At 35.0% G+C, this 60,948-nt stretch overlaps 3 protein-coding genes across 9 annotated transcripts in view; 2 read left to right on the forward strand and 1 right to left on the reverse strand.

Moving 5' to 3' along the window:
• Nucleotides 1-6,339, reverse strand: part of LOC125646817 (uncharacterized) — a 9,866-nt gene extending 3,527 nt beyond the window's left edge. The window contains exons 1-3 of the mRNA XM_048873361.2: nt 5,644-6,339; nt 3,983-4,024; nt 285-344 (exon numbers count right to left, since the gene is read on the reverse strand). Of these exons, the coding sequence (XP_048729318.2) occupies nt 285-344; nt 3,983-4,024; nt 5,644-5,649 (108 nt within the window). The 5' untranslated portion in view covers nt 5,650-6,339. The remainder of the gene's footprint in view (nt 1-284; nt 345-3,982; nt 4,025-5,643) is intronic.
• Nucleotides 6,340-6,626: 287 nt separating this feature from the next.
• Nucleotides 6,627-7,463, forward strand: LOC130047322 (RNA-binding protein 12-like). Its single transcript, XM_056141997.1, has one exon. It carries the CDS (start codon nt 6,627-6,629, stop codon nt 7,461-7,463), a length of 837 nt encoding a protein of 278 aa, XP_055997972.1.
• Nucleotides 7,464-18,564: 11,101 nt separating this feature from the next.
• Nucleotides 18,565-59,819, forward strand: LOC125683909 (liprin-alpha-1-like). Of its 7 annotated transcripts, none has more exons than XM_048925448.2 (25): nt 18,577-19,105; nt 21,008-21,112; nt 29,931-30,095; nt 35,957-36,031; nt 37,064-37,195; nt 38,493-38,717; nt 39,190-39,336; nt 39,457-39,675; nt 39,880-40,074; nt 42,292-42,368; nt 42,478-42,574; nt 42,791-43,005; nt 43,424-43,604; nt 44,391-44,483; nt 45,949-46,085; nt 46,374-46,579; nt 48,087-48,180; nt 49,354-49,435; nt 49,822-50,022; nt 51,822-51,997; nt 52,173-52,270; nt 54,025-54,200; nt 54,498-54,566; nt 55,271-55,304; nt 56,660-59,819. In XM_048925448.2, exons 1-25 carry the CDS (start codon nt 18,866-18,868, stop codon nt 56,662-56,664), a joined length of 3,444 nt encoding a protein of 1,147 aa, XP_048781405.2. In that variant the 5' UTR covers nt 18,577-18,865; the 3' UTR covers nt 56,665-59,819. The 7 variants fall into 7 exon arrangements, with proteins under 7 accessions (XP_048781403.2, XP_048781405.2, XP_048781404.2 ...); XM_056140759.1 differs by having other exon boundaries at nt 18,581-19,105; nt 43,424-43,481; XM_048925446.2 differs by lacking the exon at nt 55,271-55,304 and having other exon boundaries at nt 18,565-19,105; nt 43,424-43,481.
• The last annotated feature ends 1,129 nt before the right edge of the window (nt 59,820-60,948 follow it).

The following is a 60,948-nucleotide window of genomic DNA, read 5'->3' on the forward strand; positions in this document are numbered from 1 at the left end:
TTAAACTAAATCCAATTACTAGTCATCACTAACATGATACTGAAATGATATGACTATCAATTTAAAGTCATCTAGTAATTTGTTGGACAACATATTATTTACGATTTTCAATTCTTTATTCTCCTTACCAATAGTACAAGGATATTTGAGAAGTTGACATGTGCAAAGCACTTTGCCTCTTTTCTTTGAAGAAATTACTTTTACATCCCTCTTAGCTAGTAAACAACAGTTATTGTGTGCACATTTTATATGGAAAAATAATATTATTTCAAAAATAGAGTTACCTCCCCCTCCTCCGGATTCTCGGGGTCTATATCCGTATCGTCGTGTCGCTTCTTTAATCCCTTTTAATAGAAAAGAACATGGTGAGCGATTCTAAAATGTACTGTAAAAATGACCAATTTTGGGAAGTCCATAAAATGTTGACAACCAAATTATGTTGCATTATATACTATTTCTTTTGCTCTATTTGTTTAGGGGAAAAAACTTAACATCACAAAAGCAAACAAGACATAAAAAAAAAGATGATAATGTTTGTGGAAATACAAGTTTGAAAGTTATCATGTTACCCAGGAACTTGATTATCACGCAATAAGTAAATAGATAATACTCCTAGTGTGTGCCTTTTATGTGTCACGAGACCTATTGTATATATATCAAGCTTAATGATTGAATTACAGAATCAGATCCATTGTACACAGTGTATGCACTGCCAAATAAATGTATCATAATTTGAATGTTAGTTTTATAGGATGTGATAAGTTTCTGACGATGTTGTTATATCATTTCATCCTGAATATTATACAATTATTGCTGTTTTTGAGGTCAATATGATGATTTAGACAACTGAGGAGTACAATATTCACCGAGCCCGAAGGGCGAGGTGAATATTTTACTTCGAAGGTGGCTAAATCATCGTATTGACCTCAAAAACAGCAATAATTGTTTTATTATATGTTTAAATGATTAAAAAAAAAACCTTCAAGATTGTTCTTTGCTTTAATTGTAAGTTTCAACGACCTATTTTTGGTCCTATGTGGAAAAAATAATTCCTTATGTTCACCTGGACGGTCACGTGCAGGTAAACATAACGTAGTATGATTTCTACATTGTTGGATCTCAGCCAATTAGAGAGCTAGGAATTATTCAATCATATAATAAAACATATTGCTTTAATTGATATTAATGAATAATTCTTGATATAAAGAATTCGAATTCTTGATATCAATGAACACTAAAAATGCATACATTCCACAAAAAGATGTTTTGAGAATGAAGACTTTGATTGTGGTAGATTTACGACACGACGGTCTCCGAGGACGATATATATATATATATATATATATATATATATATATATATATATATAAAAGCACTTATATCATATAAATGGAAAAGGTAGTGAACTCCCGTATATTGAAGACCATTTGACATTAAATAACCTTAATGAAGAACTGTTATTTCTCACATAATGGAACAGTCAGCATATAGGCAGTTCCATTCCATGGAATCTGCACTACTGAAGGTACAGACTGATATACTACAACCCTTAGACCAAAAGGATGTCACTATACTTGTGATGCTGGATCTTTCCGCTGCATTTGACACTATCGAACACACTACCCTGTTTCACTGACTTGAACATTTCTTCGGAATAATAGGCAAATCACTAGGCTGGATATCATCTTACCTCAGTGACCGCCACCAAACGGTCTGCATAGATGGTGCCAAGTCAAGGCCAGTGGAAATGAATTGCAGTGTGTCGCAAGGATCAGTGGGTCCCAAATTCTATACAATGTACACAAAACCAATTGGTTCCATCTGTAGATATCATGCACTTGATCACCATTTTTACACTGATGACTCTCAGCTTTATCTGTATTTTAAGCCTACGGGCATAGCTACACAGGCAGAGACATTACATCGTATTGAGGTTTGTCTATGCGACATCGTGTTTTGGATGCATGGCATTATGTTGAAACTCAACACGGATAAGACCGAGGTCATTGTGTTTACATTTGCTCGTAATGAAAATCTCATTAGAAACATTTCAGTGACAGTAGGTGACTCACAAATTAATCCTTCAACCTTCGTTCGAAATCTGGTGTCATGTTTGACTCCAAGATGGATATGGAGAAACAAGTGAACTCTGTCAGCAGATCTTGTTATGTACAGTTGCGGCAAATAGGTCACATCAGAAAATATTTAACAACAGAAGCAACTAAATCTCTTGTGAACTCCCGAGATACATCAAGGTTAGATTACTGTAACGCTCTCCTGGTTGGTGTTCCAACAACAGTCCTGAGCAAGCTCCAACATTTTCAGAACACTGCCGCACGTCTCATATCCAGAACCTCTCGTTACAACCATATCACTCCAATACTAAGAGAACTACACTGGTTACCTGTGCAGTATAGGACACAATATAAGATACTTATACTTACAAAGCCCTACATGATGAGTGCCCAACTTATATCAAACAATTATTAGAAGTATATTTATGTGTACAATCAGGATAGGCAGAGGTAGGGACTGTTTACATGTGATAACGCCTTTTATATCATTGCTTTTTAATGTTTTATTTATTTTCTATGTATTATGTGTATAACATTCTGTAGTAAGGTATATATGCATTGTAAAGCTCCTTTGAGCGTACATAATGTATGAAAAGGGTGCTATATTAATATGGTATTATTATATTATATGAGGAGGGAACATCTGTCGTTGTCAGAGCAATGTTTTGTTCTTGATTTCGTAAGGAAGAAAACATTATATGCTACACCAGAGAAATTTGATACGGATGAAAAGTGGAGGATAAGTACAATATTTTGAAATTGAAATTTTTTAGATTACTTTATTTAGTCAAAAAAATGTAGTTTTAGTTGAAAGCAATTTGAAAAAAAAAAAATGCTAATATTCGTATTTTCATCCATGTTTTAAAAGGAAGTCAGTCATTATGACGATGTAGAGGACATCCTTAATCTTCTATTCTTTACTGCTTATCATGTGTTAATCTAAATAAATAAATACATGTATAGTTAGATTAATAAACAAAGAAACACTTATAGAAAATTTGAAGTACAACTTTCTTTCCGAAAGGGCATTTCTTGGGTAACAAGGGACAGTTTCGCACTACGAGGCCCGGTCAACTTTCTTTAAAAATGGAAATACCCCATATTTGAAGTGATATTACCTGTGTGAAAATGAATACAATAAATGTAGCTGAGTGCTTAATGAAAATGTTGATATGCAACATGTAGGTGTCACCTTGATTCCTAGCATATAGATGGGTGCAAATACGAAACTAAGACACGTGGTCAGTTGCTGAAGAAATTTCGGTGAAAGCATGCATGGTCCAGGAAAAGATATGTAGCTGAGAGGGAAAGTGAATGGCCCCATATGAAGGATAGATTTCTAAGAAGAACAGACAGGGTTCTTGATTGTGCACAGTGTGTAAATCCCCTCGATCGGTACTGTGATGGTGTGGGGGTGGTGCGGATTAGCCCAAATGAGAGAAAATCAAAGCGAGAAAGGGACACATGCTCAGCGCATGTTTTGTGCACCAGTATGTATAGATTACATGTAATTTAGGGTCACGATTTATTAACTATACCAATATGCAATACAAGTATTGACATACATGTAAAAGGGAAAATGATTTTTCATCTGTCATAATCTGACTTCAATATATACCCTCTAACCACATGTTTCAGAACCAAAAGAAATTTTCCCTGCCACCTTGAAAATTGCGAATTCATGAGGAAATGGCTTTCATTACAATTTGTAAAGATATCAAAGGCAAAAACATTGCAAACGTGAATATTGATATCAATAATTCTGTAATATTTCAATATATGAAGAATTCGCATTCTTAGTAACTGTCGATGTCTAGAATTCTTCATATAATGAATAATTCCAATTTTTGATACTTGATACTTATATCAATTGATGATAAAACGACATCCCATACATACTAACGCACCTTTCGCATGTGACGTCCTCTTTCAATCTTTTCTTTCTTTTTCTGAAATCAATATTTTAAAGTAGTTAAAGATTTGTTGGTCGTAGTAGACGAAATTCAGATGGGTGCCAATTAAGATCATACGTAACTACCCAAAAAACTTAAATCATTAAACCCCCACAGGCATTAACTCTTATGTAAAGACACAGAACATAAAACTTTTTTTTTTAAACCAAATGTGCACGTTCATGTACTTTCCCACGATACAAAGCGGTGAATAGAAAATGCAAATGAACTTTGAATGAAACAAATGTTGACAATTTTGTTGTGCAAACGACATGTTACACATACAGGTAACTCTCGAATTATCGCCACTCAATTCATCGCCATTTTCGTTATAACGCCGCATTTTTCTAGGAACATTTTTCCTATTACTTAAAACTCTCGTTAAAACGCCAAATTCGCTATCGCCATTTGCCACAGTGTTTTCATTACAAAAGTCCATTTCAACGTGTTAATTATCTCGATAAACCGCCATGGGTGCACGGGGTCAGTGAAGCAGTAAATTGGTCATTATCGATCTCCAGCGTACACCTGGACAGAAGGATCCCAGTAATTGCTGTATTGAATAAATAACTCGAGATGAACTGTAATCAAGTTGTTTATACATCATAGAAACACATTTCAATTTAGCTATGGCTTCGCCACGAAAGAGGCGACATCTTAGCAGCAAAGGATGCAATTCTTGTCAACCCTGACCCAATCTCTAAAGGCTCGCCTGCCAGGAAACGGCACTGCAGTGCACTCAATACTGACTTAGAAAAAGCGTTGTTTATGTGGTTTACGCAAGTCAGGACCCAAAAAAAACCCATTCCTGTTACCGGGGATATGATAATTGAAAAGGGAAAACAGTATGGTGCAGAGCTAGGAATATCCAATTTCAAATATTCTGAAGGGTGGCTAACTCGTTTCAAACAACGTCATGGAATTTCTTCCAGAATTATAAGCGGTGAAAGAGCCGGAATTGATGTGAGTTTGATTACTGATGGCCGGAAAGAGGCAATAGAAGTATTGAAAAATTATGATTTGAAAGATATTTATAACATAGACGAGACAGGATTGTTTACCGAATGTTACCCGATCGCTCACTTACATAATGTAAAACTTATACGGTACCAATTTTGATGCACCAGATGCGCATTTCGACAAATAATGTCTCTTCAGTGATGCTCAACCGAAATGTTTGAAATCCGAAATAACTATGCATAAGTATTGTAAATAGAGGAAAGATAACTCTTACATATACAAGAACGATAACTATATTTCTTCAAGATGGCAGTAATTCAATTCATCGCCAAATTCGTTATAATGCCATAATTTCATAAGAACAAAAGGTGGCGGTTTATCGAGAGTTGACTGTACTTATACACCATTCATGACCCAGTTTTCCAATTAAAATGAAGTTTTGATTTTTCCATATTTTCACCTGTATGAGAATTGAAATACGTATGTATACATAATAAATAAACGGCAGTCGAACTACGCAGAAACTACACAAGGACAATCTAAATTTATTATTCCAGGTACAATAGGAAATAGACGGATATATAGATTACTTCAGACATTGTACAGACATTTCGTAATTCGGCGTCATTTCTTGTTCCCTAAATCTAAGAACTTACCTTCATGATGTATTCCGTGTAGAAGGTATGCACTGGACTGTGCGATGGGGAACAATCACTTACTGAACTAATTCCGGTTATACAGTCTCGCAGGTTCGGGTTTAAATTGAAACAGGTACAAAGATATTTCTAGCGAATACAGGTATTTTAATTTTCACACAGACTTTTTTTTTTAACTCTTTTTTTTTTAATTCTTCACGCTTGTAATAACTCCACCTACAATATCCTGTTCAAAACAAGTGCGTCAAAGTTATTTATTATCAAAATTCTGCACCTGAGAAAAACTCGGGTACAGTAATCTGGGTACACCCAGCAAATGTTTCCTGATTGTGAAAAATATCTAGATTTTTGTTTCTATTGTTGTTTTCTTATTAATGTAAGTAAAACTATTATCTATTAAATCAAGTGAACCAAGGTTTCGACACGGTCTGGTGACAAAGAAGCCGGAAGTAAACGATAAGATTACTTTAAATGACCATCGGTAGAGACAATTAAACCAGCCTCGTGATGAAAACCACTCCCAATCACTCCAGGGAAAATCTTATTCATACATGTGGTACATCAGAGTAATGTAACACATCGCCCAGAGGAATATACATTGTAAATTCAGTTTCTATAAAAAATATATGATCCACAACTGAATTAAGGTAGATTACATAAAAAGCACCTGATCTTACCCTGTTTGCAAAATGGTAGATCCTTTACCCGATAGATAGATATTTCTGTAATGGATGCAGTAATTCGTTTTAACAATCTGATAAAAAGCAGTTCAGATGTATCTAATGATAGAGCACTTATGATGATTTCAAGTTTTGACAACATTTGTAGTCTTTCAAATTATGTTCTTGAAGAAAAAAACCACTCTGAATGCTTTGAAAATCTTTAACAATACATCTCCACTACAACGGCTCACCAATAGCTGTAAACCAATTCTATACAAAGAGTCACAACTTTGTAAATTAGAGAATTGATTAAATTAAAAAATGTCTCCCAATTCCCTACAACCATTGTTACCAGGGATCAATGTCTCACAACCAATCTTACCAGGGATCAATGTCCCACGACCACTGTTACCAGGGATCAATGCCCCACAACCACTGTTATCAGGGATCAATGCCCTAAAACTACTATTACCAGGGATCAATGTCCACAACCAGTTACCAGGGATCAATGCCCCACAACCACTGTTACCAGGGATCAATGCCCTACAACTACTGTTACCAGGGATCAATGCCCCACAACCACTGTTACCAGGGATCAATGCCCTACAACCACTGTTACCAGGAATCAATGTCCCACGACCACTGTTACCAGGGATCAATCCCCCACAACCACTGTTACCAGGGATCAATGCCCTACAACTACTGTTACCAGGGATCAATGCCCACGACCAGTTACCAGGGGTCAATGCCCCACAACCACTGTTACCAGGAATCAATGCCCCACAACCACTGTCACCAGGGATCAATGCCCCACAACTACTGTTACCAGGTATCAATGCCCCACAACCACTGTCACCAGGGATCAATGCCCCACAACCACTGTTACCAGGAATCAATGCCCCACAACCACTGTCACCAGGGATCAATGTCCCACAACCACTGTTACCAGGGATCAATGCCCTACAACTACTGTTACCAGGGATCAATGCCCACAACCAGTTACCAGGGATCAATTCTCCACAACCACTGTTACCAGGGATCAATAATGCCCCACAACCACTGTTACTAGGAATCATGTACTCCGAGGGTGGTCATGCTCGTTTGGTATCAATAATTATAGTTATATTGACCGTGTATAAAATTGATATAAACATGTAGTAAACAATTTTCGTGTTGAGTGCCTATGTTCAGTTCTTATGGCAGTTTGTCGGACATTGTGATTGAAATAGGAGTTGTCAATTAATACACAAACATCAATTTACCCAAAATCAAATATAAGTATTAATATTCTCTAAAAGGTAATGTGGGCTAAATAATTTGTTAAACAATTCATCTCCGTATCCTCGGTTTTATCATAGCTACATGTAGGACTCATGCTTTGGCAGAGTCAAACCTAAGACGTATTTGAATAAGTAGTGACTGCCCCATCGCCAATCGTTCAACATTTTATGTGAGAGACGCGGTTCTTTCGAATTAGACCTTAAAAACCGAGGTACGTTCCATGTTGCGACAGCCGTTGACACGACGAAACCTCTAAATTATACGACCCTGAGTATCATGCTTAACCTTCATCTGTAGATGTCTCGATATTTGATTGAAAAATTCTTGAAGAAACGTAAAAGAAAATACATATAGAACTGTCAATTAGTTACAGATATGTTGCTAGATATACTCATCATAATCATATTTATGATGATGTAGAATGTGCATGATATTCAAGTTTCTGTTACCAAACGATAATGGAAAAAAGTCTGGAAAACCAATGGGAGAGCCTGACTGACAGAGAAGAAACCTATAGACCCCTTTGCTTTTACAAACCAGTAGGGGACTAACAAGCATCTTATAGATGATTAAAACATTGAGTTTATATCCGAGTCGTGTTCTCATGGCTAGGTGAGCTGGTTTTTCTTCACAACTAGCTTCCCTGAGTAGAAAAAAAACAAGATCTGGTGTTTGGATGCTGTATTTGCATAAAAAAATTCTATGTCATACACAGTATCGTAAGTATCAAATATCACAAATCGCATTGGTCAGTGAATTTACACTATTACAACGGTCGCTCACTCAGTCTCTACATCTACTTCACGTTAAAACACATCTAGTTTGTAGTTACACTTGTATACTGCAATCTTTAATTCAAGTGTTTTTACCACTACGAATTTCAACAACAAAAACACGACAATCTCTGAAAAGCTACCCATACATCCAGTATTCTTAGTACAAATTGCAATGCCTTGGAAGAAACATGCTTCGTGCATCACAACATTCCCAATACTTTGATTGTGAAATTAATATTCCATAGGTTCAGTATAAGAGAAGTTGAAACATCAGATTTGATCTTCACAGATTTTTTAAAGTGGATTCAGAAAGTGCAGGATTTGGATAGGCAGAAGGCAACCAATTTCATTCCGTGGTGTTGTTCCCCCCCCCCCCCCCCCCCCCCCCCCCCTGTTATTTCTATGGAGCGCCAAATTAACATAAACTCAAATAATTGAAGATATCTTCAATTATTTGAAGATATCATCAATTTATTTGATGCGCGCAACAATTTATTTAAAGATCTCTTCAAATAGTTAATGATATCTTCAATTCTGAATTATTGCGCGCATTAAATGAATTGATGATAGCATTAATTCTTCTGCTGAATTGATGCGCGCTTTAATTGAATTAATGATCTCTTCAAATGAATTAATGATATCAACAATTGAATTGATGTGTGCTACAATTCAATTGAAGAGAGCAATAATTGATATAATGCGCCCATTAAATCAATTGATGAGAGCAATAATTGAATTGATGCGCGCATTAATTCATTTGATGAGAGCAATAATGGATTTAATGCGCGCATTAATTCAATTATTGCTCTCTTCAATTGAATTAATGATATCTTTAATTCATTTGAAGAGAGCAATACATGTAATTCTTTTAGAGAGAGCAACTAAATAATTAAAGATATCTTCAATTCAACATATCCACAATTGAATTAATGATCTGTTTAATTGAATTGTTGCTCTCTTTAAAAGAATTGATGCTGACTTCCTTAAGCGTGATATCTGAAAATTGATGACATATCACGATACCCAATATCACTACTCGCCATTCGTATCGTTGTAAGTTAGTTAAATATATGATATAAACACGGAGTTCCTTATGGTATTCACACGGATCTTGAAATTTCATTGTACCGATAATCAAAATGTATAAGTAACTGATTTCCTAAAGAGCGATATCTGAATATTCGTGGCGTACCAACACACCATCTATCACTTCTTGCCATATGTATAGTCGTAAATTCGTCAGATATCTAATACAAACATAAAGTCAAACATAAAGTTTCTTATGGTATTCACACTTATGTTGAAATTTCAGGGTAACTCGAATCAAATTGTAAAAGTAGCAGATATCTCAAAATGGATGGTACATGTATATCAAATGATTGAAGGTCTGAATTCAATCCGTATCACTTTTAAAGTAAACACTCAGTTGAAAAAGTTTATTCGTATTTTGCATTGCAACGTTATGTAACTGGGGATAATTGAGCATGAAATATCATACGACTACTCGTCCTCTTTAGAAATAAATCTGATAGATAATAATTTTCAAACTCATTAACCTTTATCTGGTAGCGAGCTATTAGTAATTATAACTTTTATATTTTGTAGTAGCTGGCTACGAGTAGCTAACTTTTCTTACTTTTAGTAGCTGGCTACTAGTAACTGACTACTAGTAGCTAACTTTTCCTGGTTCAAGTAGCTGGCTACTAGTAGCCAACTTTTCTCTTTTTAAGTAGCCAGTTACTAGTAGCTGGTTACTAGTAGCCAACTTTACCGATCTCTTAAATATACATACAACTGTACTTCATGAAATCCTTAAAAATGCATGATTTAGACTTGTTTACCTAAATCGTTAATAACAGGTGGGCGGATTACACCTTGTAGGCTGTTTAAAAAAGATAGTACACTTCATTTGGTGGACAGGTCTGATTATTTTTATGTAATTCTTAGCTTTATGTGACTTCAACACAAAAAATTCCCAAAACACAATCAAAACAAAGAACAACGAATGTTTCTGTTTTTATGCAAAAAATGAAATAATATCTCTGAATAATGATATAATATAAATGCCTTGTAATAGTAGTGTGCAATTTTCTTTTGTTTGTTTTGTCATGTTTTTAAGATTGAAAATTTTGTTAAATTGTTCATTTGTACGTAGATTAGATCACAGAAAAATTATCTCTATTGAGTATAACGGCATTTAGAAAAAAAACGTATTATGCATTTTCTGTCACAAAAGAGAGGATGTGATAGTTAATCGCTTTAACTCTGTATGCCATCCTCCAAGGAAGGCCGAAAAACACACATTTCAAATCGAAACCGGAAATTATTACGAATATTTTAACTATGAGTGTTGCACGAGTTGCTGGGCTAGTGACAGCTGGGGGCATTGTACTCGGATGGATATATTGGAAAATCAGGAACAGACAGGTAGTAGAAATTGAGGTCGAAACCAAAATACCGGTATGTGTTTCTGAACCACCAGACAAATATGAATATCTTTCTGAACATGACTTGGAAACAGACAGTCACACTGACACGATTCGTTTTGACGGAGTTGTTCTTCATGTGGACGATGAAAATGACCGACAATTAGCAAAAACATTCTGCGAGTTCGTTAAAACCAATTCCGAGTACAGGGTAGGTCTATATGACGAAATTGGTACCGGGGAGACATTACTTCGGATTCCAGGAGAGAGTCTCTTCACACAAGCCCTCTTCCTGTTTGTGCTTGTGACGTCACGGCTTAATCAGGACAATCTGACACGAATGATAATAGAGCTAGGACTCGTTAATTCCTTAGAAGCAAACCAGTTCCGGGTGATCCCAATTCTAACGAATAAACACGCAGAAAAACACAAACCAAGTGAGATCAAAACGCTGAAAGGTATCCCATGTTACTGGCTCGACTCGGTCACAGAGGAAGACGATAAACAAAGATCTAAACATTGTTTACTCAGTCTGCTGAAAACGGGAAGACAAAATTTCCACAGGAGTTTCTCGGAATTGTCTGAAGACTAGAATAGTGTATCAGCTCGTGAGATTAACGCGAACTACAGAAAAAAAAACTGACAATCAACTGCCACCCTTGGCTAGCGAAGATGATATTCCCCAACCTCAAAACGAAAGTACATATACAGTGCTTACATTTCTAATTTATCTACCATTGCGAATGTGTTGATGAAATTATAACTGAATTTTTCAAAACAGTGTTAAGATGCTGGAATACGACAACGAGTATATTGGTATACAGACACTTTGTCTAGTTTATTGAATGGTGAACAGTACTCCCACTGGACCAGAATTCCCTTTCGCCACTTTTTCGGGGAGTGGCGCGGCACAAATAATCACATGCTTTACAATTATTTCCATCATATTATATATCATTTTATTCATTACACTTATTTTAGCATTTTGAATCAGTTACATTACTTAATCATATCCAGCTACCATACCTAAACATTTCTTTCTGAAATAATAAGAAGTTGATTTGTTTGATAAATTCTATTATGGAAATCAAAATTCAGATAATAAATCATATAAATATAAACTTCATGATGCTACACCCCTCAGTGAAAACATTGTGTACATTGGCCGAAATACAGATGTCACAAAACATCAAGCCCAGTTTAGAGTCGTATCTCAACCTCTCCCTATTAAATTTCCGTTTTTGTATGGAAGATTTTGCAATTTGGACAGAATCAGATGTTTGAGGAGGTGGGGTTGACTGTAAAGCCAAACATAGATATTTTTTAAATTTTAGACTGACTAGGGTCAGAAGCTACAAGTTTAGTGTCAAAATAGAATGGGGTGCATAGTCTTATGAGATTAGCATTTTTATACTGTTGCGCACCGAACTTCAAAGAAAATTATTTATTAAAATTGCCATGTCCATATCAATGGTGACCGACCACATTGATTATGAAATATTCGAACTAAAATCAAACACATCAAAATCAAAATCTTGTAATCAACGAGTTTGGCCGCAAAAACAAACAATTGATGTATTTAGATATACATACACAATAATACGGCCAATTTAATTACCAGTCGGTTCTCTGGTTAAGAATTGACATTAAAGTGGAAATGATAACACGATAATGAATAAGACTTTAAATGTTAAACAATTGACCACAGCAGGGTAAACAGCTGTCCGATGTACTTTATTACATAATCACCGACTTTTTTGCAGCCATAAATTACCTGAGGCTGTGACCAGCTCTGTGTGCACTGGAGCGACGCGAGATTCCCGGTCGCACGCGTTGACTGAATAAACAGATTTTGACTGCATAAACAAACAGGCGATAATGTGTCACTGACAAAGGATTAAAAATACAATTTATTGCAAAAAGGGATTTTCGCCACTTTCAATTTTTTTTCGCCATTTTTGAAAAAAATTCGCCATTGGCGAAAATGGCGAAGCCCAGCTCGAGCACTGATGGTGAAATACATGGAGCGCCAAATTAACATAAACTCAAATAATTGAAGATATCTTCAATTATTTGAAGATATCATCAATTCAATTATTGCTCTCTTTAATTGAATTAATGCGCGCATTAAATCAATTGTTGCTCTCATCAAGTTTATCAACTTCATGAAATCCTAAGATTATGATGATATTTTAAGCAATTCATACCGCTTGATTTGTTTCATTACTAGTCTTAAAACAAATTAACAATGGTGGATTTTACAAATTTAAGGTAAATCGTAGTCTCTTCTTTAGCAAAATGTAAATGATAAAAGAAGCAATTTCTTCCACTCTCGGAGGAATAAATGACAAAATCTTTTGATTTACTGAATTACTTTCATGGGAGAACTTACATTTTTTCCAAAAACCCTTAAAATTTGCGTCATTTTATTAATTTCACCTTATCAAAAATGACAGAAAATAGTAAAAATTACTACCGGTACATAGGAGACATATTTCAAGCCTTATCAAATCTATAAAATCCAGGAGCTTCCGGGGGTTTCGCCCCCAGGATCCTCACCAGGGCCTTGCTCTACCACAATTCCTGGATTCACCCCAGATTAATATTTTATTAAACACATTAAAAATCTCCCTGTTTTGCTTTGATAGAAGCTTTAATCAGTGTTAATATGGGGAACAATAATTTTTGATTGGTTCAAATATCATTCATATATTCAAGGTCATACTTGTAAAGAAAATCTTAATTAAACAATGGGACTCATGATACTGCTTTCGTAATAGTATCCATTCATCAGCACATTTCAGTAATGAAAACATCCCATGGGGGTCCAGGTTAGAATAGGTCCTCAGTACCCTTGCTTGTCGTAAGAGGCGACTATTTGGGGCGGTCCTTTGGATAAGACCGTAAAAACCGAGGTCCCGTGTCACAGCAGATGTGACACGATAAAGATTCCTCCCTGCTCAAAGGCTGTAAGCGCCGATCATAGGCCTAAATTTTGCAACCCTTCACCGGCACTGGTGACGTCTCCATATGAAAGGTGAAGATAACGAACAGTGATCAATCTCACAACTCCTAGAACCAATACAAAATAGAGAGTTTGGGTAAACACGGACCCCTGAATATACCAGAGGTGGGATCAGGTGCCTAGGAGGAGTAAGCATCCCTGTCAACCGGTCACACCGTGTACCCAACATCTTGATTAGGTAAACGGAGTTATCCGTGGTCAATATTAGTGTGCCAAGAATGGCCTAACAATCGGTATGAAACAACTCGGACAGCATTTGACCCAATGATACATGTAGGTAGTATTGGCAAACTAGATCGTCACAACGACCATAGAATTTGCGAAATGCTGACTTCCATCGAGACTTTTCAAACCCCTATACCATCAACTTGTTTGTCAGTAGCTTGCCTCGATTTAAAAGCTGACCATACGCAGAACAAGCTCTTGCGTATCGAATCAGTTGAGATATATAAACACCATATGCAGGTGATAATGGAATATTGCTACATAAATATGGGAAGTTGACGATGGAGAAGCTGAAATCATCCCGTTTGTCATACTGTTGAGTTGTTAGTTTGCCGTCAATGTCTACTTTCAATAAAATATGTAAGTATAAAGTAGAAGTGGACGACTCTGTGGTGTCTTTTATTTCGAGTTCGCAGGGATACATCGTATCGACAAATGAATGAAAGTTACCATTGGTAATAGACAAAACGTCGTCGATCTATCTAAATGTCGAATTGAAGGCCACAGCAAGAGGTTTTTTCTTCTCACGTAGAAGTTTTTGAATAAATTCTCATGAAATGCGTCCAATCAACATAGCTCTAATCCGGCTACCATAGCGGCCCTGGACACATGAAATGCGCCCAATCAACATAGCTCTATTCCGACTACCGATTACTAACACGTCAGTCCCTGCCAAATTTAGAAGGTGAGTGTGGTGTGCTCCTGCTTAAAGGATACCAAGTCAGAAGATTCAGCAACAGATACTGGTAGAAGATTCCCAACTGAAATTGTCTTTGAGAAGAATCTGTGTTTCAGGGTGACTTTTCTGGTGTGGTACTGGCTTAACTCCAGGGTGTCTTTTCTGGTGTAGTACCGACTTTACTTCAGGGTGTCTTTTCTGGTGTAGTACCGACTTAACTCCAGGGTGTCTTTTCTGGTGTGGTACTGGCTTAACTTCAGGGTGTCTTTTCTGGTGTAGTACCGACTTAACTTCAGGGAATGTGGTGATCTTGTCCTACTATTGGACCGTGTGGTGTATAGGTCTGCTGGGATGTCTTAACAAGTTGTTGATGATCTTAAACAACATAATGAGTTGGATCTTGGTTCTTTGTAATGACAGTGATTTCCATTCTAAGCTGTCGAGCATTTCTGATATGCTGCTGGTGTGGCGATATCTTCTGGTGGTATATCTAGCTGCTCGCCGTTGACCCATGTCCAGCTTGTTGATTCGCCGCTGACCCATGTCCAGCTTGTTGATTTGCCCTGACCCCTGTCCAGCTTGTTGATTTGATTTTTATGAGGGTTCCATATTGAAGCACAATTTCTTACGAGAGTGAAATATGCTGCTGATTTCGTATCCTTGCTAATGATAGTAAGATTCTTGCGCTGGAAACCTAACATACTGTTTCCATTCTTGAATACTCTGTAAATGTTGTTGTTCTATTATAAATCTTTATCATGGTGATGTTAATTTCCAGGTATTTTGGGGGTTTCTACTTTTTCTAGCATGTGTTCTTTAAGGTAGTACTCATCTGACTCGAGTGACTCTTAGGATGTTGTATTTGTCGGGATGGAAAGAGGAACCTCTCTGCTCTTCCAGTTTTCCTAGCTGTACAATGTCTTTTTGTAACATGTTTGTATCCTTGATGGTATACCACTGCATCGTCAGCAAATAGCCTTGTCTTTGATGTTACACATTCGGGTAGATAATGATAAAAATAATGTTTACAAGTGTCTTCACAACCTGGCTCCTGGATATCTGTCGGAACTGATTACACTATGCATACCGACGAGATCTCTAAGATCGGAATCAGCTGCCTGTCTGGTTACAGACCCTGTAACCAAGACAAAGACTTGTGGAGAACGACACTTTGGAACGGTCTGCCATGTGGACTTAGAAATATACAGAAACTTGACTGTTTTAAAAGAAATTTAAAGACCCACCTATTTCGTCATGCTTTTGATGTGTGATCTGTGATTTTGTTTTTTATATGTATTTATTATTTTATGCCAATAGTGTTTTAGCTTTTATTATTATTTTTTCACGCTGTTTTAGAAATCTTATTTTAAGTGTGTCTATTGTTCGGAGAGTTTGATTTTTGTATTTTTAGCGTGCCGTCCTAAAATAGTTTAGAGTACTTTTAGATACTTTTCATAGTGTTCTACCAAAATAATAATAATAAAAAAACACCAAAAAACAAACAAACCATACAACAACAACAACAACAAAAAACAACCAAACCAAAAACAAAAACAAACAAACAAAAAACAACTAAAACCAAACAACAACACTTTAGCTATCGATCTTAATGGTTTAATTTGATAATTCTACAGATGTGAGATTTTATGTCATACTGTCAATATACTTTCATTTAATTGTGTTTTATTGTTGAATTCCTCATCTCTACCCTTGTAAAGCGACTTAGAGTAATTTGTTTTACATAAGGTGCTATATAAATTTTATTCATTATCATTATCATAATGGCCCGAGGTACTGTCCCCAAGGTACCCATTCTCATTCCCATTCTCTGATACTTACCTGTTGTGATGTATTGCTGAGATCACAAATTCCAGTGGTATGTTGGACTTTATAGAGAACTTTATCGAAAGCGTTTTAGAAATCTAGTATAATAAAGTCTTATTGTTTTCCTTAATTGTCTCATGATGTTGATAATTCATAAACAAGTGTAAGTAGATGTGTTTCGCAACTTCCAGCCCTGAATCCATGTTGCTTCAGATTCACTCAGATTCTATGAATATACATGTAGATGTTTTGTTACTGATGAGTATACCTTGTCCATTCATATTTTTGGAATAAACAAAAAAACAAAAACAAAACAAAAAAATCAAAACTTTAACACATCAATTGAATCTGTTATTACAAGAAGAAGCATAGACTACAATCTCCTTCAAGCAGTCTTGCATGATAATTCTAGGAGACTGAAACAGCCCCCCCCCCCCCCCGGTCAAGATACATCGATATAGTGAAAGCTGGAATTGTAGATCCCGGTGTTGTAGTTATGATACCGGTGTTGTAGATGTTATACTGGTCTTGTAGATGTGACACCAGTGCTGTATAGATGTGATACCGGTGTTGTAGATGTGATACCGGTGCTGTAAAGGTGATACCGGTTTTGTAGAGGTGATACCAGTGTTGTATAGATGTAATACCAGTGCTGTAGATGTAATACCGGTGTTGTGGATATGACATCGGTGTTGTAGGTGTGATACCGGTGTTGTAGGTGTGATACCGGCATTGTATAGATGTGATACCGGTGTTGTATAGACGTGATACTAGTATTGTAGATGTGATACCGGTGTTTTAGATGTGATACCAGTGTTGCATAAATGTGATATCAGTGTTGTATAAATGTGATACCGGTGTTATATAGATATGATACCGGTTGTATAGATATGATACCGGTGCAGTAGATGTTTTACCGGTGTTGTAGATGTAATACCGGTGTTGTATAAATGTGATACCGGTGTTGTAGAGGTGATACCGGTGTTGTATAGATGTGATATCGGTTGTATAGATGTGATACCAATGTTATAGATGTGATACCGGTGTTGTAGATGTGATACCGGTGCTGTAGATGTAATACCGGTGTTATGGTTGTGATACCAGTGTTGTGGGTGTGATACCGGTGTTGTAGGTGTGATACCGGTGCTGTAGATGTGATATCGGTGCTGTAGATGTTATACCGGTGTTGTAGGTGTGATACAAATGTTGTAGATGTGATACCGGTGTTATAGACGTGATGCCGGTGTTTTAGATGTGATACCGGTATTGTAGATGTGATACCGTTGTTGTAGATGTAATACCGGTGTTGTAGATGCATGTGATACCGGTGTTGTATAAATGTGATACCCGTGTTGTATAAATTTGATACCGGTTGTTTTGATGTGATACCGGTGTTGTAGATGTGATGATCCAACGTTTCGGGCCACCAAGGACGAATCGAATGATTCAAGTTTCTTCCTTAACACGATGGCCAGTCAAGAAAATTCCGACAGAAGATTCATAAAGCCTTTAGAACGTGACGAAAGGAAGTCATTAATTTGTATGCAATTCAAATTGACCCCAGATTTCCTCCTCCTTAAATCCGTCACCGAATCTTTATCATAATGTACTTTTAAAATTTCCTATTTGCATTGGTGTATTACATGTTTGTGAATGATATTTCACACATTGGTGCATTACATGTTTGTGAATGATATTTCACACATTGGTGCATTACATGTTTGTGAATGATATTTCACACATTGGTGTATTACATGTTTGTGAATGATATTTCACACATTGGTGTATTACATGTTTGTGAATGATATTTCACACAAGTATAATTTTAGAAACCCACACAAGTGTTCTTACAATAAATTGCTTCCTCTGTTTCCATTTTTAGATAAAATATGTCATTATTAAATATATGTGTGTTTCATTGGAATTAGTTTAGAATGCTTGATTAAGCTTTGCTTCAAGATGTCTCAGTACATTGTATGAAGAACGATAACCGGTGAATCAAAACTTAATTGAGTTGCCGCCCTTGGATTATTTGGAATGGAATTCTGGGTAATGACACACTTCGACGGAAAGAAAGATGGCACCCGTTCATGTAAATGATGCTGATGGGAAACTTAAATGCCTTTGACATGAAGGACTTTGTCAAGTTTTCAGTGAATAGATTCAAACGGAAGTATGCACTTATCATCTTAGACAAGCCAAAAGAGCAAATTATCTGTGAAACTCGAATTTAATGAAGTAGAACCGGCATATTTACGGGATGCTATCATAAACAATGTTGTTTTGGGGTTCATGTCGCTGATGACTAATGTGAAATCACCAATATGATGTGCGACGTGATGCCTACGATTTCTGAGTCCGGTTCGAATGACCGGGAGTCTCAGAGCTCACAAGATGAGGCTAACTTCGAGCAGCTGATGGTGAACATGTTGGATGAGAGGGATAAATTGATGGAAACCCTTCGCGAGACTCAGGACACTTTGACGTTAACGCAGCAAAAACTCGCCGATGTGGAAAAAGAACGAGATTCTTTACAGGGACAATTTCAGACCACGACACCTCAGGTACTTGTCCTCTGAGGTCAAGGGGTTTGCCTATTTTATGATGCAGCCTGCACTGACATCATCGGTTGAGGATTCCGAATAAATCAGACGCCATTTTAAATACATTAAGCAGCCTCGGGATGTACTGTAGTTCATTATATCACCTGTGTGTTGTTATTTTTAAACGACCACCGGTATACAATAGCGTAAAACAATGTCCAGTAGAATTTAAAATACTCCATTGAAAGTTTTGTTTACTTAGCCAATCCTGTATTAAGAAGTCAGTCATAAAAAGAATATATTGTTTGACTGACACCATTATTTACATTGTAGACTTATATAGGTCCTTTGGGTAGAGCAGTGCCAGTTATTCAAATAACTTTATGTTATATAGAATTTATGAATGTGTAACTGAGACACTAATAGTTAAAAATTCATATTAAACATGCAAACTTTTAGATTAACTGAATAGCTGAACATTGAAACATGATGACTTTATACATTAAAGTAGTTTCTCATCTTTCGCCAACTTGCTAAAAACACTCCTTGGCAAGAATTGAGTTTCTAAAGAGTATATATTCCTTGCAAACTATATTTTTTCAAAAGCCTTCCTGAAGCAAATTTGATGAAATAAAAGCATTGATCTCGGAAGTGTTCTTTAATTCATGACCACCTATTGCCAAGATATGTCAATTTAAACAGACTTGAATATCTATTCTATATTTAGCTGTAATTTATTAACAAAACAACTCTGATGAGATTGCTATATCTCTGCAATAATTGATCATAAAATTATTATAAACATCATTTCATAAATGTTGACTTTGTTTTGGGTTTTTTTTTTTTAAAGATTTAATCAGGTTTATTTCATCAAAATTGAGGAGAAAATGCTTCCAAGAGAAGGTTTTTAAGAAAGATGGTTTGATGTGAAATATAGAGGGAAATCTTTATTGGGTAATTCTGACTAATTCATGCCTTTTACACGACTGTACTAGTGTCTGAATTTAATTTTACAAATGCTATCTAAAGACAAGTGGTCTACAGGAAATTTTGTTCGTATAGACTTCCATGTCAGATTTCCTATCTAGACCATGAATAAAAGAGTCTAAATTGAATGAAACATACACATAATAAGCTAATTTTGATATAGCTACTCATCTATTTCTATATATCCACATTATTATTATCAGAAATCTACTTCTCTGACTCTATCTTATATTCAAGCCATTGTTTACAGATTCTGCACACAGACACTTACCATTTTTCATTAATTTAGATATATACTAAAACATAAGTTATACTAAAACATAAGTTCAAACATTTACCTGATTCCTGTACAGGCAACTCTGGGTCCATGACATTTTTTAGTGCTATAGACTGATAGATTCTTCAATTGACATTGTCTATCAATTTGTCCTTAAAATTGTACACTGTTGTACATGTATATGGTTGCACTGAACACATGCTATATAATTGGAATAAGTTGCCTGAAAAGAGATTTGATTCTGAACATCCATTTTTTTGCATATTCTGTTCATGTAATAGTGCAGTGTTTGAAACTCTTTAAAACAGTCTGTGTTTTTTAAAAACACTAAGCTAACCATTCTTGCCTATATGTAAATTCAGAGAGTCTGGATATTTTCTCCCCCATTAGTATCTTACATTGCTATGGTTGTATCAACTTTTAAGCATAATCACTTAGAAACTGGGATTTTTCCGACTATGCAGAAATTTAACATGATTAGGGATAGATGTAAAATTTAACATGAATATCAAGGTGTATTTGAATAATTCTTGTCCATCATGTTTAAATATTGACAGTGTCAGTTTAATGACAGACAGCAACACCAACATTATGCATACAATAACAAAAATATTTTTGTAAGAGATGACCATACAGCATATTGTGCTTCTTATTTACAGCAGGAATTTGCAAGTTTGTCAAAAGAGGTCAACCAGCTACGGGACCAACTTCTAGAGAGGGAGGAAGAGGTGTCGGAGCTAAAGGCAGAAAGAAATAACACTAGGGTAAGTCGATTGTTGTCGTGGTTTTTTTGGGCAACTTCCAGAGAGCAGTTTCGTTGTGGCAAAGGCTGTTCTTATGTTCTGCATAATTGTCTGCACCAATACCTCTGAATTGCATGAAAAATGAATAAACTTGTCTTTTGTAATCCACAAAATTCCCATTAAAGCTTATTTTTGTTTAGTGATAATGTAACAGTGAAGATCAGTTAAGGTCAAGCAGTTGTAGTCAAGAGATCAGAGGTCGTAGGGGAAGATGTTGGACTTTGCGCAACAATTACAGTGTTAAGTGGCTGTAAATGCCTACATTTTTATTTTGATCTAGCATATCATATATGTATGTATTTATACATCTATGTTCTGTGTTTGATCTGCAAGTGGAGGAGGAATTTTTTGGGCCTGTTGTACATTTGTATTGAAGGATATTAATAGGTGACATGGATTACATATTTCAAGAAAACAGAATATCAGAACTATCATTTCTTCTCCGATTATTTTGCAATTTTGATATTTAGTATGTCCAATGTTTCGTTTTCTGTGTTAACTTGGACAACTTTTCAGTAAACAAGTACACGTAACTATATGTATCAGATATTATGTGAGTTCAGGCACTTGGCATCATTTTTGAAAGTGGAAAGGGAGGGGGACAAACGGAGTAAAGTTGACCTTCATATTTGTCTGAATATTCTGAATTAGCAAGAAAAGTAGTTCTGCCTAAGCCCAAAATCGTAGAAAGGAGGGTGATTGGGTTTGTTTATCCTTCAGTGTCCTCAGTACATGCATGAGTTCAATTTATTTTTTCAACCTTGCATTTCCATATCAAACCATTTACTGTTACTATGAAAAGGGAGCAGCTCATAAATTGATCTTTACATGTAAATATAACAAACTTTGTATGTGATGATAACAGGGAAAAGTATGTCGCATGTCAAGAAAAGTGGGGGAGCGGTTTTTGGTAGTAGGTCTGAGTAGGATATTCACTTGCAACATTCAGAAAAATAATCTTCGAATCAGGCAGATGTTTTTGTATTGGAAATAAATCATCTTTAGCCATCACTAATTTGGATACAAGAATTAACCAAGTGAACCAATATTTCCATAACTCCTTTTTCTGAAGAGTTCCAAATATTTTAATTCCAATATCCCATATTGAATGATATACTTGTATTGTTGTGATATTTCATTAGAGAGGGGGGTTGGGGTGTTCATGTTAAATAGCTAATTTTTAAGTAGCCAGACTCCTTTTCATCCAGGCCCTCTTAGATGGTAAAATCATCATTGTGAAATGACAATAAGTTAGTTTTACCAACAAATTGATGGTGTCCCGTGTTTTTTACCTAGTGTTAGACCTTATTATTTTCAAACAAATATTACGCCTTGGTGGTCTAGAGGTAGAATGTTTGCCCTGCATAAAGAGAATCGTGGTTGAAACCCAGGCCGTGACAGATCTGAGTCGTTAAAACAGGTAGTGACGGTTCTATCGCTGAACGTTCGGCATCAGGTGTGAATGTCACAGGTCCTTGGACATGACCTTAAGAATGGTTGTCCCGTGTCACAGTAAGTGTGGCATGCTAAAGAACCCTCACTGCTCAATGATCGTAAGCTGCTGAGGGTAGGCCCAAATTTGAAGCCCTTCACCGGTCTTGGTGACGTTTCCGTATGAGTGAAAAATTCTTGAGGGGGACGTTAAACAAGATACGATTAATCAATCAATAAAATCTTACAAATATTAATTGAGTTTATGATTAATAAGCTGATATTATTGTGAATTTGTGTTATATGTTGTTTTTTTTCTATTTTAAGAACCAGACCTACTTATATTTCATTCCAGTAGCACCAAGGTCCATAAAATTGGGCATGGGCTTTTGCAAATGTTACTTTCACTAGTCTGTTGACTTCTAGTTAAAGGGGCATGGACACGATTAGAGCTGAACATTTTCTAATTTTATTTTTCCATTTTTAATGTTTAGAATGCTTAACTAAGGTATTTCTATTGGTCAGCAAAAATTTGAATGTCAGTTGTAGAGGTATATATGGGAGATACAGAGCTCACAATGCTTTGTTATGTAAACAAGACTCATGCCATGTATTTGTGTAGGGAAAATATATTAGTAAAATTTTCGTTAAAAGCAGATCTTTTAATTAAAAAGTTAATTCTGGACATATTTACAGTCAAAACTGCCATAGCGACCCACTGTATTAAGCGACTCACTGTCGTATGTGACCATAAAAAGTCCCCTCCAAGACGTTACTCTATATATTGTACCTGTATTAAACGACCACCTGTCTGATGCAACCAACGACCATGATTTTTACAACCTTTTCATGTATTTTCACGAAATTTTACCTCTATTTAACAACTATACATTTTTCGATTACACCGCGATTACTACTTTCGATTTTGGTTGAGCCGACTATTCTGGGAATTATCGCCCCTAACACTTTCGTTTTCAAATGCACGACTATTCTGGGAATTATCGCCCCTAACACTTTCGTTTTATATCGCATAGTTTGACGGTGATCTTGTTTAGTAGGCCCTCTGAATTAATTATTATATCCAATCTGTCAACATGCAGGGTCGTGTGTGGTTGATTAATAAAACCCAAGTTGTTGTTTATTTAACAAAATCAAGGATCAGGGAATCAAGGCCGGTGTATTTGAAGGTGTGAATTTCGACAAACTTAAAGAAGTGACGGGTACGCTAGATCGGAAATGAAAATCTACCACTTGTTATACCATTATGTGAAAAATTTGCCCGATTGCGATATAAATCGGGTAAATATTGTGCTTAGGACTGAATTTTTAAACGAAATATTCGCAGTTTTCCTGCATGAGATACTCGAGGTTTCCAGAATAATGACCGAAACTAGCGGCTCACTTCGACATGTCCCGAGTATTTGACACGTCCGAGTTCAAGAAAGTTGCCTGCATTAGTTCAAAGATTAAAACATTTGCTGTGCATGTTCAATGGATATTGTGATTTAATTAATGTTTCTCAAATTGAATAACACATTTCCAGCATGTATTGTATAAAAGGAGACACAACACTTCATCATTTGCTTTCTTACCACAAGCATTGCATTTTTTAGTTACAGTGTACAAGTAGGCTATACATAAATACTCTTTACAACAAAGTGTTTATAAGTTTTAGAAAATTCACATGCAGTTCATTAATGAGATTTAAATCTCATGTAAATGTGTAATATGAAATGCATGTTTATCATTCTTAAACAGATAAATGTAATTTTTGATGAATAATAAATTATGATACAACACATCGTATTCTAGATTTTTAACTACAGTGTATTATTAATTTTATTTTACAACTATTTAAACCATACTTGATATTCTTAATGATAAATTTCAATTACATGTAGTCATTTTCTCCATTGTACAAATTATTTGTGAAATTTTATCAATTAACTGCGGAAAATAGGCAACCTGTATTAAGACACCACCTGTCATGTGACCTTTTTTTCCATTCTCCGTTGGACAGTCTCTTAATACAGGTTTGACTGTGTATAGTTTCTTGTGTTTGGCACATCTCATTTTGTTTTGAACATGCTATTTTCTATCAAACAATCTATATATAAACAAAAACACAACACGAGCATTGTTTACATAACAAAAGAATTGTGAGGACTGTATCTCACTTCTAAAGCTACAACTGATGTTCACTATTTTCTATCAAACAATCTATATATAAACAAAAACACGACATGAGCATTGTTTACATAACAAAAGAATTGTGAGGACTGTATCTCACTTCTAAATCTACAACTGATGTTCAAATTTTGGTTGACCATTAGAAATACTTTAGTTAAGCATTGTAAACAATAAAAATGGTAAAATAAAATTTGAAAATTTTCAGCTCAAATCATGTCCATGATCCTTTAGATTGACCCCGGGATTGAATTGGGGTAATGATACTATTCAGAATTCATAATACTATTAGAGAGAAAACTTGCATCATACATGAAAGAAATTTGAATAAAAATTGAAGCAGTAAATTTTTCTTCAGTCTAATAAGCAATCCAGTGACAGTCTGAATGGTCAGCACTCGCAAAGGTTTTTGATGAAGACTGCAGTATTAAACATAGTTTATAAAACTTTACTGTGTATCAGTATGAATGAAATGGATGCATGGAAAGGAATTTAGTCAGTTTTATTATATCTTCATAATTTACTTGGATGTAATGATACATGTATATCCATAGAAAAATTTTTGAATGGTAAATTACCAAGTCACTTTCATTTTCAATTTTGTTGTACACTCACTCAAAGTGAGAAAGTTCATTTGTATGGACAAGACAATCTGAGAATGGCTTGCATGATTTGAAGAGTAGTGATACAAATTTATTCTAATATCAAATTAATGTAAATACATTTACGTCCAAAATTAACCTGCCAGCTCAGTCCATTATTGATTTGTTATCATTCTCATGTTAACAAACTATTAGTACATAAACCTATTAATAAGGTTGAATTGGCAATTTGCAGAAAGTGTGGCGAAGTTCAAGTTATATTTATATGCTATTAGCAGAAAAAGAAAAAGGTGATGGGATGTCTTAACTAATTTATCTTCTCATTCTAACATATGGCCACATATCTCTCCAGTACACACTGCTATATCCTTTCAGCTGTTGTGTAATAATTAATGATAAAAGTATGTGGACTTAAAATCAGATTTATAAAATTGTTTTAGTGATGGTGTTTTAAAAAAAATGAGGGCCGTAAGTTGTGGGAGTGAGTTGTGTATTAAATAAAATGATTTTATGCTTTGCTACATTTACGCTTCATTTGTAACAATAGTGGAAATTTATACCATGTTAGCACTGTGTGCAGGTAACACTGTTTCCAAGTGTTCTGTTCCATTCATTGGTCAATCGCATTCATGTACTTCCACAATGTACTTGTACAAAATTATTTGGGCTCTGCATTAACAATGCTGAAGCCTTATAGGAACCACATTTTAACACAGCCAGTGTACTGAAGTTGCCTATGAGTACATATGGTGTTTATGGGGTTGTTTTGTCATTATGGGGCTAACCTTTTCAAAACAGCATATACTGCAAGTGAAAAGTAAGTTATCTTTTAAGCCCCTAGATGAAATATGTCTTTAGCGTAATGTCAATGACATTTTGTTTTTACAGAGTAGGTCTACTGTGTTTTTTGTGTGTGTATGGTGTATATGAGGTTGATATAGTAACCTCACAGGATAAGATTGCACACCTCTGTGGCCATCCGTTTTCTTCGTCATTACATTCTTTGTGACATAGGTTTTAACATAATGCTTTAAGTATTTGATACAAAGGCAATTGACCATTGAAGGAAAACATATATTTTGGAGTCATGAGGTCAAGGTCACAACAGAGCCTCAATCCAAATTTAATACACCTTCATTTTGACACACACCATCTGTCCATCATTACCTTCGGTGTGACTCGATATTGTTGAAGAGTTTTCAAGAAAAAAATTTTGTATTTTCATACAAAAGTACTTTATCATGAAAGGAAGACACTTGTAGATTTTTTGCTTGTGAAGTCTTAATTACAGCAAACATCTACTACACATAGAGTGATCATATTTCATACAAAGGTACCATAGTTGAACCTGCTGTCGAATATGGAAATGCAGATCTGGGAAAAGAACATTATCACTCCTTTTTGTCATTACAAACATTAAAACTAAATATGCTGTATTCTTTGGATGTCACCATAGGAATAAAAAGCATGTATTTTATGTCTAGCTATATAAGTTATACACTTTCTGAAAATTATACAATTTAACTCGGTTGGATTAAAAAGTAATCAAGCTTGTAATTTCCTATTTAATTATGTATTCTCTGAGTTGAATAGTGAATGCCCCATTTCAAAATATTTATGATCACATGACGTTGCGCGCGGAATTTCGAAAGTTAACAACTACAAGGCAACGTGAAAGCATGCATGACCTGCAGGCTGTTGATGGGACACATTTAACGATACAGACAGACAGATTTAAACAGGGTAGAGAGAACCACTTTAAGCAATAGAAAGGAGTTAAATTTCAAGTTTAAATTGAAATCACCATTCAGAACGACTATATACCGTAACTGATAACTCCCATGATGTTTCTAATAATATTTTTCTTGCGAGCTTGCGCACAACCACCATAAATGTCACTCCTTCATAAACACGCACTAGAAAATCATCATTTTCTCCTTACGTTCAGTAGACCAGTACTCCTTTAATACCCGTATATGATTACAGTCGAAATTGTCAAATTGTATTATTTTTCATAGTTTATCATACTGACAAAACTTTGGTATACTTTGATCTAGGTTTTAACATAAAACAAAATACTGTTTAATACGGCACATATATCTTCGATAAATTCTGTGTCATTAGTACTTTTTATATATGAATGAAGTTCTCTACCAAGCCCTTCCTGACTGTTCCAAATACAAAGCTAAATCAGCCATGTTTACACAGTGGCAGCTCTTTTTTATCAGAAGAATATGAAGTATACACTAACGATAATGAAAGTGTATGACATTGAAACCCATGATTATGAATAAAACAAGATGTGTAGTGCAGATGAAGTCACAGAGGTAGTTATATTTTTAACAATTTGCGATTCTCCAGAGACCCTTTCAAAGTAAAGGAAGAGGGATTCAAAGTGAACATATGATAGCATCTGCAAAAAACATAGCTTTTACTTTTTGCAGGCTCCAAGTTTTAAGATCAATATGTTGGTCTGTGAAGAAATGTGCTGCAGAGATGTATGATATTTTCTGTTATAGATTTTTTCAACTTGGGATCATCTGAGGAGGAGACTGTTAAGTTTTATAGTCATGCACAGTCATTTCTTCGGAGATTTAAGATGATGTAATGTACAAATTGTGTGCTTCTGATACACCGAGTACTTCAGATCTTGTCATTATCATGTGCCACAATTCAATAACCCAATCTTCCAAAATATGCATGGTGCATCCTAAATTTTCTTGCAAGTGTGATCAATGAAACGGAGTTGTATACACTATGTACAATGTGTACAGAATACTTGATGAGTCATATTATGAATTATGTAATATTCTTGACTATAATTCTATAATCTAAAAGCTACAACATTATGCTTTTACAGTATAAACATTTGAATTTTAATGTAAAGTGTATTTACAACAAGTCTCTTTGTATCTAATTTTCCCAATTTCCCATAATAATTTTATAGATCAATTCATAGAAGCTGGAAGGATTTATGGGAAAAATGATTGTAAATGTAAACTATTTTTTATGAATGGCAGCTTGAAAGCATAGCATTTGATTGCTTGAACAGAATTTGGATTTGCCTAATTTTATGAAGCTTTAGTCCAAAGATGGACCCAATATCTGAACAGATGTCTGCCTCATATGATTACTAGCAATTGACAGACATTTGTGTGTGTAAGGAATTGTAGTTTAAAGGGATTGATTCGCATCAGAAGACTGTTTTATTTGAATGCGATCCTTGATTCTCGCGTGGAGGATTTGTGCTGAGGAATTTCGGTGAAACCTGGGGGTTGTTTAGGGACCTTCAAGATGGTTGCTCAGCGATGTACCATGTGACCATGACTTCAGACTCTGATCTGTGGACTGAGAACAAGGAAAGTCAATGAATAGGAGTGATTACAAAATTATTGATAGTTTAAAAGAAAGGTTTACTGTAAGTGTGTCTGTGTGTCATCTGTTGCAGGCGATTGATCTTTTCTTGCATTTATAGGAGGCGATTACATTTACAGTTTGTACACCTGTCAGTTTGTGTTTGTGTAATTTAATAGCCAAATTACATGTACCTCCTTAAATAGGAAACAAACTGTGTTTGTATGATTGAATAACCAAATTACATGTACCTCCTTAAATAGGAAACAAACTGTGTTTGTATGATTGAATAGCCAAATTACATGTACTTCCTTAAATATGAAACAAACTGTGTTTGTATGGCAGATTAACTAGATCTTTGGCTGTATTTTAGAATGGGAAGCATGGAATGAAACATAAAGCAATGACACATATATGTATACATATGTATTATTGAGTAACCAACTGCATATGCATTTTGAAATACAAAAAATTAGAAACATAGAATTCGGGAATGTTGGGAGGGGGGGGGGGGAGGGGAGAGTGGTTTGTTATTGAATTTTATTTTATTATATCCATGATATAAGATTCATATGGCTTCAGATTTTGTAGTACTTGTAATATACCATTGTAATATTTATTCATTGATTTTATTTCTGTTTGGAAAATATTAACTTTGTGGTACAGATTGGAGGACAAGCATGATTGCAGGGGAGTAATATTGCTAGTGTTATAACTAGAGTTAAGTTTTGTTGCAGTGCAACACACCTCTGCAGGCGAAGTTCTCTTTGTACAAAGTAATGTATCAGTAACCTTGTTTAATTGTATTGATGGAAATTGCTGTCCTGATTAACAAGACCCTTGTTCTAAAAATGAAAACTATGAATGTGGAAATTATTGTGTAGGTTTATTTTGTGAAATTGGTTCAGAATATTATAGATTTATTTCTAGTAAAATAATAAAATTTTGTTCATCATTACTTTGTTGCTAATTAAGAGAATACACTTGTGAGTGTTAAGTGAGAATTCTATGTTTTGATAAATTCAATATACCCATAAAATTGCTAAAACTTTATATAAAATTTACATCAACAAAAATAAAACACATGTGTTGGAGAATTTTTGCTCTTTAACACTTGCATGTATTTATTTTGAATATATGTACATGTAAGGTATTATGATATTGATTTGCATTGCATTGTAGCTTTTTATTTTATCTCTTCACAGTTGTTACTGGAACATCTTGAGTGTTTGGTATCCAGGCATGAGCGGTCCCTCCGGATGACTGTGGTCAAGCGTCAGGCCTCGTCTCCGGCTGGAGTGTCCAGTGAAGTAGAGGTTCTAAAGGCCCTCAAGTCTTTATTTGAACACCACAAAGCTCTTGATGAAAAGGTACATTTTGTTTTTTAAAACATTTAGACTCCACAAAATAGTGTTCATATTTACATTTTAAAGTGTTCATAAGTCAATTTATGATCTTGGCCAAAATATGAATATCTTGGCATTGGTAATTCCCTCACAACAAAATTTTAGGAATGTGGTAAAGTGATTGTGTGCAGGTGTACATGGTATATGATCGAGTGACTTCGTACATGTAGAAAGCCAATATGAAATGGTCGGTGTTGCTGTGCTTGAATTCGTGATCACAACAAATCATTCCTGACTTACAACTGCGCTAGATTTTGAATGTAACTAAATAAGCTACTATACAGTAAAGTTTGTAGAGACCAAAATTAGAATAAGGGATCAAGGAACATTAATGCCCTATTTTAGCTCTGTATTCCCCCAAAAATCAAAATCATTGTATTGTCAGTGATTGTAATGTATTACTAAGCAGAGATGCATTGCTTTTTGAGTGATATCCATGTTTGTTTGTCTGACTTCACAAACTGATATACTAAAAAATGCAAAGGATACAAAAGTCTGTACTTTAATTTTCATCAATCATTCAAGAAGCTGGGAAATATAGGATCTCTCATGGTTTGTGGTTTGATATGATTTATATTCATCGAGTTGTGTGTTTTATATCCCTGAGCCTTGGATAGAAAACACACGAGTATACCGAACCACAAATCATGGGAGATTCTTTTTATCACATACCATTCCCCCCCCCCCCCCCCCCCCCCCCCCCCCACACACACACACACACACACACACACATATCCACGTCATCTTTTTTATCCCGTGTCAGCATGAGATGTCTTTAGAATTATTAAAATATTGCCTGATAATCTTATGATATTAGTCTCACTTGAATCAAAACTGTTTGTGCTGTATTCACTGTTAATTATTAGATGTTCAGTGTAAAATCTTGTTATCCTCGATTTTCTGGTATATACTGGATTTATGATGTTCCTAGTTTGGTTTTAAATTGTCCAATTTTACTACAATTAGAGGTTGGTTACTAATACACCATTAAATCCCCTGTCAGGTGCGTTTTCTTAGTGAAACACGGCACAGTGTTCCATAGTTGTGCTGTCTGTAACTGATGCTCAATATAGTAGTATACATTTTCTCTTTTAAAATCGTCTGATAAAATAATTCTACGAAATGATGATTGATATGAAGAATTAATATTTATAAGTGATTTAGTCATGTTACAATCTGTTGTGCTCGCAAATTTGTTTCGAAATATTGTCCAATATAGTAGGACATGGGCTGCCTGCCTCGCTTTTCAATCTGAAATTGACTCACAAAAATTCTACTTTATGTAGGTGGGTATATACAATAAATGAAAAAGTGTTGGAGTTTTATGAAACCAGATTTGAAAATACTGCTTGTGTGGAACATCTACTGATTGATCTGCCAAGTTTTTGTCTGTTTGTCTGATATTCCTCCACTAATGGTTGTAACTTGGTATAGCTGCATCATTTTAATGATGGGAATTTTTTAAAAAGTATCTTCCACGTTTCATATGTGGGATCATGGTGCATTATCTAGTGTGTCACACAGCTTTACATTTGTCTCTTTGAAGTGCATTTATTTTACATCTATAAGAGATGCTGAACCAGTGGGTGAAGCTAACATGAAAGATGATCTCTTTCACCCCAGTATAAAGAATGCTGTAAAATATCTGAACATTAATATTTAATATTTGCACCTGCTTTCACCAGAATATGTTTTAATTTTAGAATTGACATTCATTATATAGCTGATAGATGTTACAGAGCCACTGTTGTCATGTGATCTTGTATGATCTGCAGATTTGCAGTTCTGGTATCGAGGCTTGGACAGTTAGATGATTTGGCCCAAATGTTTAAAGTCTTCATATTATAATACAGGGTTTGACACTAAGGCACGTCCGACCGACCAAGTCTACTAAATGATAGGTCCGGTTGGGTAAAATGTCGATTTACTAGTCCGATTGGTCGTGTTTAAAAAATAAACAAATTTAAGATACTTTACTTTAAATCATAAAATATTTCATTCTTAAAAAAAAAATAACTGTCAATTTTGAACCGCATGATGACATAATCTCTATTTTTAGTTCTATTAAGTCGCGGTGATGTTCTACGACATCGACACAATGTTAATGTGTGTATAAAGTTATGTTTTGGTTAGATAGAATTATTGAATTCATTTTCATTAAAAAAAAAACCCAAACAGTTCATTTGAATTGAATATAAGAAAGTGTTTATCAAATTAATGAATTACGTCGTAAACAGTAATTTTCTGGTATGTGCAGGATTGTATATATTCAAATACGAATTCTCATCCTCAAGGAAAGCAAAAGATGTCCCAAGAATGAGAAAAAAGGAAAACGTTGGGAAGAAACAAAGCAGGGCTTATGAAATAGAAATTTTAAACAAATATTGCGGTCATTTTATTCTAAATGGATTAAAGAATTTCCATGCCGGTAAGAATTTAAAGAAACTGAAAATATGTTTGAAAGTAAAAGCATCAAATTGAATGACGAGACTAAAGATTTTTTTGAGACAATTAAATTCATTTTAGTTCGAACTTAACATTTGTCATTTAAATTGAGTATTTAGATATGGAGAATCTATCAGATTTTTTTCTGGAAAGTTGGTCATCATCATTTGAAGTAGCCCTATTGGTCTAGTGCTCAAAAAAGTTAATGTCAAACCCTGTAATAAAATTTTACTTTTTCGTTGTCAGGTATTTTAGCTGTAAGAATAATGAATTCTAATTTAAAGCATACCAATATGACCAAGAGAGATTATTGTGTATAGGCCTAATTGATGCCCAAAATCTCCTTTGAAAACTTTATTAAAGAACCATTGAAATCAAGACATTTTTAAAAATATGAAAAAGTATCAGTATGAAGCGTATGAATTGCCTGAATTCAGTATTTTGCTTATCAAGCAGCTTATGGCAGGCCCCCAAATCTCAGTAATACTAATTACCCCCCATCCCACCCCACCCCCTCAGGAAATCCTTACAAGCCTGTATAGTATATGCAGTAGCTAGATAGATCATCTTTTCATTTTGATTGAAAATTTTATATATCTTTATATTACAAAGATTCAGATGTGATTGCATGGGAATGAAAAACAAAATTTTATAGCAGATAAAGAATGTAAAATGCGACATGATTTGACATGTTCATGCTGTTGTTTGCTGGCAGGCACTGTTAAATTGTTAATATCGTCTTGAAATAATTGGAAATTTCTGTATGAAATTAAGAATATCCAAGTATGATTATGTCTCCCACTTTGTTTTTACTCTGTCTGTCCATCAGTCCAAAGTTTGTTGACAGTTTCTCCTACAATCCCAAGTTTTGATAAAATCAATTTTGGGGATTTCTATGCTATAAAGTGGACTTGATCAATGCCGTTTGTACAACAATTTGAATTTGTTCAGTACAAGATCAATGGATTAAAACAAATATTTTTTTTTGGATGAAATCAATTTTTGAAATTTCCTGTACTACATGTAATACAACTTGGACTTTATCATTTTCATATATGGGGACTTTTTTAACACAGTTTCTGCTACAGTGAATGATAGAAACTGGAGAGGAAGATGTTCATTACCAAGTGTTATTGTACAAGGCGTCTCGAGTTTTTGGATAAAAGGGATTCTTGGAAATTTCTATACTATAACTTGGACTGAATCATTTTGATATAGGGTGCCTACTAGTATAGGAGTTTCAAAGCTGCTCCATCTTATATCAGATTTGCATGAAATTTGACAGAAACATTTACATGTAATTTGAACCTAGTTTTTTTTATGTTGTAATTTCAGAAAAGAACTAGGGAAATTAGACAAATTCAGGTTTTTTTCCCTGGTGACTGCAGTGTTCTTTGTGTGTGTTATACAGTTGATTAAGTCATTAACTTGGGTGGATGTGGACCTTAATTGTTTCATAGAACCAGTACTAAATTATTTCAGAGTTGAAAATAGTTGAATATACTTGAGTGTATAATTTTTATGGAAGAGAATTTGTTAGAATCAACAAAATTGACTAGCATTAGACACATGATCGCTCATTTCTGATGCCAAGGCATAATGCTTGTCACATTGACCCGTTTCTGATGCCAGACAGTGTCCATTTACACTGTTTATTTCATGACCATCTTCATTGATTCATTTTTGTCTCAGCCAAAGTTAATATCAGAAAGACAGGCTCCTAGGTTTATAGTGTCCTGAAAGCAATATATAAAGTGTAACATAATGTTTTCTGCAATGATATCAAAATCTTGGGATCCATTCATGAAATGGCTGATGTTGTTCACCTACCTGTAGTATTTATTTTTATACTTTCATGTAATTTAGTCAAATCTGATTGGTTGAGAAGCATTTTAGAAAAACTTATTGTTACCCTCTGAGAACAGAAACCACACCCTCCACTGTTTATGTAGTGCTGAAGCACCCATAACATTACAGAATGTTGCATGCTATGAATGATCAACAAGGCTTGTCAGTGTCAGAAGAATTCTTGTGGAAATTTGTACCCATATACATTTAGCTCAGATTGATTGAAAAGCATAGAATTCTCTCTACAGTTACATGATATACTTTAAATCAAAAATGATTTTTTGATTTTTTTTGTTATCTCTGTGTGCTTAGTGATTGTCGACCCCGAAAGATTACATAATGTAAAGAAAAATGGTAATGTATGACTACTGCCATCAATTATTTGATAAAATATTGGCAAGCTATAATGAAACAATATTATCAGCATCATAATCCAGCAGACCCAGAAAAAAGACTACTCTGGCACCTAGAGGCGGTCTGTATTGAATAACTAGGAAAATCCATCATTTTGCCATTGACCCAGGCTGATTCCTGCCTTCTTTATCATGTTTATGGAGCTTTCTTTTCCTGATTAGCCTAGCATTGTGATATAGAGACTAGGTTGAGGCGAGAATGCTGCAACCCTCCAAAAATTGATTCTTTTAGCTCACTTTCTCTCTGATTCCAGCCTGAAATATTTGCACATACTTTTCTGTTATCAAGGGGGCTCTGATCAAATAGTAAAGGCTCCTGTTATTTATTTTTTTTTTTCACCACTAGTGTTATTTGTAATAATGTTTTTGTTGAATTACCATCTGTTAGTCTGTTGTAGTAAAGCAATAAAAGATGATAGATACTGGTTTATAATGTGTGTGTGTTGGATGTTCATGTCTATGAAGGCCCTTTGGCTTTCTAACCAATCTGCAAAAATTTAGCAAGAATGGCGAGCCGTAGAATAGGCATCCTGACATTAAAAAACACCTTACTGGACCACATATCTAAGAATGTTTGAAACTTACGTGGAAAAATGTTAGAAACTAACATGTAAATAACATGAATAGCAGGTAGTGTTTCTTTTGATTTGATTATAGCACTTCATGAATTTAGTATGCCAGGGTGAAGCATTGCAGTTTACACCCTCAAGTATTTTCACAAATGAAATTCTTATATTTACATTCTACTTTCATTTTTATTTTTGGTCAGAGTTGCCAGCTGTTTATATAGATGTACTATATTTATCAAGTAGTTCTGTATTCATACATGCTTTGTTTACCACTAGAACACGTTCATTATTACAATTTGAAAAAGTATCAATGGCTAAAACATTGGAAATGTGAATATCACATTTTTCTTTCCATGTAATTCATCTCTAAATAGAAAATGAACTAGAATTAATAGATATAATGAAGATCTAAAGATCTACAATTTTGATTGATTGATTGATTGATTTGTTTTCACATTAAATTGATGTTTGATATCGTGGTAGATACTGAAGTATGTGGTATATTTTGATGATTTAACTGTTCATTCTTTGTATTGTATTATTATTTTAGGTTAGGGAACGTCTTCGAGTAGCATTGGAGAAAGTTGCCTCATTAGAAGAAGATCTATCAAATGCTAATCAAGAGGTGTGTGTTATTGACAATAATATGTGTAGTGTTCTTTGATTCTGTTTGGTTTATTACTGCAAATCAGAATTTACAACATGCACATAGCCAGCTAAGCACTTTACTGGTATTTATGCAGACTAGAGAACATTTAATAGTACCTTTGTTTTGAAAAAACAATGACCAATATTCACAGGTGTTTTAATATGAATCAGTATAAGTGAAACTCTGCTCACATTTAAATGATTCCGATATTGTTAAAGCTATATGATCCAATGTTCTTGTAATATTTTTTAACAGAATTACTTTTTAAAGCAGATTAATTACTGGGTAGTTTTTAAAGTTATTAACTTTTCCTTAATAACATGCTTGAAAACATTTGCATGTAAAAGAACACAGTGTGAAGATTATTTAAATAATAAATATTGTGGGTAAGCATAAATTATAATATTATTTTTTTAGGCATCTATAAATAGCCCCACGTGCATCAGGGAAATCCCAGCATGAAGTTTATAAGTCAGATACAACTGTGTAACTTTATGACTGAAAGAGCGTAAAACAAAGAATTACTAAGAGATATTTGATAATTTTATTTTTCTTATGGTAAGGTACTGTTGTAACAAAATACACTGATAAGACCACCGATGATTAAAGTCTGAACATGAATGTCACTTGAATGGCCGAGTGACGGTTGTTTGTAAACACCACTTTAAAATCAAATAATTCTGGCTAAAACAGGTGAAAAAATGTATGAAATGTTGTACAGCCTCATGAATACGTATATGCAATTAAAAAGCGTTTTTAAAGGTGGAGAAAATTTTTTGAAATTCGGACCATACAACTTTAAAAGCTTTGTAGGAATGCAACGTAGATATATTATATGTTATATACATGTACATGAACTGTGATTATCAAAACATATAGATACATTTATACATGTTTTTAATTGTTTTTGTAATGATTCTATGATTTATTTGATACATGTATTCGTGACATTATCACTATGTATCTTTCACAGGTATTATAACAATGCCAAACTTTGTTCATTACTAGTTATTCACTTTACGAGAACTTCAGAGTAAATCCCGACATTCCAGTGGTAGCACAGAGGACAGCCTAAAACCCCTGAAACATGAAACAGGACCTCAGGAAACTGATCATCCAAAACCAGAAATACACATTAAGGTAGGACTAAAACCAACAAATTCTGAAACAGCATGCTTCAAGAGCCACTGTCCCACTCAATAAGCAAGAATGAATAAAATCTATCTTTGGTGTACTTACATATAATATGCAAATTTTATTTTTATACGCCCATTTTTAGACAGGACATTAGTACAGCATTGTCTGCGGTCACTGAGCTGATCTTTATTGGGTTTTTTTTTTCAATTTAAGCTATATTTTATTCACAAAATGAATGGGATCGGGCAGCAGGCATAGCTTATTTTAGCCCTCTCCCTACATCAAGGTCAAGTGATCTTTATTGTGGGTCACTGTAGATTATGTTGCAATTTTGATCCATTTTGACCTCTCTTGCAGGAGTTTTGCCCCTTTATTTCAATTTAAATGCTATATGGAGGGGTACATAATTTGTCTGTCTAAATTCTATTGGATCTTGTGTTTGAACTTTTTGAATACTGTGAAATCATCATTGTTCGTGGGGAATTGATGTTCGTGGATTTCGTGGGTCACTCTTACCCACAAATTTACGTGTTCTCGGACATTTTTTAAACCAAGTAGAGATATCTCTCCTAGTGACATTGTATCGCTAACCCACAAAATTACGTCCCCACGAACCAGCAAAATTTTGCTTACATACAAACTTTGGCCCCCACGAATTAAAATGATTCCACTGTATTATGTAAAATATGTTCAGACTAAAATTGATTGAAATTGACTTTAAAAACCATAGAGTTTTTCACCAAACTTCTTGGTGGTCATAATATATGGCCATTATATGTTTATGATATGCCATTTCTGAGAAGCAGCTTATCTGTGATGAGGTACATTCAGTATTATATTGAACGCCTGGGTGAGAACAGGGTTTACACATATTACAGACTTGTTGTGTAGATGATTATGAAAATTATTTATGTGAATTTTGTTTATATCAGCCTGTAGTATACATTAAACTGACCAAATCAAAAAGAAATTGTTTGTATTTAGCCATTAAATTGAATATGTAATTATTGATTATTCCTCTATGACACGATTGATACTTTTAACAGAAAAAGATGGTGAATTTTGAGCTTTGTTAAGAGCTATTTTATTCTCGAATACTCATAAACTTACTAAATTTGTGTTTCCCTGCAGTTTTGATTGTAGCATAGCAGCTGGTAATCATTGTTTAAACATTATGTAAATACAGCGATAAGCATTTATACCCACCGCATGTGTGCAAAAATATATTTTGAATCAGTTTAACAAGGGGAAATAACTATTGGGCAACTCAGGAATTGTGTATTTTCATTTTGTTTTGCAGCAAAGATTATCCAATGGGTCTATTGATCCAGATTCTGAGGTTAATCGAGTCATTGAGCTTCAGGATACAGTCGAAAAACAAAACTCCGAGCTGACCTCAGCCAGGACAAAAATACTAGAATTAACCAATAAAATCACAGAGATTGAGGAAACAGCCACCACTGCCACTAAAGATCTGAACAAAGCTCAGGAACAGTTGGTGAAGTTACAGAGGGACCTAAGGGAGGTAACTGGTATTATATTCTGTTAGGTGTTAACTTGTCATTTAGTACTGGTTAGTCAACTTGAGATCACATTCACTGAAATACTGTAGAGTAATTTTAATTTTACGGGTTGTAAATTTCAGTTTTTGAATGTTGTATATGATCGTGGTTTATTAAATTTGTGGAAACACACTGTAAAAAAAAATATTGAATTCTCAGAAACAGGTAAAAAGGTGTTTAAAATTTTCAGAATGGAAATCAGCATTTACAATGTACAGGTAGTTTCAGGGGGAAACCCCACAGAATTTCTACAACTGATACTAGTCTATGAAACACTTCAAGGGAGGTAACTACTCACAGCAATGCTTTTATAAACTGGTTTCTTATAGCATTCCTTGATTTGATGAGGATGTGTGGGATTCCTCTCCAGTCCCAGGCTGATAGCAAATCAGTGTCATATACAATTTCTTATTTGATAATGGTGGGGTTTTTCAGTCCTTGGCTCAAAGGGAGGATCAGGAGGAGAGGATAGCCACGCTGGAGAAGCGTTACTTAAATGCTCAGAGGGAGTCCACATCACTTCACGATCTGAATGACAAGTTAGAGTCAGAACTAGCCAACAAAGAAAGCCATCTCAAATCGGCAAGTCTTATCTTATTCTTGATAACATGTTGTCAGTTTTGCCTTGATCAAAAATGCACATAAAAACAGCATAGTGTTGAATGAAGTGTAAATAAATAAAGAAAAAAATTAAATCTTTAGTCCGAGGAAAAAGTGAGACAGGTACAGGAAAAGTTAGAGTTAGCTGAGCAGAAACTGCAGCAATCTCTGAAGAAGGCAGAAGCATTACCAACAGTAGAAGCGGAGCTTGCACAGCGTATGGAAGCATTGAATAAGGCGGAGGAACTTCACGGGTCAGCAGAGGATCGTGTATCCAGAGTGGAGCAGAAACTGATGGATAATGAGGCTGAACTCTCAAGGGTAGGCACCAGAAAGGACATGTTAGTTTGAGTCTGGAAAAGATTGCAACATAATATTAGATTTGAATATATGTAATTGCAATAACAGTTTGTCATATTATTTCATTATCATGTACAACTAAATTGATGACTTCCTTCGAAAAATATGAAAAGTTGAGTGCTCAATTAATATGAAAAATTTGAACATTTTGTGTTTGCCTTATAGGCCAGGATGAGGGAGAAGATGAATGAAGAACACAATGCCAGGTTGTCAGCCACGGTTGACAAGCTACTGGCAGAGTCCAATGAACGGCTTCAGCTGCATCTTAAGGAGCGAATGACAGCTCTAGAGGACAAAAATCAGCTGACTCAGGAACTGGAGCGAATTTGTAAGGCACTGGATGAAACTCAGCAAGAAAAGGTAGATTAACTTCATTGTCACATGACCATAGTCACATCTATTATACCATTTTGTGTCAATATAAAATCACTTGTAGTGTACATTAGACCCAACAAAGGACTAGGTACGTAAAGGACTATTTATGGCCCCCTCAAAGATAAAAATGATAATCACCAAATGATCGAGAATTATCCATATTTTGATTATCTGACTTTTTTTTTTTTTTTTTTTTTTTTTTTTTACAGAAATTGATTTAAACCATCATTTTGTGGCAAAAGACTCAAAATAGCAGAGAAATTGTGGGTTTCTGGAAATAATTCATTAAAATTCCATGAAACAGTTTCACTAATAAATAGCATCTTTTGAATATCAATTTCATCCAAACTTAAATATTGTTTAAATTAATTACAAGTAGTTAATGTCATTTTGAGATTGGAGAAAAATCACATTTCCGTATTAAAAAGAATTAGAATTTTCAGTTATGTATTTTTTTTCGCGATAATGAAATCAATATTTGTATTTTACTTTCTATTTAAGTTTAATCTTGGTACTCAAAAATATTCCAAATTTATTTCAATAAAGATATATTGAGAGGAAACTAAGAGATACAAGTTCAATATATGAGCCTCTGATAGAAGTCCACCTTTTAGCAGGTTACGTCATAAGGCAAAAAACAAAAACAATGTGTGTGTGTTTACGGTAACCTGCTGGAAAAAAATTTGATCGGTCGGAAGCTCAGATTTTTTAAAATTATTTATTTTTTTATTTTTTGCTATTTAGTGTATAATTATTTGTGTACCTGTTGTATATCGTGACAATTTTAAACAACCTCACCAACTGCTAGGAGTGGTGTTATTTCGTGCAATTCTCCCACAACTTTACATTCATTGTTCTTTAGTTGGTTACATTTAACATATCACCCGTGAAAAATGCTCGGCACTTACGGCCTCTGAGCAGGGAGGGATCTTTATGGTGTCATGGGGCTTCAGTTTTTACGGTCTCATCCGAAGGACCGCTTCATTTAGTCGCCTCTTACCACAAGCAAGGAGTACTGAGGACCTATTCTAGTCCAGATCAATAAGGGTTCTTTAGATTGAAGTCATGATATTACTGAGGACCTATTCTAGTCCGGATCCCCAAGGGTTCTTTAGATTGAAGTCCTGATATTGGTTGAAAATATCTATAAATGCCGAGGAATTTTGGAATGCTGCAATAACACTTATGAACTCTTTGAGGTTTCTTTGTAATACATCGAGCTATTACATATAGTTATCCATCAGATTTCACCATAATGAGCAACTCCTCAAGCTGTTACCATGAATATAAATAAACAGAAACAACTAGAATACCTAACCTGATGTTTTAATCTTAGTGTAGAAGGTATCCCAAATCACAGTCAAAAAGCTAAAATACGTTAGAAGTTACTGCAGATCAGCAAATTCAATACAAGAATTGAATTTTAAGACATTGAACAGCCAGCAGTTTGTATATATATGGACAGGCAATAGCATTATATTTTAAAGGAGGGATGAAAGCCATAGGAGAAGTTGACATTACATTCGTCAAAGAAGTTTGACAAGCAAAAAAGTAAATGAAATAAAAAAAACAAGTATAAAAACTATTCCCCCCCCCCCCACCCAAAATTACATGGGTTCGTTTCATCAATTGAAGAAAGAGGGGAGCAGTCACCCAATATATATTACTTCAGATATGAAAATGACCAACTTTGCATGTGGGAAAAAAAATTCATATCTTTTTAAGTTTATATCTGCTAAAACATTTTTAAGTGACAGATTTTAGACTTTATCAATCCACTTCTCTCCAATGATACCAGTTTTGTAAGAATTTTGTGGTAGAAATGGGAAAGTTATCAACACTAAACGTGTACAATCTGTGGCACTGAGCAGAAGTGAGCGGATAGTCGATTTGGGGGAAAGTAGGCTGAAGGCAGGCATGTAGCAAAAACATCAATATTTTGACATGCAAAGTTAGATTTTTTGACTGAATAGTAATGCAGTGAAAATATAAGCTTGAATCAATGAAGTGAATCCATGTACTGAATGTAGATTAAGAAAATGATGTCACATTGTAGGTTTACCCTAATTTTGAGAGGGGAAATGGAGCTTAATGTACCTAGCTCTTTGTTAATCATCATATCATGAAAAAATTGATTGCTCAAAAGCATGCAATTGTCTAATATTGCTGCAATTTTGAAATGATTCTTGTTAAATGATGTAGGAGAGAATATCAGACGATTTGGTCAGAGCTAACAGAGAGGTGGACACACTCAGGCAGCAGATAGAGCACCTGGCCAGGTACAAATATCACCTATAGAAAAGTAACTGGATATCCATCATTTTCTGGAAGTTTGTTTAAATAAGCATGATACAGCTTACATCTGATAGGCACTTATTTTCTTCACAGGCCAGGCACAGGGTACGTGATCAGAAGTCCTATGGATGAAGTCACTAGAAGGTCACAGCGGGGCAGAGAACAGTCACTTGAAGATGATCCGACCAAGGTTCGATCGCTATAATGGATAAAATTGTTTGATTCTTTGTAATTATGATTTTTGGGAATTACAAGTACAGTAGTAAAAAATGGTGTTTCTTTGAATTTTATACTAACAGGAGAACATTACTGGGTAATGTTGAATGTAAGATATCAACCTTTCTTCACGAAAAATGATCAAATATTTGAAAAAAGTGCTGATTATATTTAAATTTCTATTCCCCAGGTTAACACCCTGAATGAACAAGAGCATGAGAAGTTAAAGCAGGCCCAGATTCTGGAGAAACTCCAACAGGCATTTGATGCCAGTGACACTGAGGGCAGTGAGAACGAGTCGGTGATTGAGGCCTTTGATATGTGGTCCCCCAGTGGTCCTACTGATGCCCAAACACTGGCACTCATGCTCCAAGAGCAGTTAGATGCAATAAATAATGAAATTAGGTATAATATGAAATCTCTCATATTTATCCCAGGTCAGCCATCCAAAACTTGTGAATTTAACTGGAGGTCTACATTGAAATACATTGTAAATGCAGTCTACCACACAAAATTTCTGGAGTTTTTTCAATATGTAATGCACACTAAATTTCTGGCAGAGGACTGGAGAAAGGTTTGCAGGAAGCTTTTCAAATGAGTGTCTTAGAGTAGATCAGAAATATAAAGATCAGTCCATCATGTCATAGAGTTATTGAGGAATATACTGAATAAACCTCCTTATAGTATGTTGTTTTGGACACTGATATACTGAATAAACTTCCTTATAGTATGTTGTTTTGGACACTGAAACATGCATATATTGTAAATTGTACTGCAGATTTTTTTAGGGTAAGGAAAGCATTTCAAATCTTTAACGTTGCAGGTTAATCCAGGAAGAAAAAGAGACCACAGAGCAGAGAGCAGAAGAACTGGAAAGTCGGGTAGGGAGTGGTAGTCTTGATACGATTGCCAACAGATGGCGCACCTCTCCGCCATTGAGCGAGAGGGCGACGCCCACTACTCGTACATTACAAACAAGAGATTATCTTCAAAAGTACCACACCGTAAGTGGGGAGTCAGTGGTTGTTGTAATGGATGTGGTAGTTCCCCTTTTCTCTAGGTTTGGTTTTCTTCTTTACTTGGTTTTTCTCTCATTTCCTATCATCCCAGTTTAATCACTTTCATTATATTCAAGATTACATTTGATCTACATGGTAAGAGTATTTTTCCTCTTGGTGAAATTTGTTTTAATCCAATTTTTTTTTTTGTATTTTTCTAAAGTATTTTTATTGTTATTTCTGGGTTTGAATTGGTCAGTTGAAGTTACATAATTTTTCATTGGTTTTACTGACTCCCTATCATCTAATGTGTTGAAATGTGCTGATTTGAAATTTTACCAATGATGGATATTGAACTTGTGATATACATCCAGCATTCCCCAGACATGCACTAATGAATTGACATGACATATTACTTTTTGAATCTCCCAAGATTATAAAATGGTACTGAGATATTAGTTTTTTTCAGCACATTTATACACATTTTGCATGTCTTTTGTTTGATGTTGTTTAGTGCAGGTGTTTTTATTTTAAGATTTCATTTTTTTCTTCTCTGTCTCAGAAAAAAAAAAGGGTGAGAATCTCTAGCAAACGCATGCTACTCGGATGTTATGTCTCAGTTTCCCGAGCTCAAGAATTGTACATACATTTGCATGCAGTATATACAGAGAAAACGGACAGTAATTATAAGCCCTCAAATGTTAAAAAAGAGTTTCAGTTTTCGAGTCAAATCTTCTGGGTATTTACATACATACACATGCAACTTTTTCAATGAAATGTTTGGATTTTCAGGCCCCTGCTGGAATGTCTACTGCCCACCTATACACATACTCTTCCTCTAGTCCTCAATTAGCCACTGCTGCCAATGACCCAAATATATCACAGGTGAGTTCCTCTAAAGACCAGGTACAAGTCCTACACATTGGAGCACTGAATCTCAAATGTCACAAGACTAGGGTATGAAAGCTCTTAGAAGAACTTTTAAGCCAAGTCAGGTTGAATTATAGCTGAAATTTACTTACAAATACAGAAGTATTCAAAACTTTAAGGCAGATTTTTTTGTAGGACCAATAAAAAGTATTGCGCTGTCTGTCCTAATGTCCGGTTGAAATATCAAGCTATTTGGCCATAAAAAATTAATTATCTGGTTTTCTGGTCACTTTTACCAATATTTGATGAGGGAGGGAGGCATTTTTATCCCCTTGGTTTTTTTACCCTGGTTAACTGAATAAGAATGACGAGGGTGGCTTAACAAATGATTTTGATATTTAATAAGATATGGCAAACATATACCAAGGCTTGTGTACATGAAATAAACATTTTACAGCACACTGACATTCTCTTGATCAACTGATGGCTTCATAGTGTTTACTTATTGTTAGGGCTGCTTAACAAATTGGGCACTGGCCTTCCCAAATTAAACAAAATTTTGTCACAAACACAGTAGAGTCTAGAAACAAATTTGTGGGGAAAAAAACAACTGAAATACAGCACTTAAGTACTAGACTGGCAAGTCAGATTTCTGAACACAGTAAAGACCTTGGTGCTCAAGTAATGTCATCTGGCTGCAGTTCTTGCAACTCATTTCCACAACAGCATTGATAGAGATTCAAAAGCTAAAAGCTGCCATTTTTACTGTAGATTAGATGTTTGACATGGAACATGCATCCAAAATTCCACAGAAGAACAAAGTCTATAGAACCTGTTCATTCTGAATTAGAATCTTAAATTATAAAACAAGGTTTAATAACACAACACTGCATTAATTTTCTATGGCCTTATTTATCATGTCTGTAACAAATAGATTTTTATATGTATTTTCTTTTGGGAGGTCTTAATTTATTATAACAGCTTGTTGATCTGTGAAACAGTTACTATCAATATACAATAACTGTATACTGAAACAACTTCATTGTAGCAACTCGGCAGACAAACTGAAAATGGAAAATTATGTCTTGTACATCTTTTTATGGTTTCTAGAGGGTCTGACAGAAAATGAATAGGTTCAACAAAAACTATAAAAGTTTAGGTCCCAATATCCTGCAGTACCTTTTTCATTTTTAACTTCTCTGTGAATATTACTCATGTGAACAGATTTCCCCATTGTTAATTCATGTGTAAAAGTAATTGGTCTACAGTAATCCAGTTATCAAAAAAACTTATCACCCATGAAATTTAAAGAGGAATGACTATATATACATGTAACCTGAGCATCAGAATACATGTATGTTGACCCATTCAGTCAGAATTAGCTGCCTTACTGATAGCCTGTCTTTATTTCAGATGTACAGTAGGGATGACTCGGCGATTAATGAGGAGAATCAACAATGATAGCTTGTCTTTATTTCAGATGTACAGTAGGGATGACTCGGCGATTAATGAGGAGAATCGACAAATCAAGTGTGAATCTAGTCCCCCCACTCCCCGATCTCTAAGGCTGGAGCGAGCCGCAGCCACCCACAATGCTTCTGTAGAAGACACTCCAAGGTACTGCCTTCAGCAGGAGTCGCAAGTCATTTTATGCTGTAAAATCATTTTATTGGGTTTTGATTATACATTTTATACCTCCATGAACATGTTTTATTTTCTCAAACTAAGAGAAATTGTCCCCATTTTACCTATCCTCAGCAATATTAAAGAAACATTCTCAGGCATACAATGAAGGATGTACAGCTGTGTTTTGAAATAAATGAGTGCGATGGTACACTTAGATCTGATACCTAATTGTTGTTTTTGTTGTACTATCGTTTAATTTTCCTATCTTGACAATTGCAGTAGAACTGTGATAGACACTACCCAGTCATCACAGAGTCCTTTTAGTACACCCAACAGTAGTCAGGATTCTCTCCACAAAAACCAACAACAACAACAACAGCAGCAGCAGCAGAAGAAGAAAGGCATTAAGAGTTCATTGGGCCGCCTCTTCAGCAAGAAGGAGAAACAGAAAGGCAAAGGTCTTGCTCAGGAGCTGCTTCCATCTGGTGTGTAACTTCTTTGTATAGAATTTTATACATTCATCATAGACGGGTCATATTATGGCATGGTGCTTTGTATAGAACTTTATACATTCATTATAGATGGGTCATATTATGGCATGGTGTTTTGTATAGAACTTTATACATTCATTATAGACAGGTCATATTATGGTATGTTGCTTTGCGTGTTTCCATTTGTCGGCGTCTTGTGTGCTAGATAAAAACAGGACTTATAAGGCTAAGAAAAAGTCGTTATTTACTGTACATTTACTTCATATGAGTGAAATCTTTATTAATTAAATTTTTGAGAAGGTCTTTTTAGAACTAACATTTCATTAATTTAATGCTTTCAAATATTAGAGGAAGGGTTTAAGGAGATATGCTACACCAGAGAAATTTGATGTAGATGAAAAGTGGAGGATATGTACAACAATATTTTGAAGTTGAAAATTTTCAAATTTACTTTATTTTGTCAAAATATACAGTTTTAGTAGAAGGTAATCTGAAAAAAATTTAAAACCCATGCTGGACTCGAACCTGCAACCTACAGTTCAGCAGTCGGTATTCTAACCTACTGAGCTACTCGGCTAGGTATTTAAATGGAAAAGGAAATGTCAAATATTGCTGATTTCGATTTTTTCATCCATGTTTTTAAAGGAAGTCGGCCATTATGACGATGTAGAGTACTACCTTAAAGAAAAAACTTGTTGAATTAGGTATTAAACATATCCATACACTGTAGGAGCAGTTTATCGATTTTGAGTCTACAGGATCTGTCCTCGTTATACATTAAATGTGGCTGGTTATGTGTAGTGGGAATCCTGTAAGTGGTGGCACGAGTACGTGTAAGTGTCATTGCTATTGCAGCCGCAGAAAACCATCCACTGTAACTTCAGACCAAGAATGATTTATTTGGATGTTAATCCTTTCTTTGATTACTACTGTGCTGGATGGGCATATTTTGCAGCATGAGCGTTGCTCATGTTTCATATGATTTGGATTAATATAATGGATGGGCATATTTTGCAGCTTGAGCGTTGTTCTTGTTCAGTATGATTTGAATTAATATGAATAAAGACATCCTGCTGATCATATTGATCATTTTCGTAAAAAAAAATTCCATTAGCTAATGCAGAGAACTTATTCTTGTAACCAACATTCAATCCCATTAGACAGACATTGTTGAGTAGCCTATATGCAAATTCAAATCTGGTTTTTAATGTGAATCATTTAAGTTTTTATTTTTAAAAAGGCATGTTAACAGTACAGTATACAATATGTAAAAGACACATTTGTGGTTTTATCAATTGATGTGGACATAAAATTGCATGGTTTTGCCAACAGATTCAATTTCATTGGTATTTGAATGAAAATTCACTTTGTTAGTCAGTTGATTTTGTAGACTTGCTTACCCATGAAATTAGTGGAAATTTGATTCACAGTATGGAGGTAATTATAGTTTGAGGAGAGACTTGATGTTGTCTCTGTGTTTGACATTGAGTTTGTTTTTCAGGAGGTGGTTTTGCTGACCTGAGTGATGTAGGAGCTGGTGATGCCCTGACTCTAGGGTTAGGACAGTCAGAATATGACAGGAGAAAGAAGAAAAAGTAAGACCCTGAAATTGTTTAAATTCTTGCTATTTCCTTCCTTGCTACGCAAGTATCAGGTTTGAGACAGACACTACCTGTATACATTTTAGATTCAACTTGCACTTTTGAGGTCACCCGAGTCACTCAGGTGACCAATTGCAATTGGTCTGTGTCCATCGTCCGTCATGTGTTATTAACAATTGAACAATTTTAACTTCTTGATACCTGCCATTCCAATTCTTTCCTATTTGATATAAGGCATCTTTGGGACAACGGGAACATAAATTGTAAATTTCAGGACTCCAGCACCCTTGGGCCATTGTGGCGGTACAAAAACTGCCAAAGATTGACAATTTTCAAAAATCTTCTCTAAAACTACATCCAAAAGAAAAACTGAATTCATAGCCATGTAGAGCAAGATGGCCTTTACCAAAATTGTAAATTTTATGATCTGATGCCAGAGTGGGTCCAAACTTGGGATTTATAGTGTTTTTGTGTAAAACATTTAGATAACATCTTCTTTAATACTATTGATACGAAATTGAAAGCAGATAGATATTTAGAAGGAGCAGATAACCCTTTACTAAACTTGTAAATTTTATGATCTAAGAGGTAAGGGTTTGGGTTCCAGGATGGGGCCAAAATTATTATAGTGATTATTGTGTTTATATCATTTGAAAAACTTCCTCTTTAATTCTGCTGATACTGTATAAAAACTAAATGCATATTTAGGAAAAGCAGAGAGAGGTGTCTTTTTGGGGCATTGATGTCTTAAGAACACATATTGTTATATACTGCTGTTGAATACATGTATTAGAATTTAGCTTAGATATACAGAACAGGAAAAATTTTGAAGATTTTGTAGCCTTTGGTGCTAGTGCAAAATTTTAACTAATACTTAGGTGATCAGTAAGGCCTGTTGGCCTCTTGTTCACATGTAGGCCAGGTAAAATTTCTGAGAAAAGTACAGGTACAGGCCCTGACATTCAGTAACCTTGACATTAACTTTATTAGCCCCATCTTTAACTTCATTTTAACCTGATGTAAAATTTCATTAAACCAGGCATAAACTTTATTTAGTCTGAGGCATAAAAGTGACATTTTCAGTGAATGATGGCCTATGGATGTTTACATCGTGATGTATGCATCAGCATACCAGATTCAGAACTGTTGTATGTTGCTTTGTTACAGACATGAGTTATTGGAGGAAGCCATGAAAGCTGGAACACCGTTTGCTCTCTGGAATGGGCCCACTGTGGTAGCCTGGCTAGAGGTCAGGAAAATTGCATTGTTATGAGATAACTAAGCATATGTACTAAAGATTGGTAAAAATCCTATTCAGCTACACTCTTGATGTCTTTGACAGGCTAATTGAATATTATCTACAGCTTTGATTTTGCTCATCGTTATTTTTGACTATTTGAAATAAAATCCAATTTTCTCTTTTGAAATTTACATTTTTCTCTCCTCTGTCATTAAAACCTTTAGATGTTGAGATCAAGTTATTCTCAGTAAAGAGTTGATTTGATGACTTTTTTCTTGCCATCGAAACAGCAAAAGTAAATCTGTGAAAATAAACCATATAAAGTAGTTTTGAGATAAAGCTACTTTGTTTCTTTTCTAGTCTACATTGTGAACTTTATGATATTTTTTGTACAGCTTTGGGTTGGAATGCCTGCATGGTATGTGGCAGCATGTAGAGCCAATGTCAAAAGTGGTGCAATAATGTCTGCGCTCTCTGACCAAGAAATTCAGAGGGAGATTGGAATCAGCAATCCTCTCCACCGTCTCAAGTTGCGCCTAGCCATCCAGGAGATGGTCAGTTTGACCAGCCCCTCAGCTCCCAAAACTTCCAGTTCTGTAAGTATTAGGTTGAGAGAAAAAAAGTAAAGTATTTGTAAAACACATCCTTTGAAAACAAATAGTATGTTATATGACTTGTAAATGGTTTGATATTTCTAAGTTGCAAGGATTAGAATTTGATGTATTTTGTGTAAGGCAGGTCTAGGATTTCATTGCTCTATTTAAAAGGAGTGAAAGAAGTTTTAGGTCACCTAAGTCACTCAGGTGACCTATTGCCGTTGGTCTTCATCCGTCGTAGTCCATTTACAATTTCACATTTTTGACTTTTTGAAAATTACAAGACCAATTGTTACCATTTTTAGGTCACCTGAGCCGAGTGAGCTTTTTGGATAAAAATTTGTCTGTCGGTGTCGTCGTAAACTTTTCACATTTTCATCTTCTTCTCCAGAACCACTTGGCCAATTTCAACCAAACTTGGCACAAAGCATCCTTGGGTGAAGGGCTTTCAAGTTTGTTCAAATGAAGGGCCATGTCCCCTTCAAAGGGTGAATAATCACAAAATGCAAAAATAGGATGGGGTCATTTAAAAATCTTCTCAAGAACCACTGGGCCAGAAGAGCTGAAATTTACATGAAAGCTTCCTGACATATTGCAGATTCAAGTTGGTAAAAATCATGGCCCCCAGGTTAGGTTGGGGCTACAATAGGGACCAAAGTTTTACATGCGAATATATATGGAAAATCTTTAGATATGGGCCAAGGTGACTCAGGTGAGTGATGTGGCCCATGGGGCTCTTGTTGTTGAGAAGCATCTCTAGGATAAGAGGAATATAAATTGTGAAATTTATTACCTTACCACACCCTGGGGCCTTATGGGCGGAGCTAAATATGCTTTAAAAAAGGTCATAGAGTTTATAATGCTTAGTGATTGGGATGGGACTATTGCCCCACGGTTCAAATTTTCAATGGGCCATTTTCAAATTTAATGGGCCATCAACATATTTTGAAGGGCAATTTTCAATCAATAACAAATGTGCAGTGGAACATTATTTTTTTTAATGAAATGTGAACTATAACTATGATCTTTTCCACTGCTCTTGAAAATGTTTCTCCTTAGTTTCATTAAATTTTTCCCCTTCTCAATGGTATCATTGCTTTTATCAGCATTGGTATTTGACAACGATCTCTCGTTGTTATTTTCATCGTTTGTTTTTTTTTTACTTTCTGTCATTTCTATATCTGTCCTTGGTCTTCAGAAGCTTAAACGCTAAAGTAAAGATGAGTAGATGAGCGCGTGGTGTAAGAGGAAACAGTTCATTTTTTATCTATTTTAATTTGCATTGCTTCAACCAATGAGATTTGGTGTATCAGAGTACATAGGAATTAAAAATGAAAGTACAAAAAATAAGTAAGTCCTACTCAATTCACTTCCAGAGAAAAAATGTAACTTACAATCGATGATGAATGCGCACTTTGGCGCATAGATTAGATAATCTAATGCGCCAATTTTCATCTGAATGGGACTAGGGCACAGGGCCTTCCCAATCACTGAATGCTTAAATGCTTCAAATGTCACCTTTTCTTCTATTGTAATTAAATGGGAATTGTATGCATACTTGGAAAGATCATAAAGCTGTGCACAAGATTCCAAAATGAGGCTTCCATGCAAATATGAGACTCCCTGACAGGTCTGTTTATGGGCTATGGTATTTAGGTGACCGTTAAAGCCTTTTGTATGTACATGTATATGTTTGGAGTGTTCATGTCCTGAATGGTGGTCTATAAGTATACATCTGACATGATATACACTGTACTTCATTTATTGTGCAAAACTATACCACAGTTTGCTTGTTTTAGACTCTGGCGTTTGGAGACATGAACCACGAGTGGATAGGAAATGAGTGGCTGCCAACTATAGGATTGCCTCAGTACCGCAGTCACTTCATGGAATGTCTCGTCGATGCAAGGATGCTGGATCATCTGACCAAAAAAGATCTGAGGGGACAGTTAAAGATGGTGGATAGCTTTCATAGGTGAAAAACATTTTTTAAAAGAGCTTTTTACCTGTGAAACATTTTGTTAATTCCTGGAGGGTGTCACTAATGCATTGATCAGAAATTGGAATGTGTATCTAAATGAAAGACTTTGGGATCAACGAAAAATAAAGCTTTCTTTTTTACTGACATTGGTTTTTTGTTTTTTTTTCAGAACAAGTTTACAGTATGCCATAAATTGTCTAAAACGTGTCAATTATGATAAGAAAGAATTGGAGAGAAGACGAGAGGAGAGTTCTTCAGAAATTAAGGGTAAGTGATTTAGTGTATCACGCCCACATTGTAATGTAAACCAACATAACACTTGTGTTAATTTGAAAAAAGCCAAGTCAAAGGAACTCTTAAGATACATAATTGATTAAAAGGAAGTGACTCTTTTGCAACTTCAAATATTCGCAAGAGGAGGCATGGTGGGTTTCCTTACAGAAGTGTTGGGGGTATAGTGGTGGGTTTCCTTACAGAAGTGTTGGGGGTATAGTGGTGGGTTTCCTTACAGAAGTGTTGGGGGTATAGTGGTGGGTTTCCTTACAGAAGTGTTGGGGGTATATTTTTGTGTATGAATAAAAGTTGTACTTAGTATGCATGTAATATTCTTTACATTACGTGCTTCATTTTTATATCTGCTTTCTTTATCATACGCCCATCTTTTGATGGCCCATATTATAGTTAGGCTTTCTTTATCATATGCCCATCTTTTGGTGGCCCATATTATAGTTAGGCTTTCTTTATCATACGCCCATCTTTTGATGGCCCATATTATAGTTAGGCTTTCTTTATCATACGCCCATCTTTTGATGGCCCATATTATAGTTAGGCTTTCTTTATCATACGCCCGTCTTTTGATGGCCCATATTATAGTTAGGCTTTCTTTATCATACGCCCGTCTTTTGATGGCCCGTATTATAGTTAGGCTTTCTTTGACGTCTGTTAGCTTCTTCGTGTTCGGGTCATATCTTTCACACTGCTAGGACTAATAAACTTAAGTCATCTGATGCATCTTGGGGTAGGATTTTTTTTTTATACATTCTGTCGAGAACATTTTAGTCATGTTAAGATGTCTACAGCTGTAGGTGAAGTATTACAAAAAGACCTATGTTTAATTATCAGGGCTGAGGAGGGAAGATTTTATAACATGCCAATGCCTGCTGCAATACAAGACCTCTGTTTTTAAGGTCATATTTGAAAGACTCATGATTCTCACTTCTAAATGCTAGGCATTTGGCGAAGGAGCAATCACTACCTATTTTAATGTCTTAGGTTTGACGCAGCCATGGCATGAGTGGGGCTCATACTTGCAACCTCCTGCATCTTAGGGCAAAAGTGTGTTGCAGCCCAAAAGTAGGTCATTGTGGCCACGTTTTGGAATTTTATGGCTACATTTTTAAGTAATGTCAGGATCATATCTTGCACACTGTGAGGCCTAGGACCATCAAACTTTGTCAGTTGATGCATTTTGAAACCGAAGATTTGTCATGACCCAAAGTAGGTCACTGGTTTCCGTCTGGCATTTTATGGCTATATATACTCAAGTTGTGTCAGGATCATATCTTGTACACTGTGAGGCCTAGAACCATCAAACTTGGTTAGGGGGAGGGAGAGGTGTGTGGTGAACCAAAAGTAGGTCACTGTGGCCTCATTCTTTAATTTTGTGGTTATATATTCGAGTCATGTCTGGACTGGATTTTATCTTGACATTGTGACGTCTAGAACTGTCAAACTTAGTCAGTTGATGCATTTTAAGGAGGGGGGAGTGTTGTGACACAAAAAGTAGGTCAATATGACCTTATTTTGGAATTTTATGGCCATGCATAGTCTAAGTATGTCTGGATTATATCACACCTAGCTCCATCAACCCTTGTCATCTTATGGATCTTAGATTATGCAAACATAGATATTCAGATTGGCATATCATGTACCCTAGCAATGCACTTTATTCATTGAATGTCTGCAAGAATCCTTAAGGTAGACATAATAATTTTTAATGCTAACTTTGGTCTTTATTTCAGATGTGCTGGTGTGGTCTAATGAGAGACTTCTCAAATGGGTCCAATCAATAGGTTTACGGGAATATGCAAATAATCTGATAGAATCTGGGGTTCATGGTGCTCTAATTGCCTTAGATGAAAGCTTTGATGCCAACAGTTTGGCACTAGCTTTACAGATTCCAAATCAAAGCTCACAGGTTAGTAACAGAATAGAAAGTAGGTTGTTGTTGATGATGATGATGGTCCGTAGATGCCACTTGTCCCTTATTGATAATTTTGTTGGCTTCTTAATTACGTAATGTTTTAATGCCACACTGTCCAAAAGTATTCACACAATAGATGAAATGATCTTCTGCAGATGATATTAATGTACATGTACACTTTTAAAATTTGATCTAGCAGAATGGTGATACAAATCAGAAAATTCAGTAACATGTGTATCATAATGTGTTGTATGAATTCAAAATAAAAGTATAAAACACATTTTTATCTAGGCACGCCAAGTTTTAGAGCGCGAGTTTGGGAATATGTTGGTGATGGGAACAGACAGACGTCTGGACGAGGTAGGTCAGTCATTATATTACAATTAGATTTGTCTCCCTGTGTGGCATCTGATTGGATCCCTATCACCTTTGACCCTGATGTTTATGTCCAATCATTCTCTATTGTAATGGTGAGTGAAACATTTCGAGGCATGGAAGTTTATACAGAATTGCAAGCAATTTGAAGTAAACACTATATCTGACATTTATTTTGTGAATGTTGAGAAGAAATTTCTGTGTATGATTTGAAATCTGATGATTTTTTTTCCCCTTTCGAAATTGAATGTTAGTAATAATGTTGTTAATTTGTTTGTTTTTTAATGATTTTAGCTGTATACCAACATGGTGATGTCAATGAATGATAATAATGAATAATTTATATTAGCTCTATTCCATGATATTCAAAGATTCTGAAATGAGTTTGTGAATACAGTGCTAGACTTTATTTTGTAAGAATCTTTCAGTTTTCTGTTGTTTACAGCATGATTTGGAGAAATGCTGCATGAATTTATTATTTATTTATTTTTTTATGTAGCATCAAATTTGATGTGAAATCAGTTTGCTTTGTTTGAATTTTCCTTGAGTTTGTTGCCCATCAAATAAAATGTGTCTAATCATGATGACTGACAAAACTTGACCACGGGGAGGAGTGTAGAGTATGGGTAACAGACACCTGTCTTCTTGCTAGTTCAATGCTAATGTTGCCGCTGAATTTGAATTTTCAGAAGAAAAAAAGGAAGGGATTAGTATCTTTCCTAGGTGAGACATATTAACAGCTTTCACGCCATAACACCTGATGCATTTTGGATTGGCCTAATTTGGGACATATCAGACCTTTTGATATATGCTTTACTTCATTACTTTTATCATATCACTTTTTTTTAACATATAACCAGAGATCTCATAAAACGAAATCACGTTTTGTTTGACACTGATAATTTGAATGAATTCGGGGGTTTGAGGCCATACAGTTTTTAAACACTGCTATTTTATTGGTAACACATTTGATTTCAATCTTTAGTACTGGGAGAGCACATTGTATTTTGGAATCTAACACAATTATTTTTCTGCCTTTTAGAAAGAGCTTTCTGTATCTTTAAATAGTATTAAAATAGGTCAGCTGAAATTTAATTCATTTGTTACAAATCAACAAATTCTCTATAGAAGAAGTAACATGAAATTTAAAACAACGTATCATACTGCCTCTGATATCGTGGAGAGCCTACTCAATAGTTCACTCGGTCGATTTGTTTTCATTGTTACACCATCTATCAACAAAACATACTGCATGAAACAGCTTTGTAGGCTAAAACAGACAAGTAGTCCAGTGTATCTTTATACAAATACGATTCTGATTAAGATCTCTGATGTATACTTTATACTGGGAAATCTTTACCCCATTTCATTTTCACCCAATGCGCCCTTATCCAAAATGGGCAAAATTAAGATTAACGGTAGGTGAATTTAGATTTACTCATTACTCTAAAGTAGCATAAAATTCCTTTGGACAAATTTTAAATTGGGTAAATTTGCTTTTCATTGTATCTGGGTGAAATTAACATGGGAGGAAATTTCCCTGTATGCATGGATATGATATTAGTTAGACGGATATACAGATACAGTGTATATGTTCTGAAATAGCAAGAACTTTTATTTCAAAATGATGATTTTTATGGGCTTCTAAAATTTAATGTTGCCTTATTTCAAACTCATTTGTTTTATTTGTAATTTTGGGGCATTAAGGTTTTCATTGCCATGTCCATCAATATCTCATTTCAGGGATTTATTATTGGTTGTGGTTTGCTATGATATTTACATAGCATAAATAAATTTGTGTTGTAAGTTTTGTATACAAAGCTATATTAAAATTAAACAATATGTGCCTACATGTATGTATTGACTCCAGAATGGGATAAACTGAGAACAGGTGCACTAAGATATTAACTGCTTGAATCTTTTCATCTAGATTTTTCTTTACTAGAATTAGATTTCTTTCTTCAAATTATTTTGTTGATCAGTAGAAGCATAATATGAAATATTATTGAAGTAATGTTTGACAACTTCATTCAGGCACTTGCATGTACATGTACCTGACAAAAAATTCTATTTTTCAGGGTGAGGGAGGGAAATTGAGACGAGCTCCATCATGGAGGAAGAAGTTCAGGACCAAGGACAGAAGTCGTGAAAGCGGGGACGAGGGGGAACCCAGTGGTACTGAGGGTCAGCCCCAGCAATCCCCCCAGCATGTCCGCAGGCAGGGAGGGGCAGACAACTCCATGCATCGCCGAACCACCGAACACATGATGAACTATTAATGATTTATACATTTTACTCTAGGTTGTAACAAATTATAATAGCATCTCACTGTACAAACCACAAATCTGTATGTACATGTATGAACAATTTAGGGAATTGTTCAAAGAAAAAGTGGGTGATGAGTACTCTGTTCCCCGTTTTTTTCTGGTGTGGACAGGGTGTGTAGGATGCACATTTGTATCTGATGTTCAGATAGCAAGGCATTGTTGTCATCCCTGGACTTAGAATGTATTGAATCAAACCGTTTAATATTACAAAACCATAAGTCACAGAGTGGTAGATTCATTGATTTTACAGAGTATTTGGTAGATTTATACCAGTTTTTCATGTAATGTACAGAATATATTTACCTGTGACAATTCATTTCCATCATCCACGGCTGATTACCCCTCATACAATTTTTAATGGCATTTACTTTACCGAGACCAAAAGTGTGTTAGAATCCTCTAGGTGTCACTGTGTGTGTGCGTATCATCGGTGTTATATGCTGTAATTAATGCATGAGCAAGGAAAACCAAGATCTGTATTACTTCCTGTCCAAGTTCTAAGGGAAACAACTCTTACCCCCTCATGAAAAGTTACCTCAGTCTTGATTGGCATAATATAAATAATGAAAAATGTGAAAATTGTATAAGATATAAGCATTTATATATATATAACAACCAGTAGTATTGTAACTAATTGATATGGACTTTACATTTTTTTTACAACTTATATTATCACAATTAATACTTTTTCTTGAAATATTGACAAGAGACTAAATGATACATACATATGTACATGTGAATGTATATTGGCCTTTTTAAAATGTTAGAGACACACCTGAATGATTTGGAAGCAATGATGTTTTCTTTGCAAAAACAAAATATTTAACAATATAAAACAAATTTCTTTTTCCTCTATATCTTTCTACCTGAAGTTTTTGATTGAAAAACACTGAAATCTGAAAATTGTGTAGAGAAATCTATAAACCGAGATAAAATATTGTTAAATACAACAGAAATGAAGTAGTGAAATGATTAATAGCAAATTAGCTTTTTAGGCTATGAGTGATAGGCATTCAAATCAAGTTAATGATCTTATAATTTACCGTGTTAAAAATCAGGAAAAGTCACCCAGGTTTGTGTTTAAAACAATTTTGAAGTAAGGATTGCAAAGACACTGCTATTTCTGTTGAAATCCAGAAGTACTGTGGCAAATTTCTTACTTAAGGAGAAGTTTAGATATACTCGAAATGTATACATTCTTTGAAGAGAATGTATATTGTTCACTTTATCTATACAGAATATGAAAATTAAATGTATGTAGATAGTGAAGGTAGATTTTTAAGATAATATATAATTCTTATGTAATGTGTATAAAAGATTTTTTTTAAAAATAGACAATTCAAGCTCATCTAACCAGTAGTGCTCGATAACAAAGACCAGCATTATCTTCCGTTCATAATATTATCATGTATTATAAAATAGGTACATCAACTTTGAATTTTTAGAGGAAATTTATAAACCAAGTAAAAATTCACATGTTGGTTATCTATGCAAACATATTCAGTATATCATAATTATCATTTGTTGTGAATTTTCGGTAGGGTGATTAAAGTCATCTTTTAAGTACATTCCTTTTGTGCAAGGAAAAAACCTACCTTATGAATTCTCAATGGTACACATGTATAGAACAAAGAAACTGCAACAGGACTGGGTTTTTTTGTTGTATGGTTTGTGAACTGGGTTTTATGGAAATATGTCGACACTGCAGAAATCTAAAATATGCTAGGTTGACTTTGTAGGTTGTGATACTACTAGAATGGCAGGAGTGCTGTATTATCTAAGACTGGAATTCCTATTCATTTTCAGAGAGAAAGCTACTTGTATATTCCATCTCCCAGAGGTTGTGGCAGCTTATAGTGTTTTAGTTAAGCATGTAAAGCTTTGCATTGATGTTATTGAAGAAGTTAGGATTTTTTTTTTTTATTTGTTTGATACTCGAGTAAAACAAAAACACAATAACAACAAAAACATTAAAAAAACACCAACAACACTCCTATACATTATGGGGAGATAATGGAGAAATTCTCTCCTCTTTTTCATATAACTTGACTGTGGTTTTTGAAATTTTACAACACATATGATGTATATTACGTAACTTGTAGGAGACTGAAATAGAAATGAAATGTGTTGTGTTAGTTTTATAGAAGAAATTTTATTATCATTGTAAAGGTTACAGTGAGTAGGAATGAGATATCATCACAAAAAGATGATATGCAATACTTGTGCATCAGATCTTACATGAACTTGGCTCTGTTACTTTGTTGGTTTCTTGAAGAGTTTTCAAGAATGATGTGTTCATTCATCAATCTCTGTTTAGAAAAAAGCTGTGAACTCCCTTTTTTCTTAGTTCTTCACATAACTGCCTTTATTTATGTTTTGCTGGAATCATTTACATTTTCCTAATTTTGTGGGATCAAATATCAATTAGTTTTCCTATCCATTTCATTAAAAGTTCCCTAGTATCTTTTCATGAGAGAATATTAAGAGAAGAAACAAAAGATTGAATAATACTGTAAAATCACCAGTTTTTGTGGAGGCTTACTTTTCATTCTTTTTGTAATTTGGACATGCCCACAAATTTAAATCTTGACCCTCTGTCTATGCTTTTCTCCAACCACAAAAGTCGGAACACCACCAAAATAACTGATTCTACTGTAGAGGACCTTTTTTGTTATCTCCTAATATTGAGCCATACTCTAGCAGACCTCTGTAGGAGAAGTTTGAGTGGCCAGCTTTTCTGTGTACAGTTGGTGGATGTGTGTGTTATAACTGGACTGCTTCACAAATCTGTAACTCTGTTATAAGTGTATTTATTTCTCCATCTGTATAAATGCGATTTGTGATATTTGATACTTATGATACTGTGTATGGCATAGAATGTTTTTATGCAAATACAGCATCAAAACACCAAGTCTTGTTCTTTTTCTACTCAGGGAAGCTAGTTGTGAAGGAAGACCAGCTCACCTAGCCATGAGAACACGACTCCGATATAAACTTCATTTTTTAATCATCTATAAGATGTTTGTTAGTCCCCTACTGGTTTGTAAAACTAAAGAGGTCTATAGGTTTCTTCTCTGTCTGACTGTCCCATTGGTTTTCCAGACTTTTTTCCATTATGCTTGTGAAGATTCCTTTGAAACTTGCAGTGTACTTCAAGAGTGGCAAACTACAGATCAAGACGCAATGAACTTGTGGATTGTCCATGCTGACAATTCGTGTAGATCTACCTGTATTACTTCGGCAATTTTCTATTTATTCCTTCTTTATAAGCTGTCTTACTGTTATGCCATGGGGGGGGGGGGGTAATTTATGCCTATTAACAACACCCTTTGGGAGATTGGGTAAGCGGGGGGTATTCTTAGTGAGCATTGCTCACAGTACCTCTTGTTTGAATATGTTCACATGTTGTCATATTATACTGGGAGGCGCAAGAAAATTGTCACCTACGAAAAGTGCAAGAGGATGAGTTAAATGCAGTCAGAACTATACCCATGTAAAACTACATAAAGCCCTACATCAATGTATTTAGAATTCCCGTGTTTTCAAAGGACTTTAACATGTTCATTATACCTTTGATTTCGCCCTGACAAGCCACGTGGCATGGACTGGCTTCAGGACAGGAAGTTTGAGAGATGCGGAAGACACAATGTTGCCAGCTTTCTGAGAATGAATTAAAGCAGCATACCAAACTTGGAATTCCTTTTTCAATGCACCCTCACATTCTTTGTTTGCATTATACTACATTGTAGTACATACTAGTATCCGAGTTAGAAATCGATCAGAAGCTATTGAGAGTATAAGCAAGACTGACCATGGATCAAACCGCAAATTCTGTGCCAAATATATTTTGCAACAAATTGCAGGTGCACTAAAATTTGCACCAATGCCTTGGCACTTGCGTTTGTGCCAAAATATGTATGTGCAAACTTTCTTGTTTTACAGTATACTTTTTAGCTTGCCTAAGCTGAAAGCTCAAGTGAGCTTTTCTGATCGCCTCTTGTCCGTGTCTGTAAACTTTTTACTTTTTCGACTTCTCCAAA

Source organism: Ostrea edulis, chromosome 6 (genome assembly GCF_947568905.1).
Source record: "Ostrea edulis chromosome 6, xbOstEdul1.1, whole genome shotgun sequence".
Taxonomy (NCBI): Eukaryota; Metazoa; Mollusca; class Bivalvia; order Ostreida; family Ostreidae; genus Ostrea; species Ostrea edulis.

Bases quoted from the DNA above. Each gene is read 5' to 3' on its own strand.
- LOC125683909 (XM_048925445.2), top strand. From the start codon at position 18,866: ATGATGTGCGACGTGATGCCTACGATTTCTGAGTCCGGTTCGAATGAC. The intron at 40,075-42,291 runs GTAGATTAACTT...TAAATGATGTAG, and splicing joins ATGAAACTCAGCAAGAAAAG to GAGAGAATATCAGACGATTT. The intron at 50,023-51,821 runs GTAAGTATTAGG...TGCTTGTTTTAG, and splicing joins CTCCCAAAACTTCCAGTTCT to ACTCTGGCGTTTGGAGACAT.
- LOC130047322 (XM_056141997.1), top strand. From the start codon at position 6,627: ATGTCTCCCAATTCCCTACAACCATTGTTACCAGGGATCAATGTCTCA.